This window comes from Amphiura filiformis, chromosome 13 (assembly GCF_039555335.1).
Source record: "Amphiura filiformis chromosome 13, Afil_fr2py, whole genome shotgun sequence".
Lineage (NCBI taxonomy): Eukaryota > Metazoa > Echinodermata > Ophiuroidea > Amphilepidida > Amphiuridae > Amphiura > Amphiura filiformis.
The window spans coordinates 58097802-58158373 of record NC_092640.1 but is presented as its reverse complement, the minus strand read 5'-3'; the positions used below and the strand labels follow the sequence as shown (position 1 = coordinate 58158373).

At 37.1% G+C, this 60572-nt stretch overlaps 3 protein-coding genes across 4 annotated transcripts; 2 read left to right on the top strand and 1 right to left on the bottom strand.

The window, feature by feature from the left end:
- Positions 1-833: 833 nt before the first annotated feature.
- LOC140168573 (nuclear transcription factor Y subunit alpha-like) lies at positions 834-27084 on the bottom strand. Its single transcript, XM_072191974.1, has 9 exons — positions 26984-27084; positions 23071-23229; positions 20043-20222; positions 15451-15594; positions 14759-14849; positions 13916-14007; positions 13197-13370; positions 11869-12018; positions 834-2809 (listed from the first exon to the last, which is right to left on the bottom strand). Exons 2-9 carry the CDS (start codon positions 23215-23217, stop codon positions 2669-2671), a joined length of 1119 nt encoding a protein of 372 aa, XP_072048075.1. The 5' UTR covers positions 23218-23229; positions 26984-27084; the 3' UTR covers positions 834-2668.
- Positions 27085-28879: 1795 nt separating this feature from the next.
- On the top strand, positions 28880-34519 carry LOC140167338 (IQ motif and ankyrin repeat domain-containing protein 1-like). The gene is made up of 5 exons (XM_072190659.1): positions 28880-29205; positions 31618-31741; positions 32574-32714; positions 33182-33310; positions 34129-34519. Exons 1-5 carry the CDS (start codon positions 29085-29087, stop codon positions 34286-34288), a joined length of 675 nt encoding a protein of 224 aa, XP_072046760.1. The 5' UTR covers positions 28880-29084; the 3' UTR covers positions 34289-34519.
- Positions 34520-39258: 4739 nt separating this feature from the next.
- LOC140168572 (secretion-regulating guanine nucleotide exchange factor-like) lies at positions 39259-59610 on the top strand. 2 transcript variants are annotated; one of them, XR_011861232.1, is made up of 10 exons: positions 39259-39311; positions 44323-44452; positions 46390-46539; positions 47384-47472; positions 48876-49110; positions 50376-50561; positions 51776-51951; positions 52888-52924; positions 54061-58181; positions 58219-59610. XR_011861232.1 is itself a non-coding variant. In XM_072191973.1 (9 exons), the coding sequence occupies exons 1-9, from the start codon at positions 39279-39281 to the stop codon at positions 54213-54215; spliced, it is 1191 nt and encodes a 396-aa protein (XP_072048074.1). In that variant the 5' UTR covers positions 39259-39278; the 3' UTR covers positions 54216-59610. The 2 variants fall into 2 exon arrangements, 1 of the variants encoding a protein (XP_072048074.1); XM_072191973.1 differs by having other exon boundaries at positions 54061-59610.
- Positions 59611-60572: the final 962 nt, after the last annotated feature.

Genomic DNA, 60572 nt, shown 5'->3' with positions numbered 1-60572 from the left:
AAACGCAAGTGCTTTCGTGAGGACGTTGACCCCTTCCTTCCCTTCCTGAAATATGTGTGAAATGTTACAAATTCAAACCTCAGAGGTGTAAGCGAGGTAACGATCCACTCCCTGAAAAACATGCGAGCCAAAGGGCGGGCAAAGGCGAGCACCTCGCCAAATTTCTGGAAGTGCACGGGGCTTGTCCGGGGAATAGGCTGCAGGGTATCACCCCCCTCAAAAATTATTTTTTGCTCTTTTTTATGACGAATTATCATCATCTAATCCCGAAATGCAAAAAAATAATTAAAATTAATTTAAATTTTTTTTTTTTTTTTTTACATTTCGGATTTTTTAATATTTTGGCCACATTTCCGAATTCCGGAATTTCCGGAAGACTTACACCGCTGAAACCTGAAAGATCAACTTTGACCAATATTTTAACTATATTTTTATCAAACGTAATCAGACCTTTTGACCCTCCTTCCTTCTGATCAAAGGACTTTCGTTTATAAATAAGACCTCATCAAACTTTTGGTTTGTTCCCTTGAGTTTAATGGCAGTATTGATTGACTCTGTAATATCATGCAGCTCCTTCTTTTCCATTTAAATTGGCCTTACTGACTTATGTTAAAGGGGCATTTCGTGATCCACAGCCTCATCCCCCACTTTTCTAAAAAAAGTTGAGATTTTTATATCACTGGATATCTCTGGTTACATAATGTTTATGTACAAAATATTTCTTGCAGATTAATTAGTTTTGCAAAGATATCGTGAAATTTGAATTTCGTTCTGGTGCACCAGAACGAAATTACAACGCATTGTCTATGGAGCAGTGTAATCCACATAATCATGCATAACTCGCAAACGCAAAATCGGAATCAACTGAAATGTTGGGAATAGGCTTTTTTCGTGGTTATGTACTGAAAAATGTCATAAAAAGAGGATGCTAGGATCACGAAATACTCCTTTAAAGGAGCATTTCAAGATTTTAGAATCCTCTTTTTAGGATATGGTTCAACAGATAGCCACAAACAAAGATCATTTGCCAATTTTTAGATGATTTGGACATCAAATTTGCAAGTAGGCTGCTGTAATTGCTGTCTTTTGACAGAAAGAAAATACAAACTGGACGATGTCTTTGTCAACTACCGAATCTGAAAGAAGTTTTGCGCATAAACATATTATTATTATATAGTCCTAGGTTTTGTTGGTATCAAAATCGCAACTTTTTGGAGCAAGTTGGGGGAGATGAAGCTGTAGATTACGAAGTGCCATTTTAAGTCATGTTTGCTTCAAATTACAAGGATAAGTGCTAAATCTACATAATTAGATCAATTAATTAGATAATTAAATAATTAGATCAGCAAGCCTATCTGGGGTCAGCTGTAAATATGTTCATGGTAAGCATCATTTTGGCTCGGTATATTGATATTCAGTAGAGTATATTAGTCTGTGCAATCTGTACATATCTGTAGGAGAAAATGTCAGGTTTTCTCCCTGAGTCTGCTCCAAAAATGACATTAGTGGCATGATTGTAAGCAAAAATGTACAACTGATATTTTGGCCCATAAATCAAATTGAAGTCAAATAATAGTTGCAAAGCGCAATTTTGGTCAATTTCTGCCCAACAGACAAGCTGGCCTGCCTGATGAAAGCCGTCTGGGCCGTCAATATGCCCGCCTAATATGCCACTCATTAATAATGCTCATCTTCAGTGTCTTAACATCACTAACTAAGTAGTCCAAAACTGGGCAGGGATGCAATTTTGCAATCAAAATTGATTTTCACATGCCCATCTTATGGGAGTCAAGTTAACAACTATGTGCAGAATAGGCACGATTTTACACTAACTTCCAGATAGAATGGTTCTCTCTAGCTTATGGTAAGCATACAGAGCGCAATCACGGAAGTGGGTTCTGATTGGCCGATATAACCATAACAACAGACCGATAATCTGATTGGCCGATTACGCATCAAAAAAGCATTCAACAACATGAGTGGTGCTCATGAAGGAAACACAAATCCTGGTGTATGTCACTCATTAAGAGGCACGCATGTATATCAGTGCAAGAAAATGCCGTACTTCCCTGGAAGCTATTGTAGGAAAATGAATCAATTTTGATTCTCACAATACTACCTAGTACAGTACATTTGATTCTCGCCGAATTTGCAGCCCATATGGGTATAAAACCCAAGTTAATATTTACATTTCTGTAGATGCTCAGAGAAAATAGTATCTTTGTAGAAAAAACATCTGGATAAATAATATAAACAAAAACAATAACAATGGTATTTGAAGCTCATAATACACAATGAAGTTATTTTACAATTCAAACACATAAAAAGTGGTATTAAAGTTTCAAGTTTGATGTGAAGTCATAGCACATAAAATGTATAGCTACACTAGTTGCTGTAACACTGTATTAAAGCCACGTACACTAAAGTTACAGCGACACTCGGAGATCCCTCACTTTTGTGTGTTGGCATGTGTGTGCATGCATGCAGGCAACACAAACCCTGCAAGTGTCTCTCTTCAGTTCGAGAAACTTCCATTAAACAACAAAAAACACTCCAATTGGTGATTTCATCAGTGATTCTAAATCCATTGATGAGGAAAAATGATGGCTCAATGCAAGTTTAGATGTCCACAAATGTTTATGTTGGTCATGAATTGGACATTGAATCTTCAGTCAGAGCCATTGGTGGCTTGTGTTGATAATCCAGTAGCTTGCTCAAGTAACACCTGATGAGCGGATGTTGTTGTTGCTGTAGCGCCCTCTAGCATACCTTCTAAATTGATACCTAGCGAGTCTGAACCAGAAGGATCCTGTAAAACAAGAATAATAAAGTAGATTAAATCTGCTCCTATAATGATTTCAATGGCCAGTTATTACAGTCTGGCATTTTGTGTGAGTTTTTCCTTTGCTTTTCTCTGCTACGATATCAGTTAAAATGATCAACTTTGTTTCAAGCTTTATCCTCTTTCTCAATGTTTACTACAGCGTAAAATAATGCAGGCTGCAGCAAATGGCAAAATGCACACAATATATGAAATTATATACCTCATCTTAAGATTCCCGCCATCTGATTGGTTTAAAGAGCGGGCATAGTTTTGACTATGCCCGCAAAAGTAACTATTCCCCGGGCATAGTTCTTCGTGTCACGGTGTGCGTCGCTCCCAGCGTAAAATGATATTACGCACACGTTAATTTTTGTGTGCGCTATAATTACGCGGAAATCGCAGATTGTAATCTGTGCCGTTCGCATTGAAACTATTAATTTCTCTTTCCAAAATCGATGCTTTTAACCTAACAGATGACACAAATCTTTAGATTTGGTATATAAAACAAATATTGACTGCTTTTTATTCGGGCATGGTTAAAATTATAGGCCGCAGTGATCTCAAAACCATGACTATGACCCTCCGCTACGCCTCGGGCATAGTCATGGTTTTGAGATCACCGCGGGCCTATAATTTTAATCATGCCCCTCATAGCAGTCAATATTTGTATACTCTATACCTGTTAGGTACCGTAAAGATTCACCTAATGGGGCACATGGGCTCCGTTACCTTCAGGCAAATTTCACATCCAAATAGAGAGCTCACTCCTCTGATTTTTATGGGTGGGTGCTTTTAATTTGTGCCTAAGATTTCAGTTATCTCAAGGGAGCCCATGTGCACCATTAGGTGAAATTTAAGGTATATATACATGATGATTGATGACCCTTATGATGCAGTGGTAAGGGAACAAACCAAAAGATCGATGACACTATAGGAATGTAACTAGTAATGTTAAATACAAAGCTGACCTCATCTCTCCGCTCGAAACCCACAGCGGTACAAAATAACACCAAGAATATACAAGAAACATTTTCAACTCCTTCACATCAAAGGGTGTGACCTGATCGACAACCTCATCCACCGTTTTTCTTCATCAAAACTGAGATTTTGGTGTCAGAAGAAGCTCATATTTTTCTCACTGCCCCAGTAAAATTTAACGCCAGAGATATGTTTCATTTAGAGGATATGCACAAATGTGATATTGTCATCAATGTATATATCGATCCATACTGAAAAAAGATGTTGAAATCATGATCTGCACCTTTACTGAAACAACATGTAATTTTGTTCTAAGGGCTTCATTGATATTTTAGTTTGTTTCCTACATGTTTTAAATGAAAAGTGAAAGAGAAAAAGTGTTTTGGTATCCTATACTTTGTTCAACTTTAAGTGGCAAGACTCACAACATTGGAGATTGATATAGAATGGTATACACGCAGTTAGGCACAGCACCTACGCTAGTTGCACTTTGCATAATGCATGACTAGCTTACCAAACGTATAAGTTGGGACTTCATTGACGCAGGCAGTTAACAAAAATCAAACATTTTTTGCAATTTATAGTTGAACAATGTACGAGACCTAACAGGTTTTCCGATGTGATACACCAAATTTAGTTTTACAAAGGTCATTACCACAATTTTATTAAATTTCAGATTGGCAATATTTGGTTTTGAGGTTAGGCAACCTATTTATACCAACAGCAACTGGTTCATGACATACCGTAGTTAAGCTTATTTTCTATAAGGGCTCATATTGAAATACCCTACCACGCTTTCACACAGAAAGAAGGCAGGATTCCCCTCGCTAAGCCCACGCCTCGGGAAAGCTCGGTCATAAAACGGATTATAAAGATGGATTATATGCATCAGTGATACACCCTGCCTTTTGAAGTGGTCCATGACGAATGGGAAGAAAACAAACTGACTATGGCTCATCGCACAACCCAGGAAAGCACGCTCCTGATTTAAGTGGCCAATTGCGCATGCAGTGTTATAATCACACAGGATTTTAATAAAAGAAGGCTAGCATAGGAAAGCTGAAGGATGGCGCACACCTTCCTGTATGAGCCCTAATAGAAAACCTGTTAGGTCCAGCGATTTCTAGCCAATTCTTCAATGATATATTTTCATAATGTGACAAAAAAAAAACCCCTTGTTTTACAGGCGGACAGACTTTTCAAGTAGGGTTGGGCGGTATAGTATTTTCCCTGAATTTTTTTTCAAAATTTTTTAGTCAAAAGTCAATCAATCAATCAAAATCAAAACCAAAATGCAAAATCCGAGTCGGTGGGCCCATAGGGTATATTGCTGATCCATTGATTATCCTTTTCTGGTGCATTGTGGGATAGAAAAGGGAGCAAATTAGCGATCGATTATCCCACAATGCACCAGAAAAGGATAATTAATGGATCAGCAATATACCCTATACAAGGCGGTTCTCGAACCACGAGTCTCGCCTGCTTTTGTGACCGCCTGCTTTTGCGATAACTGTTGGTAGAGAGGTAAATGAATTTGGCGGTTATCGGCTGGGCACGATTATCTGGCCGATGGTAACTGTACCCACCAAGTTTCATGCACATGCAACAGTTTTTACTAATATGACCTCAGATGACCCCTGGTGGCCCTGAAATGACCTTCTAAAATTTTGGCTCTAAATGTTGACTGTACCCCTCGTGCTAAGTTTCATGCCCATACGACAGTTTTTACTAATTTGACCTCAGATGACCCCTGGTGGCCTCGAAATGACCTTCCAAAAATTTGGCTTTAAATGTTGACTAACTTGACTGTACCCATCAAGTTTCATGCCCTTACTAATATGACCTCAGATGACCCCTGGTGGCCCTGAAATGACCTTCTAAAATTTTGGCTCTAAATGTTGACTGTACCCCTCGTGCTAAGTTTCATGCCCATACGACAGTTTTTACTAATTTGACCTCAGATGACCCCTGGTGGCCTCGAAATGACCTTCCAAAAAGTTGGCTTTAAATGTTGACTAACTTGACTGTACCCATCAAGTTTCATGCCCATACGACAGTTCTTACTAATTTGACCTCAGATGACCCCTGGTGACCCTGAAATGACCTTCCAAAAATTTGGCTTTAAATGTTGACTGTACCCACCAAGTTTCATGCCCATCCGAGTTTTTACTAATTTGACCTCAGATGACCCCTGTTAACCTCAAAATGACCTTCCAAAAATTTGGCTTTAAATGTTGACTGTACCCACCAAGTTTCATGTCCATCCAACAGTTTTTACTAATTTGACCTCAGATGACCCCGAAATGACCTTCCAAAAATTTGGCTTGAAATGTTGACTGTACCCACCAAGTTTCATGTCCATACGAGTTTTTACTAATTTGACCTCAGATGACCCTTGGTGACCCCAAAATGAACTTCCAAAAATTTGGCTTTAAATGATGACTGTACCCACCAAGTTTCATGCCCATACGACAGTTTTACTAATTTGACCTCAGATGACCCCTGGTGACCCCAAAATGAACTTCCAAAATTTGCCTTGAAATGTTGACTGTACCCATCAAGTTTCATGCCCATACGAGTTTTTAATAACTTGACCTCAGATGACCCCTGAGTGACCTCGGATGACCCCGTAATGACCTTCCAAAAATTTGGCAAAACCAAAGAACTATTTCATCAAAGTAATATATCAAAACAGAAAGATGCTTCCTTAACGAGTTATCACTCATTGAAAGTGCTACTTTGCTATACTTTACATGGAAAGCGACTATCTTAAAGTCGTCATATTTCCTTAATTACATGACCGATCAAGCTGTTATTGGGATATGTGATGCACAGTTGAAAATTAATTATTAAAAGATTTGGTGACCTCAGTTGACCTTTGACCTTGTATGTGACCTTTGACCTCACGAAATTGGATAAAGTATGTTGCGCTAAAAAATCAAATTTGGCAATACCAAAGAACTATTTCATCAAATAAATCAAAACAGAAAGATGCTTCCTTTACGAGTTATCACTCATTGAAAGTGCTACTTTGCTATACTTTACAAAAAAAGCGACTATCTTAAAGTCGTCATATTTCCTTAATTACATGACCGATCAAGCTGTTATTGGGATATGTGATGCACAGTTGAAAATTAATTATTAAAAGATTTGGTGACCTCAGTTGACCTTTGACCTTGTATGTGACCTTTGACCTCATGAAAATCTAATCAGGTCGAGTACCTCTGGCCACATAACTCCCCACCAAGTTACGTCACTGTACCCCATACGGATCTCCAGATAATCTGTTCACAAGGTATTTTGCTTATTACGCATATATTATGCAAATTAGGTACTTAATTACCATATTTTACGCTCAAAATCTAATCAGGTCGAGAACCTCTGGTCCCGCTACTCCTCACCAAGTTACGTCACTGTACCCCATACGGATCTCCAGATAAGCTGTTCACAAGGGTTTTTGCTTGATACGCATCAAATACGCATAAATTATGCAAATTAGGTACTTAATTAGCATATTTTGCGCTGAAAATCTAATCAGGTCGAGAACATCTGGCCACGCTACTCCCCACCAAGTTACGCCACTGTACCCCATACGGATCTCCAGATAAGCTGTTCACAAGGTTTTTTTGCTTGATACGCATCAAATACGCATAAATTATGCAAATTAGGTACTTAATTAGCATATTTTGCGCTGAAAATCTAATCAGGTCGAGAACATCTGGCCACGCTACTCCCCACCAAGTTACGTCACTGTACCCCATACGGATCTCCAGATAATCTGTTCACAAGGTATTTTGCTTATTACGCATAAATTATGCAAATTAGGTACTTAATTACCATATTTTGCGCTCAAAATCTAATCAGGTCGACACCCTTTGGTCATGCTACCCCCTATAAAGTTTCATCATCATAGCACTTACGGTTCTCAAGATAACGCGTTCACAAGCTTTTTCCGAACGCACACACGCACACACACACACACACACCATAGTGATTACTAAGTCTCTCCCTGAACATTCAGGCGAGACAAAAACAGGGTTTGTTTTTTCGTCGCCTAATACTGAATTTTTAAAATAAATGAAAGAGGTAGTGCTTCTATACTTTGTTTCAACTTAAATTTGGTAGTGACATACATGCATATTTTGCTATTAGCAGTATCGATTAGCACCAACCAACCTAATCCTGCACTTACAAGGGCAATTTGTCGGCACGCTTGTGGCGCAACCGCAAAGGCATAGACGTCACTACCAAACTTGAGGTGCAACAAGGTGATGATGGTGAATTGAATACAAAAAGTTAGTCTGTGCTTGTGATGTTCCCAGGGTGTGGCTTTTGAGCAGGGGCTTTCAGCCTTTGTTGGAATGTGACCCAATTCTTATCAATAGTAAGTCTGGCCACACGTACCAATTGTGTCACATGAACCACCCCACCCACTCCAAGTCATGATAGTCTCACAACCAACTGCTTTAGGTCCTGCTCCAAATCAGGTCACAAATCCACTGGTTGAGAAACCCTGCTTTAAAGACTTGAGGTACCTGTACCCTACATGGTTTTCCTGCAAATTAACTCATTTGTGGCTATTTTACATTGGGTGATCAAGAACAGACATGTCTCATTCTGATGGCAGAATGAGATGAAACAAGCATTTGTGCACCTGCGACCCTCAATCGCAAATTGAAATTGCCGTAAATACATACAGTATCATACTTAAGGTGGCCAACTTTTGAAATCTACACTGTGTCAAGTCATCCATAGGGGGTGTATAGATTTCAACTGATATCACCGATTATAGGTCCTTGAACTCATCGTAAGTCACACAAATGTTGCAGCAAAATTGAGTTATATGCATATATGTGACATGATCTGGTCCATGCGGTGCTGCGGGCCAAAGGAGGCATTTCTGAAATTGAGTTAGTATAATTATACAAACATTGGGCTATCATTACTGAAAACACCAAAGGGCTAGCATACTTGGTTCTGAACTTCTGTGATGTCTATTTTCTTATGTCTTTATTGCTTTTTTCTGCATAGTTTTGCCTTTATCTCAATATCAAATTTGCTGACTTTAGCCTCCATGGACCAGATTGTGTCACATATACAGCTTCTGAGGAGGGCGACACTATAGGCAAAATATCTAATTCTCGAACTTGAGAGGATGTACCTTCTGCGTCAGCATCAGCGTACTTTTCGTGGAATAACACGATAACGAGACCTACAAATCGACATGACCGAACCATGACCTTCAAAACCGTGATTGGTCAATTCTCAAACGCTGTGTTTGCACCTTAAGGGGTACTACACCCTCGATAAATTTGTGCCTATTTTTGCATTTTTCTCAAAAACTAATAACACAGTGGTAACAAAAGTTATGTATATTATAGGGGCAAGAAATCCAATTACTACACTGGAATTTCAATGACCCAAGACAAGCGGTTTGTTATTTATGATAAGAAATAAGGTACCGCTAGGATGTACCTCGTTTCCTATCATATATACTGAACCACTTGACTTGAGTCACTGAAATTTCTGTGTAGTAATTGGATTCCTTGCCCCAATAATATACATAACTTTTATTACCAGTGTGTTATTATTTTTTTTTTTTTTTTCAAAAATAGTCGCAAATTTACCACAGGGGTGTAGTACCCCCTTAAGTGGGCGCTCGACACAAATATCTGTGCCATGGTACCAACCCAAATTGCTTTGCACAATCGAGAATTGGATATTTTGCCTATAGCATAAATTTACATATGCATTGAAAGTAAAAGGCAATCATAAGTCTACCATAGGAGTTCTGTGTTAGAGATACGATAGGTTTTGACTTACAAATACAATCGCATATGTTAATGAAATCGACCCCAGGAAACATAAGACAACAACTTTTGAGAGTATTTTTTAATATGTCCCTGGAAAATATCATTTTAATAGATTCCAAATGATAGTAGGAGGTTTGGGAAATAAGGAACAGAGTATATTATATGAAGCCCAGGCTATAGTCCGACGTCTTTGAGGGTGACTTTCCGTTGCAACATTATTTTCACTCCTCCGCAGTGACTTCCTGTTCCCCTTGGCTACGACTTCCCGCTCTTGGCCTTGATTTTCCGCCTCGGGTGATTAGCTTTGCTCAGGGATTTGCTCTTCTCAACTTATTCTGCCGCAGCAAATTTTAGCCGCCCCGTGGAAGGTACTCGCGGCAAATTAGTCTGTCGCAACAGACAATGCCCGAAAGCCATCAGACTATAGCCTCGCCTATTAGTATTATTTACCTCCTCGTAGTGGCACAATAGTATGGTATGGTATGTATGTAGTACAAAAAACCATGTTAGCCCAAATGATTGTGAAAGAAACTATAGTGCATAACTAATCAGCTTTAGTTGATGCCGAATGAGTATTAAAAAAGTCTCTTTTTAAAGATTTGTCAACAGGCATGATGGCCCGCTGTTGAAATAGTGCGCACAATACCTGTTGTGGTCATGTTGAGAGCAAGCCGGTGTGTAATTTCAATCTATGATCGACGCTATGAGCGAATCCTAGTAAATAGTGAAATAATGAAGCGATGCCAACAACCATGAAAATAGTGTATTTTCCATAATTATATTACATCAATTAAAGTGCATTTTTATTCTAGAATTTGATTAAAAAATTCTTAATTTAATTTGGCAATAAACTTAATGGATGTTTAAGTTGAATTTTGATCGTGATGGCCAGCAAAAAGCTTACTCACATGATATGACATGGACATTTTTTCATTGTAAAATAGTAAGGGGCATTTATTAGGGAAAATATGGCATACAATACATGTTTCATAAATATTTAGTCATTCCTTGAGCATAAAGTACAATCTCTGTTAAAAACACAGTATACTGCATTTCTTATTTAAGGGCAGAGTAATGGGAGAGAACACGGACCTTTTCGAGCATCATTATTTTTGAATTGTATGTCCAAAGTATATAAAACTATACATTTTTGGAAAGGAAATGAGTCAAGGAATCCCATGGTGACGTCAGATTTGTTCAAAAATCTCGAGTTTTTGAAAAAATCACAATAATGCACTTTTTACCCCAATTTTTTGTGACAACTTAAAAAAATTCGTTCGAGTAAAAAAAAATGAGTTTTTCATCGAGAAGAGACATGAACTTAGGGAAGGTTTTTTATTTTTCTGAAATTCGCCTTATTTTTCAAATATTGCAAAAACATGTGAAAAAAGCAATTTTGTCACTCTATTAAGCTAAAAATTGCACATAATGGTGCATATTTTTGTTCAAAACAAATATTTCGAAAAAATGAGAAAACCTTCCCTAGACTTTGATGTGCTCTAAACGATAGTGCAAAAGGTTTACCTGTTGCTTGCATATTTTTCGAGTTATCTTGTCACAAAAATCGTACAATATTGTTAAAAATGAACTCGGAGAAATCGATGTTTTAGTAAAAAAATGTCAAAATTATGCACAAAACGTCCTTATATTTTAAAACGGCAAGTCTTTCACGCTTGTAAAAGCTGTATCTGGTGCATGGTCTAAATATGCATCTTTTTGCACCAATGAATCTATAATGTCTGCTTTTAGTGCGCCTAAATGCAAAATAATTAAAAAATCTAAGTGGGTTTTTCACTGCAAATTTTTGTTTTGTTTACATTACATTTGCTGGCGTTAACAACATACCGAATGCGCCTCGACTGCGTTGGGCATAAGCGCAGAGTTGCGACGCGTCACGCGACGCGAATCGCGCACGTAATCACAATATTTCGCATTTGCGCATTGCCGACTCATTATTTCCCGCCAATTTACTAAGCTGTCTTGAGCCATGTGACTTTTTAGAGTTGAAAAGAGTGAAATAAATCAAGCAAAAATACAAGTAAATATTAGGAAGTTGTATTTTATCAGTTTCAAGTGAAAGAATACATCTTAGTGTTGATAAATATCAAGAAATCTCAAATTCGGGCGTGGACGAATGTGTCTCCCCTTACTCTGGCCTTAACTGCTCACCCATCCATTAACTGCTTCCCTTTATAAGCCATATAAACTAGGTCAATCTGTGTTTTATGTTTGCTCTCCCTATTATATACTAACCTGCTGCATACTGGGCATTGGAACCATGGTTGGTGGTGGTATGTGAATGTTGCCATCATCATCTTCGTCCTCATCACCCGCGTTGAAGCGCCCTCCATTGCCACGCACTCTATTCATTGCATGTTTATGCCTTGACTCATGGAGGTATTTCTACATAGAATAAGAGAATAACAGAACAGGATTAAAATAACGGAATCAGTGATTATCAGATATTATTTGTAGAAAATGGTTTGTTCAACTGCTCTACCAAAACTATCAACAATCATAAATAAGACCAATTTGATAGTAATATCTCATGAATATGGGGCATGCACAGGCAAAATTTTACATGCATAGAACCAATGTTACATGCATCTGTGCATGTAAAACCCCTCTAAATCGAACCCTGCCATCATTCATTTGCCTCAAGTGCATTCTGAGGGAAACCGAATACCCACTATTTTTGATTCATGCCTGTATCAAGATCATGGTCAAGTCCTGGTTCTCTTCCAATTCTGTGGTTTGCAAGAATCTTAATTTTTATTCACATGAAGTGCAATGCAATTGAGCCCCTGTTAGGATTAGGTTTTAGGGTTTGGATTGGTTGATTAGGATTAAGGTTAGTAAGGCAGTAGGAAATAATTTCCTTTCTGGGAACTTGGACTGCTGTTTGGAATAATTTTCTGCGAGGGCAGAGCATAAGCCTTAACAGGTCAGGTGTGGTGCCCTGGGGTCCAGAGGGAAGCACCCCTGGAAGTTAATGGGTTTGATGCAGTGTTGCTTTCTCATCACAGTTACTTGCTGACCTTGCTGAGGCACAGTTGCATTTTAGCTCCTGTATTTGTGTATTTTTGGCAGACTTTTTAAGAGTGATGATGGTGTTCCCAGAAAATTGTCCAAGCCACTGAAAATAGTATCTTAGGATATTCTTAATTTTTGTTTCTGGGTATCTTGGTACTGTGGATTTTGTAGCCCTGAAAGTTACGTTTTAAGGTAGGTTTAATATTAGGGTTAAGATAAAGAGGTTAGGATTAGATTTTGATCACTGTTCTAAAGTTGCCTTGAGAAAGTCAGCTTCACAGCTGCATGCATTTCCTTAGGCACCAGAAACAAATATGTTCGATCTTTGGATCGACCGTCGATGCTGCTTCGATGCTTGTTATTAATGAACTATCAACTAATTAATCAGAATTAACGCTAAATTTAAATTGGCCAATATCCCTTCAGGCACAAATTACTATTTTATCACAATTAACAATAATAAATTAATTGATTTCATAAATAATAAGGATCGACCAAGCATCGATGGTCGATCGAAAGATCGAACTACTTTGTTCCTATTGCCTTACCCTCCTTTCTTTAGGTATCCTTCCTTCTGCTTCTAATTTGGCCCGTGCTTGTCGTCTCTTCAATATCCTGTGGTACTGTTTAGCATTGACATAGAGTGGCTCCTCTTCTAATAACTCTGCCCCTGGTAATGGTATCCTCTGCATAGTAGGTACGCCACCTGCACCAGGTACCATCTGATTAAACAAAGATTTGGGGAATCACTTTATTGTTTAGAGATTAGGATGAGTTGGATAACATACAAATTTCCAATGTGTCCCCAGGATCCATATTCATAGAAGGCCATTGTATCACCTCAATCATGAAATCGATTGTTTTGGCAAATATAGGCAAGCCCCTGGATTCCACCCATTTGTCTTTCCACTCTGTGTCCAGCAGGCCCGTAACCAGAATTTATTTTGGGGGGGGGGTTGATTTTGAAAAAGTAGATGGGTGGGGGGCAGATTTTGAAAAAATTGATTTTTTCATATAAGTTTTGGACCTTTTGGGGGCATTCGGCAATTTAGGAGGGCATCCATCCCCCTGGTTACAGGGTAAGGCAGCAGTTGCCAACTTTTATTTTGGATGCGACAATTGTGCCAGATGACCTGCTGTAAGTTGTAAGCCTCACTATCCCTGAAATTAGGTTGTAACCCCAAATGGGATGCCAATCTCTGGTCAATGACACCCAAAAAAAGTACTTCATACTAACAAAAAGAGCAAGACAAGAAAGCCATCTTACCATGACAATACTGCCTCCAGCTCCTTCAGGCATTGTTAAGATATTAGATGCATTACCAGTTGTAGAAGCTGCTGCTGTTGCTGTTGCTGTGTCTAATTATAAAACAGAAACAACAAGTCTTTAAGTACTAGAACATTCTAAAGATACTGCTTCAACAGGATGACATATAACTTGGTATAGTACATATGTGATGCCAACAAGCACAATGAATTGTAAGGAAAACTTCTCTCTAATAAACGCCCCAGGGTGCGACATTTTAGAAAGAGGACGTTTATTAGAAGTAAATTTTGGATGAAAAAATCAATGTTATGTAAGCTTTATGGTTTACTTCCTTTTGAAGTTTTCTCGCAAATTGTTTCCCACCACTTTTGGCGATCTTGACGTCCAACAAATGCCAGTTTTAAGCTTACCTACATGCTATGGCATGGCAATTTCTGCATTTCATTCACTTTTACTTCCAAAAATATGTGGGGCATTTATTAGAGGAGGCATTCATTAAAGAGGAATATTATATATTTCATATTTAAGAAACAACAGATGAAAGTCTCACAGCTCTTTAAGTTATACACAGTTCATGATGGGACATTTTGAATTATACTTTTTGAGGTCAGATATAATATGGACTTGCTTGTGTATATAGTGTGTCTCATTTCATGTTGGATATCGAAATGGCAGATTCAAATTAGTGCGTTTACGCGGTTGCGTCGTCAGCGTACGGACAAATTGCCCTTCTTCGCGCGTGTGTATGACCTTCAAGATTAGTTACGCGATTTGAATCTGCCACTGAGAAATCCAACATGGTGTTGCTCTCAGACTGACTATAGCTATCTATATGTATCTCACCTTGCTGTTGTAATGTAACAGTTCCATCTCCGCCCACTATGGGCTGGTATAGTATTGTTTGCCCATCTGCTGTCACTAACTGTTGCAGTTGCTTTGATACAAAAAGAACAAAAACAACAAGTTATTACAATGTTTTAAGGTTAGCTAAAGCGACTGCTCCACCAAGTTATGCTTTTGTTCTCAACATTAAGGCACATTATTTATCATGGTCACAATTGTATCAAATCCTCAAAATAAGATCCCATATTTTCAGATGGTGTTCAGTTTGTCTGGTGCCTTTTACTGCCTTGTGCCAGAGATTTTTGAGAATTGAGGGCATGGCCATTGTTTATGCCCTCCACTCTGATTTGGGCATAGACAATCTAACATTGCCATTATTTGCCACCCTGCTACGATAATTGTCAAAGTCATTTTTTGTAATTTTGAGAACAAGAACTAAAATCGTTCAAGCATGCATTTAAACATACTTATTCACCAATCTTTGCACAAGAACAACTAATAATGAGACTAATGAAAATGGATAATCAGAAGTGATCTTGTTCTTAAAATTACAAAACTTGACTTAGGCAATTATCATAGCAGGCTGACGACATGCTATCAATTTTATTATTGAACTTTAGATCTTTAGTGAGCCATGAATACTGAATGCATATAATTTGTTGACTAAAGAAGCCAATGGAATGCCTCTGTACCTGCGTGCCTAGGTTCTGATTTTGCTGCTGGGGCTGCTGTATTACGATTTGTTGTACTTGCTGTTGTTGTGTTGATGCTGTTGTTGTTGTTGTTGCACCACTCGGTTGCTGTATTTGCACCTGCTGAGGCTGTACTAGTTGAATCTGTAACAAATCAGTCGAAAATATAATAAAACTTTTAAAACTTCACATTTTGGAATTTTAGATAAAATCACCAAAGTTGTGTGACATAAGGCCATGGAAAATAGATTATTTGGTTCACATACACCATTTTTATAATATATAAATAAATAAATAGAATATTTTTGTAATCAATCCACCATACTTATCAAGTGGCGGGGGACCAAAACAGTCTAAACTGCCCAACAGAGTCATGGGACCTAAAAAAAATAAATCCATGAACATGTACTTTTAAAAAGTTAACTTAAACTTATAAATGGGCTATTTCACGTTAAGTGTACACTTTGAGTCCCACAGAGGGTCAAAATTAGAAGTCCTTAAATTCATAAAAATTCTATGATTTTTAGAACTTCATGATGTACCAAATTCAATTCCAAAATATTAGAGCGTGGGATCATCAATAACATTGTTAAATTCATCACTAAAGCTTCAATAGGAAAATGCATGGCGTCTGGAGAGGACATTTTGTTTAACAAAACAACATTAACCTAACCACTTCAGTGCTATGTGGTTCAAATAATATATGGGTCAAAATTATTTGCATTTGTTTACATTGTTCATCAGATGATAATACACATTTTTTAATCATTCTATATGACATTTTTTGTTAAAAAATTAAAGTGCGGGCTTCTGTAAATCCAGAAGCAAGTTAAACGATTGTTGAAAAAACATGAAACTCTTACTTTATTATAACAGTATATCCTCTTGTGTATCATTTTTCTTATCATAAATATTAGTTCTGATGTGTTTTAATTAAATATTGTCAAATTCCCATATTTTTCAGTAGAACTTGTGTTTTCTGAGCTTTCCAACGTATGTAGGGGGGTGTGATAATTCCAACTTTTTATGAATTGGTGCTGAAAATATGGTATTGACTATACTAAACAAGAATATGATCATTAAAAATAAATTTAAGTAGATTAACCCCCCTGTACATGCCCCCTGAAGATTGGGTAACAAGGTTGCCGAGTTCGACAGCCTTGAACATTGCTTAATGTAGTAGGTTATCATAGAAACTGAAAGAAATTGTGATTCTTGAGCCTATTTAATAATTATTTTGTATTGTAAATGCTGAGTTTGATCAAATGTGTTGACAATAACATAAACAGCTTATCAGCTGGAGGATACATATCACTTTTTATATGTCTAGAAGAGAATATAATGCTTCATTGAAGTCAGTTAATCCAGTTGCAGACCACATTCCTCAAAGAGGTTAAGGTTTTCGGCATTATATTTCACACAGAGTTTTCTATGATCTTTTAATTGCAAACATCACTTAATTTAAGAAGTGAAAGACTTGTAACCCTAGCTTGCATATATCTTCAAGATACAAACAGCTGCAAGGTTTTGGATCGGAGGCTTGTCAAGCTTCTCTGGATCCATGGAAGATAGGCCTATGGCATGCTCAGCTGTAAGATCACATTCCCCAAAGGTAAAACTGTCTCCATTCTGCTTCTGAAACCTGGAAGAAGACATGATCGATCATCTTTATCTACAAAGGCTTCATATATGAGAAGGATTCTGCTACTTTCAATGAGTAGGCCTATCATAATATGTTACTATCATACATGTACTTGATTTGCTGGAATCTGTCCATTGACACAAAGGAGAATGCTGGTATATTCATGTTTTAAGAAGGTTCTTGGGATCATTGCGTAATTAGTCATCATAAAGTTGATGAAAGGCTGGTATCAGTTTTGAGTAGGTTGTAACTGTTGAAGTTTAGTTAGTGAAAAATATGGCTCTATAATTATGATGTAAACTAATCAGAGCTCCTGTATAGTAAGATATATATGGGTTTCAGGGAGTCCAGATCCAAGAAGCACTGACAATGTATATGCAAGTATGTGTTCATATAGGGCCTACTTTTGAAGATGTTCTAGATAGCTAGAGTTATATCCTATATGTTAAGTCATTAAAGTGTTTGTGCTTCAGGCTCACTGGGAAATGTGGATGTCAATTCATTGGACTTGTTCCATGATTTCTTAACTTCGGATGCAACCAAGTGCCTGTTGAGTCAAACTGCTAGAGGATGAGGCAGTATATAGTTGAGTATTATTATTCTTGGGAATTATCCTGTCTATACCTATTCTGTTCTCAATTTCGTGCTTGGTATGACTCTTAGGTCCGTATGTACAAATGAGTCAGACCGGTCTAAAGTTAGACCTGGTCTAAGTGGAATTTAGTCCCAGGACAAGGGACATTTTCCTTTACATTTTCTTATGCTATTTTGTATTATTTTTGAACATTATGTAAATCTTTATAGAATATTCTAGCTACTCTATGAAGTAAATAAGAGTAAAAGACCATTCCTGATGGAACTTAATTCCACATTTCCACTTAGACCGGTCTAAATCTTTTGTGCATACGGACCTTAGGCCTACACCATTACAGAAGAGATGGTCAGACATAAAACCCAGAATCCAGCCTTTCATCAATAAGACTTTCTACACCTAGATTATGAGTTGTTTGATCTATGATGACAAAGTCTATCTTTAAATTTTAAAATATTTAAATTGGTTTCTACTCCACTTGCTGCTTCTTAAGATCACGAAGATAGACCTACTCACTTTTTACACCACACTAACCTATGTCCAAAATTGCTCAAATGTCTGCATATAGAACTAATATCACGCTAGCTAATCAAGAAGGCCACATACACAACCCATAGTTTTAGCGAAAAGCACTTTAATCAAGTGTTCACAGCCATTTCAACTTCCATTAACGTCGTCTGCTACATGCAATAAGTATACAAGCCTGCCGAATTCGGAAACCTTGTTTCAAAATGTTCAAGGGGCATGTACAGGGGGGTTAGAAATCTTTTTTGAATAAAATTCTTTCATATTCTTGATTTACAATGTTGATACCATATTTTGAACTGCAATTCATATTAAAAAGTTGAAATTTGCTAAATAACACACCCCCCTAGTATGAGTGTCTGGAGAGGACATTTTGTTTAACAATCAGTTTTTCACTTTTTTTCACTGATATTCAATCAGCATACTTATCTTCATCAGTCTAAAAGTTTTCATCAGATGTTATTACACACAAATACTGCTAAAAAGCATACCATCTCTTGTATTTTACTTTTAATGAAGGCTCCTGTAAATCCAGACACAGGTCACAGCTATTTGGTGAGGCATGAAATCCACACTTTCACCATCAAAACATATCTTGAAAATAGATGTTTCTGACTACAAATGCTCACTTTAGATGTGTTGTCAATATCTAGATGAAACATTCACTTGAAATAAAAGTACATGCTTTTTGTAAGCTGTTACGGACCACAGTTTTTGGTTGTTCTGGAGAGGACATTCTGTTTAACAACATGATATCATCAGATATTGGTTACTTTGAGTATTGTGATTAAAAACTAATGCCTTGTCTTGTTAGAGGGAAGGAGAAGGTTAATTTTGTTAAAATAAAGTGAAACGTTTACCCTTGGTTTTGTGTGAATTGCTGATTTACCCCTGTTCTGGAGAGGACACAGTTTTAACGCGGAATCAAGACACCAAAACTGACAGGTTGTGATATTTTATACAAATATCCTCAGAACTAATTGTCCTGTTTTATGATAGCGGAACACCCTGAAGATTCTACATCTATGCAAGTTTTGGCAGGAACTACCAATTTAGTTTCAATTTTGATAGTACTTGTTTTGGAGAGGGCATCGGTTTTTTGTTTAACACGAATCTACATAATTACAAAATGGTCATAATTTTCGCAATACTGGACCAATTTATACTTGCATTGCATTGTGTATGCTTCATTCTTTGTTACCAAAGCAATAGCTACTAAGGAGGCTTATTTATATTCCCAAGAAATCATTCACAAGACATTCAAAATATGAAGTGTGACTCCAGAAACGTGTTAAAAATGCATGTAAATGCAAAATCTGATATAAAAAGTTGTCAGAATTTAATGAAAATGCTCCTGTAGCTTCTCCTCCATAACACCCATCTAATAAAATCACCCACATTATATAATATTCCAAATTCAGGTAACCAGAAATGCTGAAGCACCATTTTGAAAAGTGCACACTTAACATGAAATAGCCCAAATCGAACCAAATAATTATGACTGCCACAACAAAATGAGTTTAAAGTCGCAAGTTGGTGTAGTTTCGAGACATCCAGGCTGACTGAGTTGATGGCTTTGTTTGCCGTGCACCTGTTTAAGCCAGAAGTATGTCTGTATGTCCTTTGTGAATTGGGGCACAATGGGCCATTCACAAAGGAAACAAAGATCACCAACGCAGTAGCCAGTGCATTTTCAAAACTACCAACTTTACGCTCATTTCAAGGTGGCAGGTGACAAATGCAATCCATTATGCATAATATGCTTTTAAGAAAGAGAAAATTTAGAGACCGTGCAAAGATATTAACTTAAATTGGTGGCACTGGATAGCTTACCTGCTGTGTTCCCCCTCCTGCCAACTGTAAAGTTTGACCTCCGAGTTGTAATGTTTGCCCTTGTCCACCAGCAAGTTGTAATGTTTGTCCTGTTTGTCCCCCTCCTTGTCCACCAGCAAGGACTGTTATGGGTTGACCGACGCCTGAAATAAGCTGATTTCCACTAACTGTAACCAATTGCTGTAAATTAGACAAATTTATTGGAAAATTATTAAATTAAAATTGTATAAATGGTCGCATGTCATAAGTTGGGTATGCAAAAAGGGTGGAGGGATTACACTTTTCTGAAAATTGCGATACAAATTTGATTGGCTTTCCGTAACCCCATATCCTACAGCAGTGGTTGATACCTCATTTTAAGCCTAATTTTATACTCTTTCAGTCTACTGAAGCATATAATTATATATTATTCAGTAAAAAAATCACATTAGTTGAAATGAAAAATGCCAGGGGTGGAGGAGCAGGCGGATGTGGAGCAGGCGGATGCGGGAGTGTGCAATAGGGCCTAGGTGAAAATTCACATGTCAGCATGTCAAAACTACTGGTTACTTTTTCAAATCTAGTGAGGGTATGATGTATTGAAAGCTTTGAATGTTGAATTTGTACACCTAAAACAATTACTAACTATTTAAGGTGGTACTACACCCTGTGATAAATTTTGTGACTAATTTTGCATTTTTCTCAAATAAGTAACTACACACTGGTAACAAAAGTTATATGTATATTATAGGGGCACGGAATCCAATTACTTCACTGAAATTTCAGTGATTCAAGACAAGGGGTTCATTATTATGTTAAGAAATGAGGTACATTCTAGCGGTACCTCTTTTCTTATCATAAATAATGTACCGCTTGTCTTGAGTCACTGACATTCCAGTGTAGTAACTGGATTCCTTACCCCTATAATATACATAAACTTTTGTTACCAGTGTGATATTATTTTTTGAGAAAAATGCAAAAATATTCACAAATTTATCAAGGGGTGTAGTACCACCTTAAAGGGTTATATGTTCCTTTTTTTTCATTTTTAATGAAACCCTAGTTGAATTTCAGTATTTTTAGCAATATGCTAATGTACATTTCTCTTCTTGATATTCATTTCCTCAACAATAGAATAACCATCTCGCTAATTACTTGTAAAAAGGTCATTGACCTCCACAATGTAATTAACATACGTACAATTATTTTAAATAGTTCATTTCAAGCATTAATGTATTGAGAACATATCCTCCAAATCTGATGACATTCTTGCATAAAATAAAAATTTTACAGTCATTTTTGTAATTGAGGTCCGATTTGAGAAAAATGCATTTGAAAATTGAGATTTACATAGACGACTGTGTATTAATTAATTAGTAATTAAGCATTATCTCACAAATTAAGCATGTGCTAAGGTTAAAAGTGGTGTTAATTGTTAGAGGTTGTCAATATATACAACATATCAAAAAATTCATTTTTTGTCATTTTTGACCATGTAATGGAAATTGTACCCAACTTATGACATGCGACCAAATGTGATATTGACAGGACAGACTCTTTTGATACTAATAATAATAATGCATTTTAATAATAATGCATTTATAATGCGCCATCTATCTAGACAACCTTTTCCGAGGCGCAAACATTGAACAATTAAAAATTAACACACAATTATAAAAACAGTCACAATAAATAGAAGTCAATTGTCATAGGCAATCTTAAACAGATGAGTTTTTAAAGTCTTTCTGAAAATATCAACTGGTAATTGATATTAATTTAGAAAAAATGTGATATTAATTTTATTTAGATGTCATTTATTTAGTCTGTGCTCAGTGTAAGAAAGTCAACAGTACCAGTATTGCAAATGTGATTTGATCAAGCAAAATAAGTCGGATTTGGCTCATTTTGCTTCATCACATCACAAATAGCATAAAAGAGGCATAAGCCATTGAAGTGAATATTTTGAAAAATCCCACTGAAACTTTTAAGGAAAAATTACCTATGCCCCCTCTTTTAAACTCGGTGCACCCCAGTAAGATAACCTATGCTACCACTGTTGTTCAAAACCATCTCATATTGGAAAATGCATACTGAAAATTTTCTCCAAGTTAGATAGAATTGAGTTACAAAATAAACAGAAATTATACGAATAAAGTTTGACTTTGGGATCCAAAGTCACTCAATTGGTTGGTGGGGCAAACATATTTTGACAGGCAGAGGGCAAGCAATTTTTGGCAGGCCGAGAGAGGTGCAAGAAGTTTTTGGCACACCGTTTGGAAATTTAACAATTTTAAACCCCTGGCCAATTTTGTGCCTATTTTTGCATTTTTCTCAAAAATTATTGCGCATTGGTGAAAAGTAAGATATGTATATTATTATAGGGGCAAGGACTACAACTACTGCACTGAAACTTCAGCAACTCAAGGCAGGTAGTTATTGATTTATTGATCAAATATTGGTTTTCCTCATTTTTGACTGTAACTCCACAACTGTTGTCTGTGCTGAAATAAAATTTCCAGTGCAGTAGTTGTAGTCCTTGCCCCTATAATATACATATCTTACTTGTCACCAATGTGCTATAATTTTTGAGAAAAATGCAAAAATAGGCACAAAATTGGCCAGGGTTTAGTACCCTTAAGGGGATTGGTGCTCATAATTTATTGCACAGCCCCTTATCGCTCCCACACCTCACCCAAGACTCTACCACTCCCCTCTGATGTTTGCAATAGCACTAAATGTCTTGTTGTTGCCCCCAATCCATTCTAAGATTAAAGACCCCCTCACTTGCAGCCTGAGTGAAAATAAGGAGTGTTGGAATAGGGGCAACTTTAACCTAAAAATGGCACCTGGTTCAACAAATATACCTAGGAACCCAGGACCATTTCCAATCTACAAGGGACAAGAAAATAAAGATGTGCTGAATGAGTTACAAGCACTAGTTGCTTTGAATTTGATATGTTTGGTTCACTATCCAGGGGGCCAGTATTGTGATTAAAGTGTCAACTAAAATTGAGATGGATGGAACCAGGGGCCATTTATTTTCGCTAACCTGTCCTTGTGATGTTTGCAATAACACTTGTTGTAACTGTTGGCTGGCTTGACCCTGCTGTGTCGTAGGCTGGGCTTGGATTCCTTGGATAGCTGTTAACTGCTCTGCATTTAGGCTCTGCTGTGTGGTCACGTTGGTTGCGTCCATTGCCGTAAATTCCTAGATCAAGAAAACCAAAATATACTAACATGGATTGAACTTGAAATGCGAATGATCTCTATCAGTGTATCTGTTTGAAAGATCTTAATAACAATTCAGTTTATGGTGTATACCTTTGTTTCTTGTAAAACTACATGTTGATAAATGACAAGCAGTGCCACTGATTTAAGGAACCATAGGATTGAATTTACTGAACCAGTGAACCCTCTACCAGCAAACCAGTATTGCCCCCCCCCCCCTGCCACTACCCAGTAAAAGACCTAAATTGGGAATAAAATGTGTATCTTCAATACGATTCTACGAACATTCAATATTTTCAAATGAAGGACTGCTTTTCCTCCCAGCTACATGGATACACTTCCAGTACCGTACATATTATTAGATTTACTTAAATGTCAAATATAAATTTTTAGTAATTTGCCATAAAATTAGTATTATATCGCGGATTTCAAAATGATTTGATTTCATCAGGACATTGCTTGTATTCAGAATGCAATTTGGTGTGTCCTATGTGCTCTCAAATTCCACATATTGTGCAAATGTCGCTATCCAATCAAAAAGGTATGCAATATTGATAATCTTTATGGTCCGGCTGGCGGCATCCAGAAACAACTGTGCCGTATTCCCGTCAATTCGCTATATCACTACCAGCTGACTACGCCCATCATTCTTGTGACAAAATATCTCATTCAAGGCTTATATTAACCAGGCACCCAGCAGGCTCTTTTTACCCCATGGGCATGGACATGGTTACCCAGTTTTGGCTCCTGGTGTATCCAATATTTTACACTACAAACTATAGGACCAGGAGCCATCTTTGGGACCAGGAGCTCATTTTAGCTCCTGGTCCAGGCATACTTAATATAAGGCCTGATCTCATTCTTTTTATTTTATTTCGACCCTGAAGTAGTTCCTTTTAATATTGTGTATCATCAGGTACAGTCTCAGTCTGTCCACATACATGTAGTCATAGAAGTCCAAACCAAATCTGTGGCATCGAGGGTAGGCATGTTCACAAAATTTTCAAGTAGGATATTTCACATGGAAATTATTTTGCTTAAAAGGTGATTATTTAACTTAAAAAATGAGGGGTCAACCATGTCTGTTGCTCAAAAATTAGCGAAGTTATGGGCAAATGTCGGTTTTTAAAAAACTGCACTTTTCTGCGGCCATCATTTTTACACTGCCTTACTGTACAAAAGAAGCATGTACTACACAAAGGCGATTTTATTTTATGAATCTAACTTTCACTGCATGCTGACTTCTGTATCAAGGATTTAGTACCGTACCAGCTCTTTTTAGACTACGGTACGTCTCGCAAGTTTCTGGTGTCCAAATTTCAAATTTTTGTATTTCCCTATGGGGATTACACAGTTAAGCCATTGACTGTGAGCTACTGTGGTCCAAACTTTTTGGATTGAATGTCGCCCTCTATAATAAGCAATGTGGACATATCTATCGAGGGGTGATGCTTTGCGTCACACGCGAACGTGGCACGTTTAGCGTGGTATGCTTGGCAAGTACAAAATCGTAAATTTAATTTTAGTTCTTCTAATTAATTTTCCGGTATGGTACCGGATACGGGATAGCCAGGTTTTGTGTTGCGCGGATATGTATCATGCATGCATGTATGGCATGTTTGGAGTTCAAATTGAGAATAATCAAACGGGGATCGAGTAAAAATGCAAAATTGATATTCCTTATAAAAAATATCCATACTTTAAGTTAAAGGAGTATTTCGTGATCCAAGCCGGGCCATGCGGGCTAGCCCATTTTATGACATTTTTCATTAGATATCCACGAAACAAGCTTAAATCCCCAACATTTCAGTTGATACAGATTTTGGGTTCATACATACTCGCTATATAACAGCATGCGTGATTGGTCGATAGGCGGGCATAAACACCGTGTATGCCAGGCTATCCCGTCATAGACAAGCCACGCGAGACCCGATGGACGCTCGTGAGTAGGATATTACACGCCTATGTTCGCGAGCTATTTACGCAAAGCGAGTGATGTACGCGATGTTCACGCCGTCCCAAGCACGATGGACTGAGCAAGAAAACGTTTTCTTACAATTAGCGACGGAGAAACTGTTAAAAAATGATAAGGAACTGGTAGTTTTTTTTAGTTTAAAATGATGGTATTTTTAGTTTTGGAGGGAAATAACAGGAAGCAGAATGTTGCGTATGTATGAACGGGGTTCATTCATATATTTTCATGACTAAACTTTGTTTATGCCCTCGGCCCGCATAAACAATCGTTTAGTCATGAAAATATATGAATGAACCCCTAATTATTAAATTAAACTAGGGTATCAATGACTAAATATCTAACCTAAAATTATAGATTTATATTTTAAACAATTAATTTAACACTACCCGTGCTCATGCTTGCACGCACTATCCTGTCCCCAGCATTGTGCATGCAGTGCGTGACGCGTGTCATGAAAACAGCGAAAAGCAATTTAAAGCAGTGGATCGCTGAACACTGCCAGGGCAGAGCTATCGTACCCTGTGTAAAGATAGTCACTTGTGCTGAGCATGAAATTGGTCACTTATCGCTCACTGTTCAAAATGTGACATCTACACCAATTACAGTCCCCGAAACTGTCTACTTTTTAGCCGACCTCAATTCCGAAACATTTAGTGATAGTTAAAAATGCGATCCCCAACCCTTTGGTTACCTTTGGACGAATTTTTCGAAATCTCCGCGGAGTCTCCGTGTCTGAAATTCCCCGGTACAAACATCGAAAATGTCGCAATTCTCAGTTCTCGGTGATGATACTATATCCGCATCGCTGTTTTCATACATGAATATGCATATCTCTGACCCCTGTAAGGTCAAAAACGTGGCGTTGATTTCAACCAATCCGATCCACCGTTTAATAAGCAGCTTGATACTGACGTCATATCTGAGGTGACCAGGAGGCAGGAGCTACCATTTTGGTAAACTGAACTCGACTCGTGCGTTCTTTTGGTTCACATAAATCGAACAAAATTTTCAATAACGGGTAATAGTATGATTTCAATTTTTATTAATGAAGTTACTTGTAGTTTTGAGGAATGACAAAGTTGTTTTTGGAAACTTAGATGTTTGTTTCAACCCCGATGATGTAGGATCGCAAGGTGAGTGAATTCGTGAAGAGATTTGCTTGTTTGAGTGATAGTAGGATACGGGATGTAGGCTAGTCCTCTGTGTTTGACCGGCTCCGACGTCTCAATTCATAACGTCTCAATTCGTACCTGCTTACCAGACAGCAATACTGCGTATTGCTGTATGGAACCAGATATAGAGCTATCGACTCTATTGAGTGTACACACGATCATGACGACAGTACAAGCACCGACAAGATAAAATACGCCATGGTTTCTCCGGAAAAATCGGGTATCATTTTAACGTAAAATAATGTATTATGGCAAAGACCAGTTGCCTAAAATAACAAGCAAGAAACTAATTAAACAAAATGTAAATCGCTACGGATGTGGCGATAAACAACATCAATGAAAATGACAATACATTTATCGCGACAAAAACTAACGCAAATTTTGTGCTACGAAGGCGCGCCGCCATTTCTGTTTTCACGAAGCAAAAGATAATTTTACCACTTATCCGGCTTGACCTTGTAATCTTTTCTCGCTTCATTTTGAAGTTTTTAACTTGATTCAGTTTGTTTTTTTTAAATCCCGCTACATGTAGCATTGACCAATATTTACGTCGGTCATCAGAAAGAATGAGAAAATCGGCAACTTACAAGGGATCTCAACCTCTGTGATTGGTCCTGCGGTCGCAACACTTGCTGTACAGACAACGAATAGGAAGAAAGACTGCATACATTCACAACGTATATTGCGGAAAATTAGCATAATATGAATATTTATTAGTTGTGGCAGGGATTGTCTAAACATGTTGGTCTAGCAAGTTTCTCAGGGGTGGGGTTAAAGGTGTAATAATTAATTAGGGGCTGAGTATGGACCCTAATAGGGTCACGGGTAGGGTAAAATGGGGCTGGGGAGACTTTTTTTGGCCAGCCGGGGGGGGAGTGATTCGAATTTTAACGACTTATTCTTCACTTTTAAGGGATTATACACAATTTTATTTTTTTATACTTTCGCTGGGACCATGGGACTTTAAATAAAACGCTTTCAAGCCATAAGTTTTCTACTTTTTGCCATTGGTGTATATAAATGCCCCGTGAAAGACTAAGCCTGGAGTGCTTCAATTACAGTAAAATTTAATATTTATAATAAAACCGGGTATCTCCGGTTTAGTCTGAGCTCACCGATCGAGTGCTGAATAAATATGTTGCCTGCGTGTGTGTATTGAATCATTGAATAAGTGGCGTACCATATAAACTGTATGCATATCGATATCCGCAGTAGGGCCTATGTCTTGTTTGTACATCCATCAGCTGCGTGTCCGCCAATAATCATGATAATACGATTGGCGAGATTAGACGCATGGTAGGCGCGGTACGTCGACATTTTAGTGACATTTTAGCCACAAGTAGGCCTACAATGTACAACTATGCCCTAGCTACCTCCCCCCACCTCCAAAGAGAATGAACCGGGGGGGGGGGATATCCTGGCACTTTCGCACTAAGGGGCATCGGTGAGAGCAAAATGTAAAAAATATGGGGTCACTTTGGGTGAGAGAGCATGATTTTTGGCATTCGGTGTGAGCAAAATGTAAAAAATGTGGGGTCATTGCATCTCTGGGTGAGAGCCGAAACAGCGCTACAGAAACCTTGAAAATCAAATTTCTAGTTCTAAATGGCTTCAAATTTCTTTGTTTTTTCAAAATAAATAACAAAATCAGTGATAAATGAGAGTTGCTGTTCAAATTGTGCTTGTAAGGGTCTTTAGGTGACAGATCAAATGGAAAAATAGGGGGTCTTCGGGTGTGGTGACAGAGCATGTGTTCGTAAAAAAACATGGGGTCTTTGGGTGACAGCGACGCTGAAAAAGTGCCCTACATACGCGGTCACCTCCAAAGGGAGTGCCCCCCGGGAATGCACACTATCGGACTATGAGGGGCCAAGAAAAAAATATTGACTTACCCGATGAATTTTAATAATTGGGTAGGTCGGTCGAGACTTCTTTTCTTTTCGTTTTTATTTTTTATTTTATTTTTATATATATATTTTTAAATTACCGGTAGGCCTACTAGCAAACTCTACTGGTTGTATTAATTAAGGCTCAAAATATGAAAAATCAGACAATTTTGGTGTCAATATGAATCAAATAACATTACAAAACAACTAAAATGTTGAACACAAGCTAGCTCTAAAATACATTTTTTTTTTACATCTTCAGAATACAAAAATTTGAAAAGAAAAAAGTCGACTTATTACAGTTTCGTTTGCAATTTATACCAAAATAAAATTCAAGAAAAGGTACATTTAAGTTTACTTTCTAGACATAGCCTATGAATAAAAGAATAAAACAAATTGAGTCTTTACTGTAAAAAATAACAGATAGGAAAACGAACGAACGGTTAGAACCTGGATTTATAGCAAGCATCTTTTTTTTTTTGCCGATCAAGATTTTAATTTCAACCCCTACCCTGTTTCAACGTTTATACCCACGATTCCTGAAATTCTCCTCTCCTACAATAAACAAAAGATGGCGCTTGCTTGACAACCGTACCACCTCTTACCTAAATTAATATACGTGTAACAGATTAGCTCTGTGTGAAATGAGGTATACTCGTCAATGTTGGTTTTTTGAGTGGAGTAAGAGATTAGAAGCGTCAGGGGCGTCAAAATGGTAGCCTCCATGTAAATAGAATTGAAGCTAGGCGAGTAGGTCACTTACATTTACTTTGCAGCATTGCTCTTATTTTAATCGTTCAAAATGCCACCTAAGAAGTCCGCACCTAAAGCTGTCTCTAAACCAGGCAAATCCACAGCATCAACTAAGAAGAAGACTGCTGAAAAGAAATCAACTCCTTCGTCTTCGACTTCGAAAGTGACAGGTAGGCTAAATTACACACAGTTTTAGCGCATAGTCTAGAACGATATCGATTATTAGGGAGTGTTCATAAATACTTTGGTGGGGGGGGGGGGTTGGAAAATATGGTGGGGGATCAAAAAAATTTGGGTCCTAAAAGGGGGGATAAAAAAAAATCAGTCCTTAATAGGGGGGGGATAAAAAAATTTGAGGGTAAAATTCCGGGGTAAAATGTACGAGAAGGTATGCATACACTCCGCGCGCATCAATGTTAAGTATTCAATTTTGTACTCTCAAGCTACAAATCAACAAAATATGCGCACTTTACAATTTGGGTGTAGTAAAACACTACATGTATGACTCCAATGAATAACTCCAAACAGTAATTTTTAGCTAATGAGTTAATGACCATAGGGGTAGATCCCGGGGAGATGGGGAGGGATAAATCCCCCCAATATTTTGATAGGGGGATGGTCCATACAATCATCACCCAATGTTGACACCTGTATATGGGTTTCTAACCAAAATTAACCCCATATTTGGTCATTTTAAACTAAAAGTGCCAATTTTTTTGCGCTTCGCGCAAATTAATTCCAGTTTTGTACTATATTTCGCCAGTTTAGCTTCAATATTGCAAATTTTTTGAGCATTTGTACCATGAGCTAAATTATTTTGTCGGCAAAAGGTGCTGGATTCACTGGACTTTTCTCAAACCCTATTGTCAAAAAGAAATCTATGCCACTGTTAAGGATGTATATTTTTGGTTTCTTTTTAGGACATGAAGGGGGATCAAAAAATTTTAGACCATAAAAGGGGGGATCAGAAAAAAATCCACCCTTTTTTAGGGGGGATCAACATTTTTTTGATGTCCGAGGTTCAAACTTTTCCAACCACCCCCACCAAAATATTTATGAACACTCCCTTAGGCTCTCATCATTAATAATCTCTATATTTTAATATCATCATGATCATTACTAGTGAATTACACAATCAATCATGACATGATCGACATGATTTTAATTGATGATGATTGTAAATTTTCATGAAAGTTCATTGTAAATTTATAATCCCACCCCTGCCACCAAATGAATTTAAAATCAAAATAATTGTATATAATTCAAATTACAGTGTCAGTGATCTCCCAAAGTACTGCTTATTGGTTTGATATATATACTTTGTCTATATAGTTGTATCAAGGATAAAAATCAAATTTGAGGAAAAAAAACTGTGCTAAAAACATGTAGCATAATTATACCATGGCATGGGAATACATAATCATAAATTCATAGCAATTTGTCAGTTTTAGACCCAATGAATCAGTTGGACAATCCAACAGGTGTGTGTTGATTGCCAGTTATTATAGTGATCATAATTTACCCCAGGAAATTTACATTCATCCCCAGATAAATAAAAGACTATTGAAGTCTCTTGTGTAAACAACTACCTCCAGCATAAATGTCAATATTAAATGGGCCTACTAAGTCATAGTATATTGATCATGCCTATATTTTCCGGGATATTTTCTTGCCTTGTGTTTGTTGGATACCATTTTAAAAGCCCAATATTAAAGTATCAAACAATGAATGTGCACTAAATAATAGCTAATGAATATGGTAATAACACTGGAAGAGTCGCCTCATCATTACTCAGCAAATGTGATGTACCCAGCAAACACAAAAACGTTTTTAAAACGTTTTAAATAAGTTATATTTTGGGTTTTGGTTCAGGTAAAAACGTTTTAATAACATTAAAATGTCGGGTTATATAAAGGTCATGAAATCGTTTTAAAACGTTTTGTATGAAAACACACTACAACAATATTTTTAAAATGTTTTCGAAATGTCATTGTAAACTATTTTTCCAAACATTTTTCGCCAAATATTTTGTCAACACTTACATAACATTATGTTAAAATATTTGCACCCAGCAAACACAGAAATGTTCTTAAAATGTTTTTTACAAAACGTTTTAATAACATTTAAATGTCAGGTTATATAAAGGTTGTGAAAACATTTTAAAAACGTTATTGTACCCGTTATTGTAAATATTTTGGGGAAACATTTTTTGCAAAATATTTTTTTCAACCCCAAAATAACATTCTGTTTAGAATGATTTGTACTAAGTTTTCAAAAATGTTTTCGGAATGTTATTAAAACGTTTTTATACCCTTTATATAACCCGACATTTAAATGTTTTCTGTAAAACATTTGTGTTTGCTGTGCAGTAAATTACCAACAAATGTTTTTTAATGTGATGAAAACATTTTATACCATTAATGTACCCTTTATATAACCCGACATTTAAACGTTTTCTGACAACCTTTTATAACCTTTTGCAAATGATGTCCAAAACGTTTTGTGTTTGCTGGGTATAAACTCAAAATCAACTTTTATTAGCCTAATGGTCACTTTTATCTTGTTTCATTTTATTTTGGCAGAAGTGACAAAAGAAATTGGCGAATTGAATGTTAAAGATATAAATAAAGTGTGCGAAGTGAACTTTAAGGATATAAATCATGTGTTACTGAAAGATGAAGGAGGACCCATTCAAACTGATGGAAGGTTAGTATGATTAATATATTATTTATATTAGTCGGATTTAGTCCTTGGCTTCATAGGAGAAGTGAAATACAATACTGTACAGCCACTGGACATGACACAAAGCAAAACTACATACTCTTAAAAGTTGAATTTACACTGGCTATAGATTGCTTTATTGGGTATTTACTATTAGTAATTCATTGCTTCCAGCTTTGACTAACAACATGAACAATTGACTAAACAATTGACTAAACAAGTGACTAAACATGTTTGTAAATTAACTTTCCTATGTGGTGGGAAGTATATGGGTCCCAACAAATTGGTATATTCATGGGTCAACACACAGACCCCTAAGGTCTGGTCATAATAAAACCAGCCCAACCCCCAATAATTTTGGTGGCCCCCAACCCCCAATAATTTAGGGAAAATGCATAATTTTAAAAAGAAAGAACAGTTTACCAACCCAAAGTATTACAATTAGATTGAATTAATTTTAGGGTAAAATTCATAATTTTAAGATAAAATTTATGTAACATGCAGGCACTTCAAAAGCTTCCATGCAAAGAGGACATCCCTCCTGCATCCTGCTAGATATTGATGCCCTTGCCCCATATTTAGAATATTTTTAGATCCTCTGAAAACTAATTGGGTGTCCCTGAGTCTGTACATAAACATATTATTGATCATGACCATCACTAACTTCCACCCAACCCCCTTCCCACTTCAGGAGGGGGGGGGGGGCGGTTGTTTGCTGGTGGATCAGATTTACCCTGACATTGATTGCTCATATGATTCAACATGCCTGATTTGAAATAAAATTAGTACATTGTATCCATTATACTTTTTCTTGCAGATGGCCATATGTTATTGACCCATCCCCCCACTCCATGGTGGCAACATTTTTACGCTATCAAAATGTCAATTACATAAATGGATTAGATTCAATCCAAATGCAGGCAGAGCCTTTAAGGAGGGCATTACTGGCAGCTATCAGGTGAGAATTTGTTTTATATGGGTTGTTGCTTTCCTTTTTAAAGGAATTTTTATTTTAATGGATTGTTGCTTGACCACAGAAGATGCAGTGACAGACCCAGGGTTTTCAAGGGGCAAGCCCACTCATGATTATCCCCATACAATGTATTTAAGGGTAAATGAGATTCTATTGGCCATTTTAGAGGTACCCTCTCAGAGTAAGAAAATTCTGCATTTTAAGGGGATCGCGAAGGGGCCAACCCCCCCTTGGAATAAAACAATTGTGCACAGTTTTGATTTGTTCAAAATGCCTAAAATTATCAGTTTTTCCCTTTTGTTGAGAGGAAAACAAAAATATTCTTATTGTATTTATATTAAAGAACCCCCCCCAAAAAAAAAAAATCATGCCCGGTCGTCATGGTGTCCAGTTTTATCATATTTTCTTTATTTTTGCCAATTTGCTATACACTTTGTTCCTATCACCTACAGATATGGTAAGCCACTGGTTCTGGATATGATGGATACAGATGTGTTTACAACATGTACAGACAAATTCAATGAGATTCACACGGGACTCATGGATGATATCATGTCCAAAGAAATCATCAAGAATGAAAAGTAAGTGTTCTACTTTGAAATTTGTTGATCAAGAACTTCAGTCTGCCTGGAAAGCACTCATGTATGAAACTACAGTGGAAGCACCAAACCTGCCAAAGCTCCCAAACTTAGTCTTCCCCGTTTCCCCAGTCAGGACAATGAAAATCCCCCTCCCCACATTGGTGTTTTGCAGCACTGAAGTCACTACCAAACTTCAGGTGAAATGAAGAATAGTTTAAATCTTTCCAGTTTGATGGCTGACACATCTCGTGAATCGGTGATGTATTGTACTATTGTGAACATGGTGAATATTTCCAAAAGTTTAAACTGACTTTACGCACAAAAATTCACTAACCTTGAATTTTCGATGTGTGACACACATCTTCATCAGAAGAAGTCCTAAGATGTTGTGATGGACTTGCCCTTTTGTTGACCATTGGCGGCTTTTGGTCGACAAGGGCAAGTCCATCACAACATCTTAGGACTTCTTCTGATGAAGATGTGTGCCACATCGAAAATTCAAGGTTAGTGAATTTTTGTGCTGAAAGTCAGTTTAAACTTTTGGAAATTGTTTATTACCAGCACGTATGAACTTACATTCGAGTATGGTGAATATTGTTATTTGTATGATCGGCTAGCTAATACATGCATTGAGGATAATTTAGGCACTGGAATGAGATAGCAATTTTCTTTGTTTTACCTTTGTTTGGCTCGAAATTAAAAGGGGCAATGTGATCAGTGAAAATTAACATTTTGTGGAAAACATAGAAACATTTTCTTTATGCAAATCACACATTATTGCTGTAATATTTACTGAATTGTCTTTTTTACCTCTGCAGGTATACATGTTTAATCCGAGGCACAGACGGGGATGAGTACAATGAAAATCGCTTTCTTGATGAGTACAAAAACTTCAAGTTCATCATTCTCAGTAAAATTGAACCAGAGAAGACATTAAAGGAAAAGACTTGTGTCATTAGAGTAGTTATGGAGAATTAGGCATGGCCTACTGTTACCCCCATACACATTAAAAGAAAAAGACTTACCTCATTTAATAGAATGGAGAATTAGGTGGATTTAAAAGAGTATCTGTGATTTGAAAATACTGGTATCTTTTTGAGGGAAGTAGTGCAAAATACTATATAGTTTCTATGGGTGTTGGATGAGGCTGAGACTATAGATATATGAGGTACCGTAGATGTTCGCCTAATGGCGCTATGGGCTCCTTTGACATAAGGGACGCACCATTTGATACTTAGGGGGGTAGGAAGTTAGGGTCGGGGAAGAAATTTTTTTTGCCCGACGGTAACGGGCGGTTTTTTTTTTCGCCGCCTTCCGGCAAGTTTTTTTTTTTAATTTCATGCATTATACACAGTTAGGTGGGGAAGGTTTTTTTTTTTTTTTTTTAGTGTTGGTGGGGAAAGTTTTTTTTTGCTCATGTAGTGGGTGAAGTTTTTTTTTTTGAAAAACTTCCTACCCCCACCCTGAGAATCTAATGGTGCGTCCCTAACTGGAATTTTAGACACACACTAAAAGTGCCCTCCCATAAAAATCCCACCAGCAAACAAGGGCACATACCTTAAATTCTTGTTGGGATTTTTAGAGGAGGGAGCTCTCTATTTGTATATGAAATTACCCTGAGGCAAAGGACCCCATGAGCGCCATTAGGCATCAGATTACATCTTTTAGCGTGTGTATTAGGCGAACGTTTACGGTATATAGTAAATAAGTAGCAGGCAACTTGATCGAGGGGGCAGTTTGCAGGAGATGTGAGAGATCCTCTTTTTAGCTTATTTCTTCTTTTTTCGTTGCCAAAATGTATGCGTTTTATTTTGTTTTCAGCTCATGTTTTGTGTTTTTAATCTGATTTTACGCTGTTTTCAGCTTTTTTAGTAATTGTCCTCTTTTTGGGTCTGACGCCTCTAACACCCGGCCCTGAGTTTGAATATATCACAAGTTTTTGGACATTTTAAAGTGATCCCCCATTTTCTTGATCAAAAGTATAGCTTTTGTTATCAGAAGATACTTTACTCTTTACCACATTAACATTTAACGCCCGAAATGATCTTAAATTATAAAACCAAAACGTTGTGAATTGTGGTAACCACAACCGGAAGTGTAGATGCCCATGGGCTCCACAAACTGATGTGTAATTGATGCTGTTGATAGTTACCAAAATCCACCGATTTATACTCCTTTTCTAATTGCTGGCTTAAAATAACTCACTCAGAAGCTTCTCTAATTCATTGTATACTGTTTTTCTTGGTTCATATTACCAGACGTGACCATACTACGGTAGAAAACGGTTAAAAACTTGGTTCCTCTAGTAACTCAGCATGCCAAATTTAACACCGAAGGGACAATCAGAGAAAATAAAGGTAGAGAAGCGACACTCTCTGCAAACTGCCTATACACCTATCCGACTTCGCCATTACTGCGGTGTCCCCGATGTAAAACTGCGGTGTCCCGAGGTCGGGGGTTCCATCCATTATTTATTGTGTGCTATACAGAATTGTACCCGGGAATTGTACACAATAGTGATATTCAATACACAATCATGAGTATTGAATTACGAATTAAATCTCCCGCTCTGGTACATCTGTGTTGCCGTCAATAGAGGGCCAAATACAGTAAACGCTTCTCGGATTGGTGTATACCGTGCTATACAGCGGTTGAAGACAGGCGTCATCGCCGGCCAAGTCTTACTACGAACGTGTAATGAGAAGATACCATAGAGTCCTACATAGAGATCTGAGGAAGAGACGGTCCGAATTGACCTAGTGACCTATAATTTATTAGAGAATCACATTTTTAGAGTATTTGCTCCGCCCACCGCTGTCAATCATTCTAATGAACAAATGAAACAAGCTCTGGCATTCTGGCAATGACGTAATCCTAATTATAAATGAGAAAATCACATTGTACATGTAAACTGTCTGCTGCACTTCATGTCTTCCAAAAAGTGCCGGAGTGTCGCTAGCCTGGGACAATACATCGATCAATGTCAAAACAAATCTGAATATCGATAGATTGACAATCAAAACAAATCGAAAAACTTTCTGAACGCCGGAGGGCAGTATAACCACAAAATGTTTAACTAGTAACAAACGCACGGCGCATGCGCGAGCCGGGAAGTTCAAGCTTGCTGTAGACTCGGTCCCTACACATATATGGCACGTTTGCAATGCCCGAACTCAGGTGTCAATTTGTGGATAAAATTAAATAAAATTAAATATCTTTTTTCTATATGTCCGTTTTTCCGTCTCCCGGGGAATTGACTTGAAAACACTATGAGGATTACTCAGTTAATTTTTGAGGACAAAAATCATGAAATTGGTGGTGTACGGGAATTTTGTTATGGCCAAGTTTCAGGCCAAAAAAATATGATTTTTTTCGAAATTTTTTTGACCGAAAATTCGACCCTTTCTCGCTTATCTGATGAATTTTCAACTTCTTTTTGACATATGTGGTAGATATGACTTTGGTGTTTATATTCCTGAAGTAATTGTTGTAATTTTGCTTAGTTTTATAAAAAGAAGTGATTTTCTGCATGGAGTTGTTTTGATATTCGGCTTTGTTTACGTTTCAAAACCAAAACTGAATTTCCCGGCTCGCGCATGCGCCGTGCGTTTGTTACTAGTTAAACAAAATGAGCCCAAATTTCAGACGATGGTGGACTACATTATTCAATGTGGCAACAGCCAAAAGCGTAAACAAAACAGACAATATGACGGCAACACTGCCTGCACGATGGACGCAATTATTTTTTCTCGGAGCCAAGATGCGTTTTTAGCTCTATACAGAAAAAAAATGCACAAAATATATTTCCCAGTGCAATATATACATTTTCACATGAAAATAAATAATTTTAAATTCAAAGAAAAAAGAAGAAGAAAACTTTCTGAACATCACCGGGGATGGGAATCGATCTCGGGACCCTATGCGTGGGCGGCGAGCTCCGTAACCACTACACTACGTAAACTCATTGATACACACAGGGGAAATTTTCAGTATATATCGTAACATATCGTGCGTTATTCATACAAAAAAACCAAAAAAACAGTACTTGCAATGACAACGGATTTAGACTGATAAAATAGTGCTTAATAACATACGTACAGTTTTGGAATAATTTGAGACATTTTTGTGTTTACGTGTAAAACCAATGACAACGTCAAAATTGAGCCAATCTTGGCCGGCCCCCCCTGCCAAATTTGGCATTAACAGGAAGTATGGGGCATTCATTGTTAAACACATTTTTGCTTCTCATATCAAACTGCTGGAGCATTAGGCCTACAACTCAAAATTTGGTAGCATTGTTTTAATGGCAGGCCTCAGGTAAAGATAGAAAGCAGAACATGAAACAAATTGGACCACTTCCCTTAGCTTCCCTTTAAGTGGAATGTCTGTATTATTTTGTAGTTTTTTTCAGACTCAACCACTTGCTGCAAGGTTGAAGGTGCAATGGGGAAAAGTGTGTGTGAACATGTTTTGTGTGCATGTAGGCCCCCTATAGGATTTATAATTATAGAAATTGTGATATTTTTATTGGAGAGTATACATGTGAATATTGAATAAAATATTTTTAAAACCAGTCATACATATGATTCTAAATTAGTGTCTTCTAAATCATGGAAGCTCATGGGAATGGTGTAATATTCAAAGTTCACCACCCCAACTCCAACCCACCCCTCCCACCCCCTTCCTAAAAAGGCTGAAGGGAATGCACTTTGATATATGTCAAGGAATCAACTTCAGAATCTGGAGCCTTCTGGGCAGTGGGCACCCAAGTTTCATTAGCTGAAACCATGCACCAATCATTTTACAACTAAGTACACCGGGGGGTACTTAGTACAAATGACCATACGGGGAGTGACATGCGCATATATGGGTAGCCTGATTTTCGACCTTTTTGGTACATCAATAACCCCTTTTTCTAAGCCAATTTTGGTATATGAATGGGTCCTTTTTTCAATTTTTTTTGTCGAAAATATAGCCCAATTTTGCCTCATTCTAGCCAAAACTTTGAAACTGTCCAAAACATTTGGGAAAAAAGACAATAGGCCTATGGGTTAAATTTGGTCAAAAATGTTGAATTTGGTCCAAATTTCTTAAAAATTTGGTATATTTATGGGTCCACTTTCAAATTCTCAGTGCCACACCTCTACCAAAATCAAACTTGAGTAGCCTACCCCCCTCCCTATGGTCTATGTTGCGAGCAGGAAAATGTGCATATTAAAGCGTTTCCGTACTGTTTTCCTAAGCCTTTGTAGAGCGTTTTATTTAAAAGGCGATCCATGAATGTGTGCCCCCCCTCGGCTGGCCAAAAATTGCTTGCCCCTCCCCCTTTCGGCTTGCCAAAAATGTTTGCCCTCCCCCATTTTACCCTACCCCCAGAGCTCATAATTAGTGCACAGTCCCTAACCGAATTTACCCCCTTAGAAAATGTACCATTATACGCCACTGAACATGTACTACTTGGACCACCCATCAATAAAAAATAAAGAAAAAATGGGTTTTACCACTAAAGAAGTGAAAAGGCTATTTTCCGAAAAAAATGAGAAAATTTTGAAAAAGGACCCATCCTTTTACCAAAATTGGCCTAGAAAAAGGGGTCATTGAAAAGGCCGAAAATGCTACCCATCCTTGATGCACGTCCCCGTATGGTCATTTGCATTGAATACCCCCTCTCTCCAGGCTTGGGAATAGGCTCATCTGCTATTTTGCTACTTTTTTCAGGTTATCCCTTTATTGAATATTCATAACCTGTGATAATTCTCGCCTCAATATTCGTTGTGAATTGGACCCTCGGAATTTTGTTGGCTTTCACTAGAATGGGCAATTGCATGAACAAAATAACAAACCAAGAACCGTGAACTTTTCCTCGGGTCATTGGAAATTCAACCAATAAAGAAGTTGGACTTCAATCACATGACCCACAGGAATGTAATTTACATATTCGCGCAAGGTCTTCTGGGATATCTCCAAAATGGCCGCCTCCAGTGGATGTGTGTGTTCGTGGGTATGTCAATCATGTTTCAATGTTTGTAATAAGACACAACCGAAAGATACACTTAGAAAATGTACTTGAAGATAGATATGACATACGCGTTAGATCCTAGCAAATTGTAGCATGTATCAATTGATAAATAAGACAAAAATCAAGGTCTGACTTGCCCGAAGTCCGTGACGTGAAAGTTGTCCAGACATGCCCATTCATTCATGCACTGTGCATTTGGCATTGCCATTCATTGCATTAACATACATGCATGCACCATGCATGCCCAGCTATTATACTATGCCCATGCACAAGACAAGTGCCCATACACAAAATTGAAAATATGACAGTCACAAAATGATGTAGGACAATACTGAATACTGGCATCATCATGATCATAACAATAATAAACATTACATGGTCATGATTGCATGGTAAACACAGGCAGAGTCCTGCATCGCATTAGCTCGAGATACTCTAGCTAAAATACAGGTTTACATTTACTATCTTACATTATCTTGCTGTATTTCAGCTAGAGCTCCAAACGACAAGCTTCCGGGTTTTTTTGGAGAACAATACTGTTACGTAAGATCATGGAGGTATTCTGTCGGTCGGACATCCGGGCTATCTCTAGTCTCGGGCCCAAACTGCATGTGGCTCACGGTTTGTTGTGAACAGGAGGCTACATAGCGATGTTGCTGGAGTGGCATTCAATTTCGGAAAAAACGACACTTTCGACCATGGAATTTAATTTTAAGTTTGTCAGTATATCAACGGTAAGTCAAGTAAGTTTCTTTCACTCTGAAGACTTAGAAACGGTTGTTTGATTCCACTGACTATTTGCGATCGAAGTTTACATTACACCAATGACAGAAATCATCAAAAAAATCGAATCAAGGACTTGTTTTCACTCGAACATCATCAACCGGAAGTGACGTGACACGGACCGACAGAATATAAATAAATGGAGAATGATCTAGCCAAGCATCTTTTGTACTACGTTGGTTATGACCAATTATTGTTGAATAGGCAATTTCAGGGGATATTGATTATGTTAAGCTGATTACATTGTTAAGTCTGTTTCACTGGTCATTTATTTCACTGGGGTGCTAAATGCAGTTACTTATAATGTTTATTGGAAAGTGCTCATGTTTCAGAAAATTTAATATCAAAATGTCATTTTCGCCAAAAAATTGCATTGAAATCAGTCTTTTTGAATAAAATAAACACCCTATCTGTAGGCCTATATCTGTGGTCATATTGTGACCCCCTACATTTTGGTCATGATTCTTGAAAAATTAAATTAGGCTATGACCCCTATTTTTCTTTCCAAAAGTTATGACCCCGGGTATAGGCCTATTTGGAACCTCCCTCTGAAGAAAATGATAGCCCTAATTAATTATATTAATAATCATTTAGGCCTAAATACTGATAATTATTTATTATAAAATGAGAAGTTTAATGATGATGAAAAGATTTTAGCTGAATTCAAGTACTTCCGTAAATTTTACTTGCTTTAACTCAATTGGCCCAAATTGGCCCAACATAATTTTTTTCACAATCGGAAGGTAAAAACGTTTTGCTTTCATTTGCACTATATTTGAACTCCCTCAGACCCCTTAAAAGCTTAATATATGAACATGAAAACTAAGTATATTTGTCAAGTTACGGCACAACTAGTGTTGAAAACAGTTTCATAACTTGAGAACAGAACATCCAAATTTCATCGGGTTTTCGCACAATCATACATTGAAACTATAAGCTATCAAAACTGGCGACTTTGAACAGCTAATTGACTAGCTGACGTCATTATACAGTCTCTTTTACAAGCCTTCCGGTGCGGGTCAATGTAGGGTCAATTCCTATGAGGAAATTTTGGGAGTGACGATCAATGAACCATGGTAGAGTCTCATAACCATCGTGGAGATCAATAGCTTGGCTGAAGTGGCTAGTCATTCAAGTTTGGTGACTCATTGAATAGAGGTAATCGGATAATCTCCACTTAAGAGATTAGAATTCTGGCGATCATTCTCCATTTATTTATATACCTCCATGGTAAGATGAAGAAGAAACCCGCCTCGGAGCCCGCCCTACTCATTATTTCATTGTACTTATTGCAATTTGCCTCCACACATTACGTAATCAACACAAAGCTTTTGTGAGTGGATAAGAAATTGACAGTGGAGGATACGAAGGATACGCCGATTGTTAGTTGTCAATCATGAATTGCCGCAACGTATTAATATTTTACTGCATGGCATTCCGCAAACACCAAGACAAATTATGCCGTATTTTTCCAAAGATCATCTCATATGAAGTAAGCTGAATGCGATCTGTACTTTTGTAACATTCCGATCGCTTTTGATCACCTATTATCGGCGAATTTGCTTGAAAACACGTGAGTTCATGTTGTGTAAACATAATTAGCATAGACACAAATGAAATTACGATGCAATACAATGCAATTTGAATGCGCAGCAGATCTATAGAAATAACGTTGCCCGGTTTTATGCAGAATTAGACCCTGTCTGCATCGCATGCCTGCTGCATCACATGATCATGCTGCATAACACTTCGAATCGTGCATGCATGGGATGAGGTTGGATTCTCGGGCATGTTGGGGTGACTCTTGCAATCATGATACTAGCATTTCGAAATGAGCCGTTTTGGAAATCGCCGACTCCGACTGCATGAATTGCGCTTTGCATGCAGGCCTTTCTCGACTCGAATTGAGCTCAGAGCTTTGAATTTGCACACAATCAAGTCGATATTTATGCATTCGATACATTGCTATTTATGCTGTCATTTTTGGTCGGCCGTCGTTGACATTTTTGCAACGCCAACAGATGTTGTTATTTGTTAAATGTTAATGTTGCATATATTGAAATGTGGATGAAAGTTATTTTGATGAGTCCACTGTATCTTTTGAGTAAAGAATTGTGCATTGTGAACAGTCCAAACTTTTGTTGAAGTAGAATTTTAGCAACATTTTTGATGCGATCGCCTGTTGTGATTGGCTAATGTTTACTTCAAAACTTCCATTGCTTACATGTCAGTGTTGTAGTCGAGTCCTCGTCATCCGAGTCCGAGTCCTTGGTGTCCGAGTCCGAGTCCCTGCCAATTTCTGATGTCTGAGTCCGAGTCCTCAATGTTCGAGTCCGAGTCCGAGTCCTTATGTATCAAATTCAAGCCCGGGTTTTCACCAATACTTTATCAACGTAGGCCTATACTTAACCAGAATTTTAGTTCTATATTTGTTTCTTGTAAATACACAATTTGCTAGTCCCACCTAGCATGCCTAGTATTGTTTTGGGGCTGTGCAATAATTATGTGGAGCCCGGGGAGGGGTGAAATTGCAAAGAAAATGCTTATCCTCTCTCGGCCTGCCAAAATCGCTTGCCCCCCCCCAGCCTGCCAAAAATCTATTAGATATTTGTTGCGAGCGCAGCGAGCAGGGAAATTTGCATAATATGGAAGCATTTCCGTACTGTTTTATAAGCCTTTTTAGAACATTATATTTGAAAGGTGCCCCATATGTGCCAAAAAAATTGCTTGTTCTCCCCTCCCGGCTTGCCAAAAATTGCTTCTACCCTCCCTTTCGATCGGCCAAAAATTCTTAGCCCCCAATTTTACCTTCCCGAAATGCTCATAATTTTTGCTCAGCCCCTTAGGTAGCATACCTTGGAAACAGAGTAGGCCTATAATCACAGGCAAAAGATGCAATATGATAATCAAAATATGACGTCACTACCAAACTTCAGATGCCAAACGAAGGGGTGTTGGATCTGGCTGTATAGGCCTATGCAGTATTATTCCGGGGTGGGGGTCACTCACATGTAAAGGTGGTATATGTATTGCGGCGGTCAAGGGTCCCTTTTTCAGGCTCTCCGGCAGTTCCTTGAGACCCACATTTGCATCATGCTCCAGTTCATTGAGCCTAACACTCTGAAAATTGTAGCTCTTTAGCTCAAATTTGGAAACATTTTGAATTTGTTAGCTCCAAAGCCTATATTGTGGCCCAATTTTAGTTCACAGACCTCTTCAAAAATGTTGAAATTTCAGTTTAATATTATGATTAAAATCCATTAAAGTTTAAACTAAAAGATATCACTGAAAGCAATCTTGCTTTTTGGTAAATACTTTTATTTACAAACTGAATTTATTTGCATGTAAAATCACTTAAATTAATTATGTGATGTGAATATTGATCAAGCATTTAAGAAGAAGTTTACAATGAAAGAAAATAAAAGACCTAAAAGACCCTATTTTGCGGATTTCGAGGAGGACTCAAGCCGAGTCCTTGGGTGCGAGTCCCGAGTCCGAGTCTTTAGCTTCCGAGTCCAAGTCCGAGTCCGAGTCCTTGTAAAAAGAGTCCTCCAACACTGTTACATGTTGTCATATGCTTTCAGCGAATGCGGCTAGGTTTTGAATACAACGTTTTTAGCCTCAAATGTGAAGCTCATCGGTGAGCAATTTTTGAGAGCAATATTTTGAAATTTTATGCAATCCCCCAAGGGCTAGGCCCTCCATTTTGATGATGAGTGTGATGAACCGCACCTGGCTGAAAGGGATTCCCCCATGATTTTACTCTCCTGCTTTCACACTAGTTAGCAATTTATAGGCCTACAGTTTTTACACTAGCTTCCCTGGGGGTCAAAATCCAAATTTTCTTCATATTCCTAGATTACACAAAAGACATGATCTTTCACATCTTTGAGATATCTGTACCGGTACTGAAACGCACACTCACGTGTGAAAAAAAATGATCATACCTATTCTTGTTCAAAATATTCTGCCGTTTTGCGTTGGAACCCAATGGTAGGATTTTCAGTAGACCTCAGCTGTTGCACTTTTTTGCAATGCATGTTAAATATTTGGATGATAGTTATTTTGATGTATCAACTGCATATCAAAGGTTGCCTCATTTGAACATTAAATTAAGTGCAATTTGAAATCAACCCATGCACCCTGCACTGTGACATACTTTTATATTGAAGTTAATTGTTTTGTCATTTTTGTTTCCATTTCTTTTCAGGGGGCTAACAGTTATGGTCAATTAGCCTTGGGACACAAGGAGGACCAACTGCTCCCTCAGATGGTCAAGAACTGCCCAGACCGCATCAAATGCATCCTGGGAGGTGGAGGCCACACAGCCATGCTACTGGGTAGGTAGGCTGTAATCTAGTCAATCCCCAGCACCCCTCCCATATATTTTGATGGTGTTCAAAAGCAGTACTTCTTAAAGTGTACCTTAGAGTTTAAAACCTCTAAGAGACACACCATTATCATTTCCAGGTGGACTGAAACTAACTGTGAACTAAATATAATAGTGATGTGGTCGACATGCCTTATGTCGACGTCGGCACGTATGCCGACATGTCGACATCAAAAAATCATGTCGACAAAAAAAAATTTTTTTTTTTTTTTTTAGTTTTCAAAAAATATTTTTGGCCAGAAAAGCAAGTTATAGGCCCAAACTGACTTGTTATTCAAGGTTGAAACCAGAGAAATACTGCTACTAAAAAAAAAAAAATGCCAATTTTTTTACAAAGTTGATGAACTTGTACATTTTGATTACCTTTGCTTCTATTGAACAGTCAGGGACACATTGAATTAGTATGCATTGCTAGCTGTTCAATAGAAACAAAAGTAATTAAAATGTACAACTTTTTCAAACTTTGTAAAAAAAAATTGGCATTTTTTTTTTTTTTTGAGTAGCAGTATTTCTCTGGTTTCCAACCTTGAATAACAAGTCAGTTTGGGCCTATAACTTGCTTTTCTGGCCAAAAATATTTTTTGATATTTTATAATGTAAATAAATAAAATTTTTTTTTTTTTTTTTTATGTCGACACACTGTCGACGTCGGTATACGAATTATATCGACATGTCGACAATAAAAAAACGGTGCCGACCACATCACTAAAATATAATGCTTGACTGAAAAATGCACCGATTAGGTGTACAGTTTATGCAACAGGGCACAACATCTAATTTGTTCCTGTAGCAATATTCTATCGGTGTACCAATAGGTATTGATGGCTCTTTCTATTGCACTCTGAACATTTGTATAGTACTTTTATTTTTTAATCAAATGCAAATTTTAATCAATGCGATAATATTATGCAAAGGTTATTTATTATGCTTGATACAATTTCTTACATGACCAGGGTATACATTTGAAGCATTTATAAGGGTATGATAGAAAGAGCCATTGTAAGACCAAATTCAATGTGGTGCCTTTGGTTGTATTCATGGTGTTGACCTTTTTATTGTAACTTGTATATCCCAAGTATCAAAGAATTCTAAACAGTGCAATCTTTCTTTTTTGACATTTCTGAGTTTCTTGAAATCTTAGCACTTTCCAGTTTTTGACCCCTTTAGACTCTAAAATTGGACTAAAATCTGTATTAACCAACTTCGAAATTTGAGGACTTTTTAATAATTTTGATGAAAGTAACATAAAATTTAGATTCAGAATCAGCACCATCAAATTAACCAAGAACCACTATCAATCCTTTTGTGGCTCTGTGTAAACCCCTCAAAATTTACCAACCCTGGGCCCATGACTGTCAGCTCTATCTGCAGAGTGATTCTCTTGGTTGGGCTCAAGTCAAGGAAAGCCTTGTAAACCAGTGTGCGCATGTGCAGTCTCCCAGCATGTGCACAACTGCTTGTGTAAAGAGAGACAATGTTAGTCATCTGCTGGAGAAAAAGTATCATCCAATCACCTGGTCAAACAAATAAAGCTAGTATGAGGACAGACACTACATGTGACGACACTCACTGGGTCATTCCAGTTGAAATACATACACCTTCTATCAAAGACATGACCTTAATCACAGGGAGTGTAGATTTCAAATGGAGTTTATTAACCCCATTTGAAATTCACACTCTCTGTTTGGAAGAATTTTAAAAGATCATGTCTTCCACAGAGGGTGTATGGATTTCAACTGGAATAGTCCATTGCTTGAGTGCCATTGTTGCATATATGCAATGTGATATGGGCTTGAGAACTACCTTTACTTCATAACTTGATAAATAAGTGAATAAATAAGTGAGACTTTTGCAAACTTTTTGTTTGTCACTTGATGTTTGGTGCAGAGGGTGGTGAGCTGCTGATGTGTGGTAGTAACAACAAAGGCCAACTAGGACTGGGACATAGACGAGATCTGACCAAGCTTGTACAGATTCCAGACCTACCACCAATGCAGATGGTGGCATGTGGTTGGGACCACTCACTCGGTGTCACACGTAAGTTGCAGTAAATGGTTAAGGGAGAGTAGAGGAATTGGGATCTGCTCATAGGCTGATGTTGTGCAGAATTAACATCTTGGGAAAAGCTACCTTTCAAGCCTTGAAATAAGCAGACTGGAACCAGGAGAAATTTGTTTTTGAACATTGCTCCTGGTTCACTGGGATTTTACAACAACCAGGAGCAATTTCTGAAGAAACGGGAGCAATTTACAAATAGTAATCCTTTTCTGCATATAATACCAGCACTACTGCATCAAGTGCAAAACTGTAACCAGGAGCAATTTGTTCTAGAAAATTGCTCCTGGTTTATGTGAATTGTACAAGGACCAGGAGCAATTGGTGGCTTTTACGAGAGCAAATTTGCTCCCAGCGCCGCTTATTTCAAGGCTTGCTACCTTTGGGATGAACCTTTTGAACCTTTTAAATTATAAATAGGGTCTAGACTTTTCTTCCCTTTAAATTCACCTCAACATGGTTTTTACTTGTTTTCACTATTTGCAATCAGTCAAAGTGGGTCACATAATTTGATGATCACCAAATATAAAGAGTGTCATAATTAATATTTCATAGAAGATTGGTGATTAACAAGCAAAGTGATCGGCAGATTCAGATCTAGGGTGTGCTAACTGCATAACTGGCCCTTGCATTTACACAATGATACGTCAGTTTTGCTTTGGAATATAGATGTAGAGTGGGCTTACCGATTTTGTTCTGCATACTTTATGGATTGCTTGGACTTCATTAACTATTGCCTGACAGAGCGATACAATTACAGCCTTTTTTATAAACCCACCTTTGATGTCTGAAATTAAGAAAATGTTATTTTGTCTTTTCATGGCAGCCATGGGAGATTTATATTCCTGGGGCTCCAATATGTACGGTCAAGCTGCACACAGAGAAAAAATCATCACAAAAGCCAGAAAGGTAGAGGTAAGTAACACAGGGTCTATGCCAATCTCAGACAAATATACATAAGGAAGCAAATTCATTATCTATTGTTGACACGTCAAGCGAGGTCTAACTCGGCAATTTATTGATTTGGCCTGTGGCATGGCACCGATTGTATTGAACTTGTTGTCGTCATCGTATGGATCATGACTGACCCATTGTGATCCTTTTGATGATGTTGTTCCAACTCTGCCTGTCCAATGCAAGACGGTAAGCATTCGTAAGGGATAGTCCAGTGGATTCTTTCCAACAAGTTTCTGCCTGCCAACTTGACCCCAGATTATTATCTTGTCACCATTTCTTCTTGAGATATGACCAGAGCACTGCAATTTGTTGCAATCAATCTTCTGGCACATTTGACATACTCACTAAGTTGACTTTTGACAAATTCATTTGTTTTGTGATCTTTCCATTAAATTCTCAGCATCTTTCGCCAGCACCACAAAGCTTGAATCCTGGATCTGTCTGTCCTTCTCACAGCCCATATTTCAGAACCATATAGCAATTGGAAAGACCAGGACATTCATGATGCTTCATTAATTGGCATAAATATTTTCTGTGATACATGTTATTTATGTCCTTTCATATATCATTATATATATAACTAGACATCAAACCAAGAAATGGAGTATGTTACAGCTTGCCCAACATATTTACAACTATAACTGTTACTTGCCAAATGAGTGAAAATCATTGGTGTGTCCTTAAGAAGTTATTGGCCTGCCTACAAAATTTACCAGTCAAACATTTGGACCATTCACACTGATCTAAAGTTGTCACCAGCATGATGGACGGGCACTTTAGGGACAAATTTGATTTGCCTAACAGCAAAGTTCCTAACACTGGCATGAGACGTGTGGGTGAACAACATTACACATTGTGATCAAGTGGCAGTCTGCAATGGGCTATTCCATTTGAAATCCATATACTCGCTAAAACACAACCTTAAATCTTCCACCTGAATTACCTGGGTTACATGAATGGGTGACTTCATTTGAGATTTACACCCCCTGTGTGTGAGATTAAGGTAATTATTTCCATGGGGCATAAGGATTTCAACAGGAATAGCCCAATGTTGTTGATGACAGAATGTCCCACATTGTAAGACAGAGTGAAAAGTTTAGATAGTAATATTGTACTTGAATATCATTGGAAACCATGTTTAAAGGCAGAATCAAGACTGACCTCTTTGAAACATCATCTAAGTGTCAATATTGTATCACATGGATGAGTATATTCCAATATGCACTTTGCCATGACATTACATTGAGTGATTCAAAACATAAAGCCATTTTTACAAGTGTATAAAGTCTTTGTAATGGAAAGTGTAGCATTTTAAGCATTTATTCAAATTAACTTACTTCATTTGCTCCCTTCCATTGCAGACATTTTTGGGGAAACAAATAATTGCTGTATCTGCTGGTCTTAGACATTCTTTAGCAGTAACCGGTGACGGCAAAGTGTGGAGTTGGGGTTCTGGGAAACGTGGTCAGCTAGGTAGGACGCCGGCACACGGTTCCCTGGCAGAGAACTCAGACAAGCCGGAGATGGTCGATATGCCGGATGGAGTGAGGTGCACAAAGGTAGCTGCCGGGGCGTATCACAGTGCAGCTTTATCAGGTACACTATTTGGTTGTTTTATAGCTGAGAAATGTAGATGTATAAAGCAGAGTTTGTAATAACTCTGCTTTTTGGTGAGATATGACTTGCTAGGTTCACATGGATAACTTGACATTGAGGCAAGTAACAGCCTGATATGTTTACATTTCTCGTTTGCCAGTGTGCTGATAGTTTGCAAGTGCCAAATTTGAGCTCTGGTAGAGAGATCAAACCATGGGTCCATTCAACTAAAAGTTTTATCCATCATATTCACAAGTGAAGAAAGTTTAGAAAGAGTAGGTTAAAGTTTGTTTGGCTTGTAATAGGCGAAAAAAAGACTGGCGCACAAGCGTGAGTTGGGACCTTATTGATGTGCACAGTAACAAAACACAAATAATTTTTGCCTAATATAAGCCAAACAAACGTCAGTCCAGGGTAGTAACTTCTGACCGTTCCAATCCCTCCCAATAGACCTTTTCAGGAAGACTTACAAAAAAACACTGATCATGCGCAACTATCAAAACATATTCAAACAATCAATGTCTGTCAATTTGAATGTGTATTCAACCATGCAGTGGACACATCACTGAATTAAGAATTCAAGTAATAGCAACAAGAAACATGATTGGTTTGAACAAGCATGCCACACCACGCACCCATCACCAGTGTGTTTTTGGTTATGGTGTTTATGTTCACATCTTTCTAAAGGCCAACAAAATAAATTGTTTGGTTGCCCTTCCAAGACAAAAATTTGTAGGTTGATCTTTTTTTTTTTTTTTTGGGCTCTTCCTCCATTTTGAAAAGGCTAGTATTGACAAATGCTTGAACATTTAACGGTAAAACATTGTGCATTTTTGGACTGAATTTTAATTGATTTACTTCTTGTTTTTAATCAAATATGCAGTTAATATGTGATTAACAAATTAAAATGACCTTGATACTGTCATAATTTATGGTATATTTTTTAAAAAGTGATTAAAAAAAAGACTCAAGATTTCTAATTTTTTTCGGTCGGTTGCGGAGAGTAACTAAACATATTTTTGCTTTGGCCTAAACTAATTTCCAGTCAGTCGCTGAAAAGGTCTATGCTGCACATGAGTGAACTGATTTTGATATCCACTATAGCAGGAGCATTTTGAGATGTGCACATTGTTCATGACATATAAAGGCGCTATATAAATTGAAAATATATAAATAGATATAATGTATAACATAGTAAACAGAGAATATCTAAGACTTCCTTATTCCATGTTGCTAACATGATTCTTTCATTTTCACTTCCTTAGATGAAGGTATACTGTACATCTGGGGCTGCAACAGAAGAGGGCAGCTTGCTGAAGGTATATTTGTACCTGAATCAGGAGAAGGCAAGGATATGGAATTAACTCCCAAGCAGATAGATCCTAGTGTCTTTGGAGATAGGAGAGTCACTGATATCTATTCCGGTTGGACCCACATGTTAGCAGTTCTAGGTTAGTAGCAGTATACCCAGCAATGTGTTTTGGGAGTCTTGAAATGGGCACTTTGTGATCCACAGGGGCACAGAAACCTTGCACCACATAATGTTTGTGCACAAACTTTCAAATTACAACACAATGTCTGAATCACCTTTGGAAACAGGATCTATTGAACCATACCCTAAAAAGATGATTTAAAGAATAAACGATAGGCATTTTTGTTTTTACTATCCTCTACCGTGTGATAGATAACAGGCAGGTCCAATATTTTGAGAAGTGGATGCCGGCGATAAAAATATTTGACCTGCCTGTCGTCTATCATAGGTAGAGGATAGTAAAAACAACAATTCCTATTGTTTATTCTCATTCTTAGTCAGTTTAGTTTAATAACTGTAAGCTATTTTTTAAAGCAAAAATTAAGTTACCGTCATAAAAATTCCCCTTTCTCTAAAATGAACAAAACTTGTTTACAACTTCACATCTTTTGTTGTGCTTACTGCTAGCGCATCCGAGTATTCTGTACTGCGTCTACGCATACAACGTGGTACATATGCGCACCTCTACGAGCGCGTTACACGTTATCAACCCTCATGATGACGTATAGAATATATATGTGCTGCCAAATTCAGAAACCATAATTATCATTTGAACATGATAAGTGACCGCTTATGGGTTCGAATTTCAACCAGCCTAATCATGAAGCTCCCGTGGCCAAGTGGTTAAGGCGTAGATCTCGTAAACCTGAGGTCCTGGGTTCGATTCCCAGGGGGGATCGCTTTTTCTGCTTGTATCCTTTATTATTTGCGACAGCGAACCTGATGAAAAATAATGTTTATGATCAAGCAACGCTGGGAGGGGCGGGCCATTAACACCTACACAGACAGAACCAATTAATTGCATTATTGTATTTCCATGAACCTGAAAATATTGGATCCAAAACATAATAATGATAAAATTGGATGCTTTATGCCCAATATATATTGGTCTATGAGTTTTAAAATATTGGACTCGACTATGTCTGACCCAATATTTTTTTAAACTCATAGCTCTACCAATAAATATGGTCTCAATCGATTCAATTTCATATTGATCAATGTTTAGTGAGTTAAGTAATAAGCTATTTATAATCAAAATGACCTAGTTATGTTTTTCTATCATTGCATGGTTACACAAAATATTATGCACATAAAATCACTGATTGTCGGTTTAAATTACTCATTGTATTGCAGATGACGGAAGTGTATTCACATGGGGGAGGAATGACTATGGACAATTAGGTCATATCACAGAAGATGACAAAAACGCAACTCAAGAAGAACAAGCCAACGACGCCTCAGAATATACTGATGAAAACATATGCTGTGCGACTCCTACAGAAGTCCCTTCACTAAAAGAATGCCGACAGGTAAGACATTGCACAATTTGCCTCTGTACCATTTTCCACCCTGATGTGACAGTGACGTCAGTGCACATTTCATTATCAGCGTTCGCTCAAAGCACTGGCGTGCACACGCTTAAAGATGGCGCATAGATATGCGAGCGATTCAGAGTGGGTTCTTTTCCTCCCTGATGTGGCTTTGACGACAGTGTGCATTTCATTGGTGCGGCCTTAAAATTGTTGGCATTCACACACGCTTAAAAACGCTGCATAGATGTGTGAACGAAACAGCTGCTTCAACGTGTTGACTTCACCGCCATATCATGCTGGAAAATGGTATCGAGTTCTTCTGAGACTATGGGAAGGCTTCCATAGATCTGATTCAGAGTGGGTTGGTCTTTCCAGTTCAGATTAAGCACCACCACCAGAAGCCTGATGTAGCAGCCATCAAAACTTGCTTCAATTTTATGTGTGCGCATCCAACTCCCTTTATCAGAACTCTACATATTTGTCCATGCAGTGAGTGTACACAAAATTATGAAAGTGGACTTGGATTATCTGATTCTTAGAACAAACTGTGTAGCATTGTGTGACCCAGCTCTTCTCATGCTATGTACAAGATGTGCAACTTTTGTGAAAGACCTTGAAGATATCTCTCATGCTATATGGACTTTGAATCTAGTAACAAATTTGTCTTACTGTAAAAGTTTATAAAATCATTATTTTTAGCCATTCTAAATACATAAGAGAATTGAGAAAGATTCCCTGCAGTGCACCCATATCCTAGAATGATACCATTATACTATGTGGGCTCATAATGTACATACTTTCTGACTTAAGTCACATGATGCTAGCATCCATGTGAAGTAATTTAAGATGGGATGTCAACTTGACATGCAAATGCAAGACCTAGATCCTGCAAATATGGAAATATAAATTGTGCCAATATTTTGTTTCTTACAGATTACTTGTGGCTCAGAGCATAGTCTAGCAATTACAGGTGAGCAGTATTTTGTTGTTGTGTTTAGCCAGGTTCAGGTGATTGTTAAAAATAATCACAATAAAAATAGTTGGTTTAACTGAAACAATCAAATTATTTTACCTACAGTGTTCAATTTCCATAATTTCGACATGTTCTTGTGTGTAAACTGTGAATCCGTTCTCACAAGAATTTAGGGAACTTATTTGCTAGTATTGCCCAATTTATTGTACAGATTCTATTTGTTAGTGTAGTATTTTCAAATATCTACAAATCTTCACATCCATGTGCATATAAAACTCCCAATTTTGCAGCGACATTCACCACTACAACATTCATTCAAAATTCATGACTGCCATAGTTCTTATACTTCTGTGTGAATTCTGTGCAGACCATATGGCATCACATCCAGCGGTGCAACTTCGCATCCGGTGCAGAACGGACCAAATCACTCAAATCACTCCCACCACTAATGATGATGATAAAAACCACAAAACTCACGACCAAGGGTGCAAAATTGTCGTCAATAGGTGGTGAACTAACATGTCCCAGACGGGTGTTTTCCAGACAATCGCAGCATAACTCGATTGTTTTAAAAAATCAGAAGAAAATGTGTTCTTGTGATACAATGTTTATAAACCATTGGGTACTCAATTGATTATTTATGACAAATCGCCTGCATATAGCTTTTGCATAGGAAATTCAAAGGCTGGCTTGTATGTTGTGCAATAATATTGTTATTTTATGTACAGTGATTCCATTGTAATGTTTTCTAATACGGAGGGCCACTAAGTACAGTAAATATGGTTTTAAAAGCTGATGCTCGTACCACAAAGAAATAGCGTGATTATTAGAAATGAGAGGGCCTATAATGTTTTTCACAGGCAGGTCATGAGACAATGCAAGATACGAAAGTGCATGCATCATTAAAAACCAGCGGGAATCACATGGTGATTGTTATTGTTTTTTTGTGTTGGAACTGTTCATATGCCAGGAACCAATTTATTTAACTAAACCATCTCCGTTGATAATAGGAAAGTATTATAGGGAGAAAATTTGCGTTTAAGTTTTAGTCCATCCAAACATTTTCACAACGGACAAACATTTTGTTTCAAATTACTATTAACTGTACTTTCCATTTTTATTCTCCTTCACAGCTGATAACCGGTTACTTGCATGGGGCTGGAACGAACACGGCATGTGTGCCGATGGAACCGAGACCAACGTCAAAGTACCCAAGCAGGTGTTAGGCCTAGAGGGCGGCAGTCCTCTACTTGTAGGTTCTGGCGGGTCATTGTTACTCTGTGTGTGAATAAGGGCCCAGGTATATTATATAGGATAGGTAGATTTAAGGAAGTGAAGGAGAGAAGAGGAGAAGTAGAGAGGAGGAGGAGGTGATATTATTAAACATAAGAGTTCAGATTCCAAGCATAGTCTACATTAAAGCTATCATTGTCTCACAAAAATACCAGCTTGCAAAGCTAGTTACTGAATTATGAAACTTTCTTACCAACTGACAAATAACATGTTTTTGTTTTTGTTTTGGTTTTTCAGGGGATACTGTATTGTCTATATATATGCTAGACAGCAATAAGATTACCAGAGAAGCAATAATGAAAAATCAAATTTGATTAATTTTATTAATTTGAAAAGAAAAAGAACAACAAAACCGTTAATCAGGAATGAAACCTGCCATAAAAGTTTCATTGCTACATTTGAATGGATTAGATCAAATATAAATGTATACAGATATGCCTTTGAATAATATGCTAAAAGTAACACTTAACCAGGAACAAATGTTGAATATGAATTTAAATGAATTAAACAAAGCACCATTCTATTTGAAAAAGATTTTCAAAGCAAAATAATTACAATAATAGGTATCACTTTTGATTCAAATGTATTATGTAAAGTTTGCAGTAACTTTTTCAACTGGAATATGGAAAATCAACAAAAGAAATGAATGTTTGCAATTGTAGTCGGCAAATTTGGTGTGATATCCGTTTTAACTACACAATAGTTATTATTAATGGCCTTCTTTTAGGAAATGGTCCATTGTGATAATACATTTATACATATATACAAAATACACGTTCTTTCTTTTATAGGTAATCATAGGGGTTTCATTGATAGAAATATAAATTGATTTGTTAAACTTAAGTTAAACACCCTCACATACAGTATCCCAGCATTGTGCAAGAAGTGTATAACTTTGTTTTAGCCAATTCTTTTGCCCTCACTGCCCCATTATATTGGCCAATCACATGTCCATAATCAGTTATTATCCCCCAAACGGTGAATAAATATATTTATTTGACCTGGGTTTTTAATAATCATTGTGTCAAAAATCTAGGTAATACCTTTGCATATGAGTCATGCAATTACCCTATTAGAGTCACAAAACACAGATTTTTAGAAATCATTGGGCTATTCCAGTTAAAATCCATACATCCCCTGTGGATGACATAAATAGATTTCAAACGGAGTCACCCATGCAGGTAACTCCATTTGAAATTCACACTCCCTGTGTTGAAGATTAATATCATGTCTTCCATAGGAGTGTATGGATTTCAACTGGAATAGCACATTGGGTGAATATGCATGTACCAAGGTGGCAACACTGTAAAGAATAGCATTTTGGTTTACTAATACCGCTGTGTGCAACCAAGCACGTCAATGCAGCCAGGCAAAGTTCATGACTTGACACAAAAACCCACACAAACAACAGGCATGGGGATAGATCATTCTAGAGAATACAGGGTTCACAAAATTTTTATGAACAAAGCAATTTTATTATCATAATTATGCCCACATATTTTTTTATTTAATTTCAAATAATGATTGGGAAATTATGTCAGGCTTTATTCCAGGAGATTATGGAAAAACATACATTGCTGCAAATTTTACAATAATTGTTGGTACAGCACGCATCATTGATCAACTGTAATTGGTTTTATTAACACACATGTAAGCAAAACTATGGAGGTCGTAAACTACATGATTTTATGTGACTTTATTTTGTGATTAATCAACCACTGGGACTTGCGCATGGATTGAAGTTTGTGAACCCAGAAGTTCATTGTAACTAACTTACTTTTTTTAAACTTGTCAAAATGCTATTAATAGTGCTAAAATTTACTGGTATTTAAAGCGGGGCTTTTCACAAATTTGCAGAATTAGAAACCTTACAAAATAGACTTGTTTATGCCGAGAGATGTGAGCTTTAAGAAATGAGATAAACAGGGCAACATGTATCTGTATAATGCAATTTTGTAGATTATTATTGGAATCTCTTTTATGATATACACATTAATTTTTTGTCTTATCTTTTACTCATTTTATTCCCTTTTTGACTAGGATATAAACAATATTTTACTTGACGCATATTATTATGTCAATTTTATTCAAATTTACGCATAAAGGTGTATGCAAAATTGTATAGTTATTATATATATGTGATAACCAAAAAACATGCAAGATGTATGTTTTGAGGTCAAAGGTCAAATAATGACTAGTATAAACTGTACTTGTGTATTTTTCTGAAATTATGTACAGTTATAATTTTTCTTATCATAACAAACCTGTTATGACACATAATTTTAGAAGATAATGATATTGTTACCTAAAGATATCACTTCAGAAGTCTATGTTGGACATTTTTCAATGTAGGATTTCAAGTTGCTTATATACCGTATTGTCTGTAATAAACGGCCTGTGGGTAGGCGCTACCTGTGGGAAGTGTGGGTGTACAATTTTCAAATTGAAACTGACATTTATTAGATACTAATTTTGAATGAAAATATCACCATTTAAGTTTATACAATTTGCTTCCAGTTCAATTCCTAGTTGAAGCATTGGCGACCACCAGTGTAAACAGTGTTGGCAGTGATATTATCGGTATTGATTCGGAACACTATCAACACAAATTTGCATTTGTACGTACATTTTCGTGAAACTTTCTTAAATGGAACATTCTATTTTAATTTGGAAATGGAGTGAATGGAAGTTGAAGTTTACAATAGATTTTGTTAATGTAATTTTGTGATTTCTGACATTCATTATAATTATATTACATCATGTGGCATGGACATTTCTGGATTTCGATCACTTTTTTGAGGAAAAGGGAAGGTGTATTTATTGGAGAGGCGACAATTACAGACAATATGGTACTAATTGCTGTCAACTCATTCATCCTTTCACACTTGTTGATGTGTGTGCTGTTATCAACTAGATAAGTCAGTTATGTGATTGTGTTGATAATCAGCGAGTGGATTTCACATATGCAAGGCATGTTGGACACATTGTAAGCTATATGAATATGATGCTCCCTGTGTTATACAATGCCCTGATATGACATCAAAGGTCAAGATGCTCTATCTTGATTGGTTACTCAGATGATTATATCATGTAATTAACCAATTACAGGTAGTGTAAGAAAGGAAGTAGTGCCCATGGAATTGAGTGAAATCCACCTTGGTCCTTGGCATAACACAGCCTCACTTTAATGTTAACACACTCACATGCAGCATAGGGTAGCAAAGTGGGAATAGATTCTGTCAGTAATTCAGTAACAGTTTTAAACAATGGGCTATTCCATTTGAAATCCATACACCCCCTATGGAAGACATTACCATAATCTCACACACAGGTGTAGATTTCAAATGGCATCACCCATTCAGGGAACCCTATTTGAAATTCACACTACCTGTGTGGGACATTAAGGTTATGTGTTTCATGGAGGGTGTGTGGATTTCAACAGGAATAGCCCAGTACCATAAGAACCATATTATAATTCCATGCAGAAATTAAGGCTATAAAATGACATTACTCTCATCAGTAATTTACCGGTTAGTTTACTTGGTTATGGTGATATAACAACTGTATGGAATATACAATACCTACTAAAATCTCAATGTAGAATCATTCATCTCTTTTGTAACTTACCTTGAAATCAATATCATACTATATTTATAATAATCCTCTCTTTCCATTTGGGACCTACCAGTTTTTAACATCACTTATGAGGGTCCTTATAACTCCAACCTAAGGGTCTAAGTGACCCTCTTACATTTTTGACTATTTCAAGTCCTGAGAGTGAGGTACCTCAGAGGGGACTGCAGTACACTAAGGGTACTCGGTAAGGGAATACCACATGGGTACTTCATAAGTGTTCTATGGGTAACTGTGAGGAATCTGGCTCTGTGCAATCAAAATAGTCGAAAACAAGAACAATGTGAATTTCTTTAGTGCAAAATCTCTCACCACAGGTACTCTGTGGGTACTCAAGAATGCAATACCATGGGATACTTCATGAGGTATTCCATGGGTAACAGAGGGACCTAGCTCTGTACGCTGTCAAAATGTGCTCGTTTGTAATAAAAAGAACAGTGAATTTATTCAATGCACAAATCTCTCACACCCATCAAAAACAATGTTGCTGGATAAAAAGTTGAAATTTTCACACTTCACTTTAGTGACTTTCACACTCTGTGAAATAACAATACACTATATATTCCTTTTATGCAGTAGCCTTGTAAGAAAGCTATAAGTATCGAATATGAAAACAAGTGAAACAGTTCAACACCAGCTAAGCAAGAAAACATTACTCGTATGGAAAATGTCCCCATTGACAGCATTCTTTTGTTAAGAATTAAGGGAAAATCCCTAATCGTGACACAAACGGCTGTGATCTAGAACAGGGCAATTCCTAATTGTGACATGATCTGCTGTGGTTGAAAATGTGGAAAACCCAAATCACGGCATGAGCAAATGTCCTGTTGAGCCAAGAACTTTGTTTACAGGTATTAAGGCCAATAAAAATCCAGTGTTAATGATGACTAATGCTGTATTTTTTTTTAATTTGGAGTACACATACAAATATATGAGTGTGGATTATTCTTGGTTTTACCAATATTCACTTGCATAGTTCTTTTTACTCATAGTGTGGTGGTGGATGAATTTCTTGCTTATGTCTGTAACTTGCATCAAAAACTTAAATACAAACAAACTGTATAAGACAACTATTAACATTGGAATATGTAGAAGAAAACTTTCCAAAATCAATTTATCATAGCTATATTTTGTTAGAAACAATATTGAATTTAACAGCCAACAAAAACCAGAATAATGTGTTTTATTTTAAATATGCTGTAATCACTGCCATATTTGTGAAAGAAAGTAGAATGTATTCCATTGTTCAAAGTTCTTTCAAAATCCCACACAACGAAAGAATTTTGGTAAATCCGAAAATTCTGTTTTCTTACCATCAACATGATGACATGATATGTATTTTGCTAAAAATTGGATGAAAGCTAGGGTTGCATGACTATAATAATATTTGTGACTGTTGGCAGTAGTCACAACTTTCAGCTGTGACCTGATGAGAGTTGACTATTTACTGTGCGGGGGAGTGTGCCCTAATAAGGGAAATATATATTTTCCATAACATTTGCTAACATTTACACTGCAACTTATTTTACATCCATGTCATTGAAATTGTTATTAATATGCTAATTATAGTTTATAATATGTAAGCAAAATTCAACTTTTATGGTTCGTATGCTTTCTTTGAGGCAGTAAAGTAAAATCAAATTTTGTGATTTTCTCAAAAAAACCTGTTCAATTTTGCAGGAATCAGGTATGCTAGTTGGATTCCTTGCATCATTTCCTTTTTTTAAGCACTTGTCATCATTACTGTAAGAGATATAATAATTTAGATTTTGACCAGCAAATAGTCATTGTAGGCACATTTATTTGGTGCCTACTTGTCGACTAATAATTGATGGTTTGATTTGATTAGTCGACTAATAAAAGAGCTGTCGTCTTGCAACCCTAGCTTTCTTACAAATGAGACGAAAAATTGTAAATCATTATTTTCATTTATAAACCAAAAAAGTTGGTTGAAATCTGCTTATATTATATGTTTTTAAGAATTTATTGTCTTTTATCTTTGCAGCTTTTTAAGCACTATTAATCATGTTTTTCAGTTAAGTTAATTTTTCTTCATTTTATTTTCGCTATTATTTTGAGAATCAAAATTATCAAAACTAATTTTGAGATGCAAAATAATTTTAAGATGTGAGATTTCAAACAGGTACCCTTGATACCAAAACACTCAATTTGTGATTTGAAGTATAATTTGTTGCATCAACCCTGGTCTGTGTTCTAGATGGTTTGCGGTTCCTTTACCACCTAATTAAACTGTTGGGCAACATGCTCAGAATTGATTTTACAATGATTTGGTCATTGGCATCAATGGCAGATCAGATATTTTACTTAACAGGCGGTATGCAACTGTGAGTTTTTTATCTGAAGGCAGGTTTAAAAGAGCATCAACTTTTTCACTTCAAATATTTAAAACAAAATCCTAGAAGATCATTAGGGCATTTTGTGTGCGTACTTTACACTGCTGAATTTTCAATTAAGCGGATTAAAGTTCATGTACTGTATAATGCTGTGGTGTAATTGAACAATCAGAAACAACAAATATGAGCATGGCACTAGATATTTTGTTTCTTGGTGATTGAAGGAGGCATAAGCTGCCTGATACTGAGTCTGTATCAAACACGAAGGTAGTAGCTGTCAATGGTTGATATATAGCTCGCTTTCATTTTGGACGACCTTGGCTTATTAACTTTTTGAGTGAGGTGCCTGGGAGAGTTGTGGTGTG

Excerpts from the sequence above, each read along its gene's own strand:
- LOC140167338 (XM_072190659.1), top strand. The coding sequence starts at position 29,085 with ATGCCACCTAAGAAGTCCGCACCTAAAGCTGTCTCTAAACCAGGCAAA. Across the intron at positions 31,742-32,573 it reads CCCATTCAAACTGATGGAAG|ATGGCCATATGTTATTGACC; the intron begins GTTAGTATGATT and ends TTTTTCTTGCAG. Across the intron at positions 33,311-34,128 it reads GAAATCATCAAGAATGAAAA|GTATACATGTTTAATCCGAG; the intron begins GTAAGTGTTCTA and ends TTACCTCTGCAG.
- LOC140168573 (XM_072191974.1), bottom strand. The coding sequence starts at position 23,217 with ATGGACGCAACCAACGTGACCACACAGCAGAGCCTAAATGCAGAGCAG. Across the intron at positions 15,595-20,042 it reads CAGGAGGGGGAACACAGCAG|ATTCAACTAGTACAGCCTCA; the intron begins GTAAGCTATCCA and ends GATTTGTTACAG. Across the intron at positions 14,850-15,450 it reads ATCAGAACCTAGGCACGCAG|CAACTGCAACAGTTAGTGAC; the intron begins GTACAGAGGCAT and ends TTTGTATCAAAG.
- LOC140168572 (XM_072191973.1), top strand. The coding sequence starts at position 39,279 with ATGGCCGCCTCCAGTGGATGTGTGTGTTCGTGG. Across the intron at positions 39,312-44,322 it reads GTGGATGTGTGTGTTCGTGG|GGGGCTAACAGTTATGGTCA; the intron begins GTATGTCAATCA and ends ATTTCTTTTCAG. Across the intron at positions 51,952-52,887 it reads CACTAAAAGAATGCCGACAG|ATTACTTGTGGCTCAGAGCA; the intron begins GTAAGACATTGC and ends TGTTTCTTACAG.